A 70,730-nucleotide genomic window follows, 5' to 3' on the forward strand; every position below is an offset into this window, starting at 1 on the left:
AGATTGCAGAGAAGTAACTGAACTGAATTGATATATTCTGAGCTATTTTATGGAAAACATGTAAAACAAGTGCCTGATAAGATTAAGATACGTGTTAGTGTTCAAATAGTAAATGAAAGTGGCAGTCGCAGTCGCAGACAAGTCAAGTGCCAGCTGGCCTGGCACTCACTACTGTGGCTTTTCTCCTCGAGAAGAAACAGCGTCCCCCAACTCTGTCATCTGATGGTACAGTGGGGTGTCTGTGACGGGTCAAGACAAATGAAGAGCATGTCATAGTCCTGCACATGTAAAAAGGCTAAGAATCCGACTCCAAACCGCAAAGTGACCATTCCCCACTCCTTGCTAATCTCTGGTGCCTGTTTGCCAATCATTTGTAGCTGCACTGTATTCTTCCTGGTTTCTAGATAAGAACTACACAGATATGCAATCATAAAATTATGTTTGCCTTCTGAAGTGTCGAATCCAGGACAGAGGAACACTTCTTGGATATTCAAGTCTTCCAATAGAGGTATAAATGCTGTAATATGTCCTTTAGGCACTTTGTATGTGAAACTAAGTCCTAATGCCCTATATGTGATAATACTTCCTCTTATTTGACACATACACATCCTACACTTCATGGGGTGTATTATCCCCAATTCTCTAAGTCAGTGTACCCCCTTTCTTTGACTATGGGTGTGATCTTGTTGGGCTCTGACTAGAGAGCATTGAAAAAAATATTTTTTCACCCTCAATGTATTATAACTCACTTTAATGAAATAAGTTTAAGTATATAAGAATAAAAAATCCACCTGAAATAAAAAAGTCCCTACATGCATATGTACCTAGTGGTATTCACTAAGAATTCTCTTCCGTTGAGAAAATTGCAAGGTTGATAAGACAACCTGTAATTACAAGGGGATTTTTTTATATACCTTCTCAGCTAATGAAAATTAAAAGAGAGTAACATTTATTAATATACAACAGATTTGAAAACACAGTAGGACTTTTCTGGGAAATGTGTAGAATAATTGAGTTTGAAGAAGCAAATGCATATCATTTTTAATCACATAAATACGGTGATGGAGCTCACACAGGGCCTGCATTCAGCTCTGAGTAAGAGACATGCGCACTGTCTGCTATGAGGAAGTCGCTTATTTGGAACATCAGGTTTGGAACACTGCTTACTCAGTGCAGTAGGAGAACCGAGTGCCATGCAGATTTTAGCTGCACCATCATTATGGAGCCAAATTCCTAGAGAGTCTAAAATTATTAAGAGAATGAGTGTTCACTGTAGATATGAGATCTTATATACAAATTACTGTGATACCTAGAGAAGACGGGAATCAATGCATAAGTGAAAATCAACAACCATGGCAGCCTCAGTGGTCTGTGAACAACTTGCTGGAAAATGCAAACCTGTGGATTTCTGATGCCAGGCTGATCCATGATGATTAACAGGACTTTTCACCTAGCCGTTGAGTTATTAACCTAGCAGTTGAATCAATACACAAAAATGGTAGAGTCGTACAAGGGGAACACTAGGTTAATAAAAATGAGTGAATTGCAAAGGTATGTCAGACTCTAAACATTTTTGAGCAAAAGATATTTGACATAAAATATTCCATGCTGTTTGATTCTATTTACCTGCCATATAAAATAGAAACTATTGTGTACGCAGGGAATGAAACTATAAAGAAACAAGAGGAAATTCTCTTTTATATGTTTGGGATTTTGGTGTCTGCAGGGTGAGGCTCTGACAGTCCCAGTTCCTGGAATTAAGTGGCACAACCTGAGAGTGAAGGAAACAGAATCTTCATGAACTTGGAGCTGGTAATGATTTCTTAACTATGACACCAAAGTACAAGCAACAAAAAAATGGATACATTCAACTTCATCAAAATTAAAATGGTACACCAAAAGATCCTATCGAGAGAGTAAAAAGACACCGGAATGGGAGAACTTATTTGTAAATCATATATGAGATAAGGTTTGCATAAAGAAGATGATGCCAGGGTTCTCGTTAGCAGAGTCAAAGAATGAACTTCGTGAACAGAGAAGGCAGATTTACAGAGAGTTTTTATTTCAGGTACAGAGGGAGAGCTTTATTCAGGATAAGAAAGAGAAAGTGTGGAACTCCCCTCAGGTGCAGGGAGGGGAAGGTTGCCCCTGGGACTCTCCGTGTCTAGGTTTTATGCTTGCTGCAGTGGGAGTTTGCTATAGATTCAGCCAGAATGCTAATTATATTAACCTCTCCGTCTGTGAAGGTTTCCCGGATACCCTATTGTAAGCTAATGGGCCTACAGGACTATGGGCAATGAGCTGTTCTATACCAGTGGGTCCCGATGGGGAATAAATTGTTACATTGTTTCAAGTACTCGGTTTTGTAAGATTTTGTCCTTTCCAGGGCGCACACCTACTCTAACCGGGCAGGAGTTAGGCCCTGCTGCCTCTCTGTCTCAAACCCTCATATCTCAGTTAAGAAAAGTGCAAGCGCCCCGTTTAAAAATGGGCCAAGACATGAATCCAAAGATGACATACAAGTGGTCAATAAACCTATGAAAAGATGCTGACCTTCACTAATCATCAGAAAACTGCTAATCAAAACTGTGATGAGGTCCCACTTTTAGAGCTAGAATCAGAAAATGAGAAAACAAGTATTGGCAAGGATGTGAAGTTAGAGCGCTCCTGCACTGCTGGAGCGGGGGATGTAAATGGTGTACTTGCCGCGGGAGAGAGCTATGTGGCTCCCCAAAAAGTCAAACCTAGAATTACTACGTGACCCAGCCATTCTCCTACCTATGTTGAAACAGATACTCAAATATGTGTTCAAACAACAATGTTCATTGCAGGATTATTCAAACTAGCCACAGGTGGAAACATCCCCAATGCCCATCAGGGGATGAATGGGTAAGCGAAGCACAGCAAAGAAACGATGGAGTATCATTCGACCATAAAATGGACACGTGGTGCAACATGAATGAACCTTGCAAATCTTGTGCTAATGGAAGAAGCCAGAAGGCCATTTTTTATAAAATATACAGAATTGGCAAAAGCATAAACAAAATACTGGTGGCCGGGAGGTAGGGTTATGGCTACTATGGCCTTTTAAGTCTTTTTAAGTGGAGATATAATTCACATAATGCTCCCACTTTTCAGTGTTTTTTCGTTTTTGTTTTTTAACATCCACCAAGCTTAGCGACATCACTGCAATCTGAATGTGAAAATACAGACCTACTTTCCAAAATTCACAGGGACTTATTAAAAGCGTACCCACTGGGGAGAGCATTGTGTGTTTTCCTCGGTTCTTGGCCCCACCGCAACAAAGAATTGAAAGGCAGAGACACAGCAGCGAAGCACAGGAGAAGTTTTACTTGAAGCTACTTAGAGAAAAAGTGCAGCAGGCGCCTTGAAAGGTTGAAGAGAGAAAGTTTAGAGTTAAAAGTTTACGCACTTAGAAATTGCAGGTGACCTCAGAGAGAGGAGAGCCCTGAAAGGTTGGGGGTTCCCCCTTTTAAGGATTTTTTTTTTAGGAATGTGACCACAGGCTGGGGGTGCAGACTTGCTAAGTGGTCCCTGAATATTTAAAGTTAACCTAACGGGATTTACTGCCCTCATTTCACCAGCGTCTTGGTCTGGGAACATATAAAACAAGGCTGGGCTGAGCTATTGTCTGTTTGCTAAAGAATAAGTTAAGAATCTTCTTAATTTCCTGGGCATTAAAATGCAATCTTTGTTGAATGTACGCATGATAGTTTTCCATTCATATTTCCTCCTTGATTATACCCTGGATAAGTCTATATACATCAACAATCACACACACACACAAATGCAATCTTATCTTTAAGATGGAATCCTTCCTTTTACTCTGTTGCATGCAGCTGGGCCTGCATGCTAAATTCATTCCCCAGGTTGCAAATTACTTGACTGGGGCTGAAGGAGACAAAAACAGCATACAGGTAAAGTTAAAAAATAAGCTGGGCCTGCATAATTAATACAATAAAGACATGGGCGATGCTGAGTACCCTCCTTTACCTGGGGAATATTCAAACATTCCAGGCCAAGTTGCTCCTGGCTTTTTGAGCTTGAACTGATTAACTCCTTAACCCTGGGCCTTTTTTTTTTTAGTGGGCTTTCCTGGTCTCACCCCCCCCCCCCACCCCCCGGCTCATATCTATCGTCCTAACAGTACCTGACAAAAGTATTTTTCCAAAGTAAGTAGCACACAGGAAAATTACAGCATTTCACATCTGTGGCTGTGCTGAGCCCTACGGGGCTGGTGGTGAGTGAAAAAGGACCCACGCCAAGGTTTGCTGACCTCAAGCCCCCAACCCACCCAGAGGGTGGCGGGACGAAGCGCTGGGCCTCCCGGAGCAAGGTCACGAGTCTAAGCAGCCTTGCTGAGTCGCGCACGAGGTGACGTAACTGCCGCGGGCTGGGGTGGGGTGGGGTCTTGGTTTTTAAACAAAGGGCACAGATGTAAACTGATCTCCCCCATGACATCCTTAAACCTAGGGGTCGCCACATTCCGGTCCCTACCTCCCGTCCCGGCTAGACAAGGGGCGCCCGGCGGGGAAACTGAGTCAGGACCGCCCCGGTCCAGGAAAGAGAGCGCAGAGCGGACGCCGAGCTGCGGACAAGAGCCTGTCTATCCAGCGGGAGCGGGACGAGCCCCGGGACGCGGCGGGCGGGTCTGGGTCAGGGTACATGCGCGGCAGGTGAGGCCGCGGCCCACACCCATCTTGCTAGCCCGGTCTGGCCACGTGACCACTCCAACTGCCAATCACGCAGGCGAGGCAGCGCAGACGCTCAAATTGTGCAATCAGCGCTGCTAACGTCAGGGGCACTGTCCACTCAGGGCCACCGAGAGGACACTGTCCATTCAGGGCGCCGCGGCTCGGGGCACTGTCAAATCAGAGGCTCGGAGGAGGGGTCCAGACTCTCCGAATCCAGGAGGCCGGCCCCACCGCGTGGACATCGCTCCCGGCAGCCGCTTCCCGCGTGCGCACCTGCCGGCAGCGGCCCCAGGGGACCCGTCCGCGGGGCTCTCGCCTGCCAGGGCCTCGGGGCCGCGAGATGGTGAGTGCGCGGGCCCGGGGCGTGGGGGCCTTGGAAAAACCCCGGTCTCCCCGCGCCCTCCTCCCACCCGGGGTCCCGAGTCTCCGCCCTCTGCCGCGGGTGGGGTCCGGCGTCCTGTCCCCGAGCCCGTGGGTGCTGGCGCCCGCTGGAAGCGAGACCGTCCGGGCAAGTCAGGGGCCGGCGTGGGCGCGGGGACCCGCCCTGGAGCTGCCGGGTTTGGTCAATTCCCGACCCGGTTAAGGACACCTCCTCCCAAGGCTGCTGCAGCAGGAACAAGGGTGGGGTCCGAGGGCTCCCCCGGCGTGTCCGGCACACAGATCGGGCTTTGCTGTGTCAGGAGGGCGGGCAGGGGCGGCGTGACCGATGGGGCGTCCCTGAGGACGGCGCACTGCCGCTCAGGCCACCAGGCCCTTGTTCTGCATCTCAGGGTTGCTCAGACCTGGTGGCGGGCGACCCAGAGTAGAGTCTGTAGGGAGGACAGTATTCTGAATAAAGTTTGGTCAGGACGGGCAATTGTGGGTAGGTAGGGAAGCCAGAATCAAGTGAAAGTTCGATTTTAGTAGGTAGAGAATCTCATTCAAAATAACTTTTGCCGGGGTGAGGGAGAAGGGACTGTCGCACCGAGGGCAGAAGCTCTGCATTGGGGGTGGGGGTCCTGCACTTAGGAGGTCCTGCACTGGGGCGGGGGTGGGGGTTTGCACTGGGGGCCGGGGTCCTACGTCCGTAGGGAAGACGCTCCGGGTGTAAGGTCTGCAAGCTCCCGGCAGCGCTGGCTAAAGGGCCTGTGTTAGGCAGGGAGTAAGGGGGGCCCGGGAAGGGGCAGGTGTGCTGTGCGGTGTGCGGGGCAGACCCCGGGCCAGCCTGTCCCCAGCCGGGCTGTCTGCTGCTCAGGCTGAGGGTGGGCAGAGGTCTGGGCTCTGGGGGAAGGAGGGAGGACCGGAGCTTGGGAAGCAGGCCTCTGCTCCGCCCGCTCACTGCGGACAAGCGGCCCAGCTAATCACCGGGGAGGCGCAGAATGGGGCCTGGGGTCTGGGCCTGGCCTTGGCCCCGTAAACGCGGGCTCCGTGAGAGGCTTGAGTGGATGGGGAAGGGGCTCTCCCGCAGCAAGCCGTTTCCAGAGCACCCTGGGGTCGGGGTGCCCGTCACCCCCACCGGCGGTCTGCAGGGAGCGCCGGGCTCAGGCAGGACCGAGCGTGTCCCCTGGCGGGGAGGGCGCCTGGTCCCTGGCTAGCGCTGCGGGGACGTCCTCAGATGCCAGCCTGGGGTTCCACGGGTGTCAGGTGACCGGATTCTTTCTGCCTCCTTTGCCGCCGAGTGAGGGCAGGACGCGTCTCCGCCTTTGCCTTTCCTGCGGACTCTGCCATCCCGGGGCTGAACCAGCGGGGGCTGCTCGGCGCAGGAGGCGGCCTGTTCCGCACCTAAGCGCCTGCAGGGCTGCGCTTCCGGTGGGGTGGGAGGGTCGTGCTAAAGAATTCGTACCGGTAGTGACTCCTGGGCGCGGGCGCAGGGTCGTGACCGTGTGACCCCCCGTCCCCCCTCACCCCGGTTAACAGCTGGTCCTCGGGGATGAGTGCAGATTCTGTGGGCGGGATCCTGGCCAAATCTGATCGTTTTCAGTTTGTTACCAAGAGGCTCATAGGTGACAGACACCTGTGTTCTGAGAGGGAGGGGCAGTTTGCAGGTGTTTGAACAACCCCTTCCTCCTGGAACACGGGGCGGAAGCAGGGAGCCCGGCTTCTCATTCACGCACTGGGACGGCCGGGCCCCCGCCTCCTTGTGACCCTCGGTGCTGGAGCGGGTGCGTCACCTGGGGCGGGAGGCGGCTCCCCCTGCAGGTGCCTGCAGCCCAGGGTCCCCCCCGAGAAGCCGAGAGTGCAGGGAGGCCCCGGCAGGGTGCGGGGTGCTCTGTCCTCCCCGAGTGGTGCTGTGGGCGCCTCGGGACCGTTTCCACACGGGTTGACGGTGACCTTAGTTTGACAACAGCCATAAGCCCCTGTGGACTCACCCACCCAGGTGAGCACCTGGGCTGGGTCCCTTTCAGTGTCCCCATCTTCCACCCGCTCTCCCTCCTGCCCCCGGGTGACCGCTGACCTGGCTCTTCTGTCACTTGTAGCTTTACGCCTGTTTTCGTCACCCAGCAGTGGGTCGTGTGATATTTTTGCGTTTGCCATAAGCGAATATGACCCGTCGCACCCTGAGTGTCGCACGGCCTCCCGGGCTCAGCCCAGCTCACACATGCTGGTGTCCCAGCCCTGCCTGCTGCACAGTGTCCGACTATCTGGGGCATTTCCTGAGCGTCACCTGGCTCATGAGACCACCCTCCTGTGGCAGACGCTGGCGGGCCAGGTTTGCCTCCGTCCTGTGAGTGCCAGTCTGTCCCAGGAGGGGGGCCTCTGGCCGGTGGAGCCTCCTGGGGGTTATGAGGAGGCTGAGGCTGGGGAAGGGGGCCTGGTTTTCTGCATTTGGGGCAGATCGAGAACCTGTGTGGCCACCGAGAGTGGGCTGGTTGACAAGGCTCACCACGCGGCCTCCCCGCTGGACCCAGTAAGCGTGGGCCTGCCTTAGAGCGGTGGCTGCTCATAGGACAAGGCGTGGGCTGTCCCAGGGCCGGTTGCAATGATGACTGGGCCCTTCAGGAGCTACAGCAGCTCAGCCCCAGTGGAAAGTTCCGTGGCGGGTCCCTGGCCCAGTCTCCCCGCCTGGCCCTTCCGAGGGCTGGAACTAAATCCCTGAAATCCCAACTCCCTCTCACCGTCCCAGAGCCAGCCTCCCTCCCGCTGTCGGCTCTGCGCCAGGGGTGACGTCTGCTGGAGCTGCGGGGCTCTCCTGTTTATCGTCAGCCCACGGGGACACCCACTCTTTGCCACTTGCTGGCTGGCCCCCCACCCTAATGCCCCACTCTCCTCAGGAGCACGATTGTGTAAAATCCCTGCCTCACCTTGCCCTGCAGAATATTCTGGCTATCTGTTGACATTTGTTCTCATAAGTTTGGGAAGCTCTTGTTAAATCCTGAAGCCTCATTTGAAGATTCAAAGCCTTTTGGAAGAGCTGACATTTTGGTGACATCAAATCCCCCTCTGTGTGTGTCATTCATTGACTGCATCCTTTCTTGATATTACCCAGTAGGTTGGATTTCTCCACCACTAGCCTTCCTCAGTGCTTATTTAACTTTGAGTTTCACCTTCATAAATGCTGTGGTATTTTAAAATCATTTTTAGGGTGCAGAGTGTGGCTTTTTATCGAAGTATCGTTTATATAAAATAATTAGTTTCAGGTGTACAGCATCGTGACTTGACCGTGATCCACATCACAGAATACTCACCCTGGTGAGTGTGTTGCCATCTGCCACCATCCAGCCATCAGTCTTGACTGTGTTCCCTGGGCTGCGCCCTCAGCCCTGTGGCTTATTTACAACTGGAGGTTTGTCCCTCCATCCCCTTCACCTATTTCACCCAGCCCCCCAGATTTTTAAAAACTAACTTTCCAACTCACTGTTGTTGTAAGAAGAGACCAAAAGCAATTTCTCTTTCATTTTCTGTTGTGGAATCTTGCTAAAAACTTAGGCTAGGATGATTTTTGTTCTGCTGGGGTTTTAGACACAAGATGGCCTGTTTTAGAGCCCGTGACTGAACTTGGGAGGTAAAATGAATACTTTGATCTGAATCTGCACTATCTGGTGGGCACAGGGATGAGTGTATGCTTGGCCAGGGAAATCCCAGGATGGGGAGCAGGTTTCCGGGTGGGGGCGGGGGCTGCAGTGAAGGTCACCCACAACGCTGGCTGTATATGCCAGCAGGGGCGGCAGTGGCCACTGAAGCCAGTTTCCCTTTCAGAAGAAGGCCTGTCACCCCAGGGCCCCCATCCCCTGGTGGGAGCCTTCCAGAGTTTGGGGGCAGAGGGAGTGATTACCCCCAGTTGGGCCAGAGCCAAGGTCAGGGGTACCTGTGCCCCTCGGCAGTGCCACCCTGGAGCCTGATACAGCGGCTGTGGCCCCAGGCGGGACACTTATGTCGGGGGCTGTGTCTGCTACTCTGGGAGGAGTCTGTCGTGCTGCAACGTGCTGGCATGTGCGTACAGTCTTGAGTGACAAATCAGAGTGTGCAAGCTGGCTGTCCTTTTCCAAGTGGGGCCCCCCACATGGGCTTTCCCCAAACCCTGAGAGAGCCTTCTGCCACCAGCTGCTGCTCGGGAGGCAGCAAAAATATGCCCCAGGCACCCCTTTGTGATGCCTGTCGTACAGCCAGGTGCGCTGCGACCCTCTCCACCGTCGGGGCCAGGTCAGGAGAGCCCGCCATGGCCAGGGACCTGCCACCACGGACTGCCTTCCCGTGCCAGACGGCGGTGCCCCAGGCCTCCCTAAACTGCTAGAGGAGCCGGTGGTCACCAGGTGCCCCCAGCAAGTCCCTCAGAAGTCTGAGCCTGGGCATGAGAGGCTGGGCCTGCTGTGTGGCTCTAGGAGAAGGCGCAGAGATGCCTGAGTGGAACAGGCGGGTGTGCCACGTGTCACCTGGAACCATGAGGGCTGTGGGCAGCAAGCACAGTGTGTGGCCTCTGCAGAGGTGGGGGCTCTGGTCTACCTGGCCTGGCAGCTGCAACCTCAACCCCACCTCCGGGGTCCAGGTCTAAGGGCTGGCACCTGCCCGTTTGTCTCCAAGGTGTTCATCTCCATTTGCTGGTGGCGGTTTTGATGCTGGCAGAGGGCATTGTTACAGGGGGAGGTATCTGGCTTGTGACCTGGGGACGTGCCAGTCCCCGCCCCCTCTATCCCTCACTCCCGCCATTGTGGTGGGCACTTACTGTGTGCCCTGGAGGGTGGCGGTCAGGTTCCCATTGGGCATGCCTGTGGGTGACACAAGGGCCATCCAGGCCCGCCACTGTGACAGCAGCCTCTGCTCAGCCCAAAGCCACAGGGTGGTGGCCCAGAGCTCACCACTCAGTTCCAGGGGGGCCACAGTACTTCTCCCGGGCAGAGAGCAGGTGCCTCAGGACCCACCAGCCATCCCTGCCCTTGCTGGGAGGTGTGGCCCTCCCCACTGCCCATCTGTGGGGCTGCCCGGGGCCCTGCTCCCCCACCCACTCCTCCTCCACTACTGTGTTTTGCATTAAGTGCACATTTTCCAGTAAAGCCTTCCAATTTATTATTTTTTTTCAGCATTCTTTGGGTTTTTTAAAAATCGGTTGTCTTTTACCTTATACGTCTAAGGAGGTTGGCAACAGATGTGTGATCATTGCTTTCCAGTGAGATGCAGAAACGCTGCTCCTGTGTAGCTGTCCCCCTACGTGGCCTTGTGACATGTACACCTGTGACAAGTACAGCTGTTGATGTCAGGGAGCTGGCACATGTGACTCATCTGACACCTCCCCTTCCCCAGCCTCCCCACCTTCTCCACAGGCAGCTTTGGTCTGTGATTGGGACTCAGTCACAAATACCTTACATCCTATGTGTTACAGACCCAACAATAGACATTATAACCGATGTTTCACAGTTGCTTTTTTAAATCACTTAAGAAAAAGATGGAGGAAAACACACACTTCAGTACTTCACCAGTGTCCTTTGTTCATGTGGATTTGAATGACCTTCCAGGAATGATTGCCTCCACTGCCAAGAACTGTCTTAGTATTTTTTGTAAGGCGCCTCTCCTGTCGAAAAAGAAAAAAAGTTGTGATTTTTCCTTATCTGGTGATGTATGTGTTCCCCTTCCCTCTGGAAAGGCAGCTTTCTGGACGTCGATGCCAGGCCGACAGTCTTCACGGCTGGCGAGACATCAGGACTCTGCGCACTGCACCAGTTTTCTCGTGATGTCAGGATTTCCTCCTTGTCCTTGACCTTCAGCACTCCCATTGCGATGACCCGTGTGGGGACCTCTTTGCAGTCTTACTGTCCAGAGTCCAGTCAGCGTCTGGACGTGCAGTTCGTGGTTTCCAGCAAACTCGGGCTGTTTTCAGGCATCACCTTGCGGCGGGTTTGTTCTACTGTTCCTGCTCTGGGCCTTGCGTCCCCCGTGCGTGTTGTATGCCACGTGGGGCCCTCGCTGCCCCAGACCAAACCCCTCCGTCTGACTTCAGCTGGTTCATCACCAGCCAGCTTCAGTCTGGGGGGAAGCCCCTCTACTGAATGACTTTCTAGCCCAAGGAACTGAGGGCCCCCCGAGTCAGGGGTCTCCAAGGCGCCACCCTCGGGCATGAGGGTTTGCCACAAGGGTCACAGTACTGTTCCCATAGGAGGACTTGCTTCAGAAAAGCTGTAATGGGTGTCGGTGTTTATTACCAGGAAAGGACACATTCAAATTAATGAAGGTAGAAGGCACGGGACGGGTCCAGGCAGAACCGGGCCCAAACTCCGGGCTGCCCCAGCGGACAGCTTGGTGTGTGAGCGCATGTATGGGATGTTACCGGCCATGAGCGCAGCAAGCCTGGAGGCATGGATGCCCCTGTGACAGACCCTGGCAGCTCGGTGTCCAGCCCTCCCTCCAGAAGTCAGACGGGGGCCGTTTGCCCAGCACCCCAAAGGGGCTAAAACAGGAAGGCCTCCTAAATCCCTCTGTTAGTGCAAAGTCCGGCCTGGCCCAAGGCCCCAGCTACACACAGACACTCTTAGCGGGCAGGGAATCCCAAGGGCTGACAGACATCCTCCCTCGAGCCAGCCAGGGGCTAGTCCTAAAGAATGCGCAGGGTTTGGACCACTGAGTTACCCTTCACTGTGCATCATCGCTTCTGTGGCATCGTCTCTGGGCCCAGCTTACAGAGGAGGAAGACAAAACAGTTAAGTTTGGGGCCTTAGCAGGGCAGTTGCATCTATTTGGGAGACAATCACAGGGCATGTGGGCAGACCATGGAGTCCAGCGTGAGCTCCCCATTCCCCAGCTTTTGGACTGACCCTTTGTCCTGCCCATTCTGATGTCTCAGGCTCCGGTGGTCTTTGAGGACGTGGCCGTGGCCTTCTCCTGGGAGGAGTGGGTTTTGCTGGATGCTGCGCAGAGGGAGCTGTACAGGGACGTGATGCTGGAGACCTTCCAGAACCTGGCCTCAGTGGGTAAGGACGGCTTCCAGCCTTGGCCTGCTCACGAGTGAGTGCGGATTCTCACCTGCGCATGTCCAAGATTCAGTATGGCCATCGTGGGCCTAACTACTGCCATTTCCACAACAATCAAAATCTGTAAGCTGTGAGTTTTTGTCTTGGTTTATAAGGCTTGAATCTGCTTCAGTGCCACCAGTGTGGGTTGGCTCTGTGGGGCCTTGTGGTTCACAGACAGGTTTCTTGTTTGAGACCCGTGACCCCCGTCAGGGACTGCGTACGCCTCCCGAACCCTGTGCCAGCTACTGATGAATCCCACTGAGGTTCATCCCTCACGAGTGCCTTCATCATTAATATGTCCACTTTCTTTTTTGTTCCAGATTATGAGGCACCATGGGAAGCCACCGGGTCAATTTGTCAACAGGACATGCATGAGGAAAAAATGCCAAACCAGGAGAACATTGCAAAATTCACAATAAATAATGCTCACGCCAACATTTTAGAAAAAAATTGGGAAGACCAAAGCATTGAAGACCAGGGTGAAAAGCATGCGAGACATCTGAGGTGAGCAGCATCCGTGAGATCAAACAGTGGTAACCCAGGATAGAGTCTTATGTCATATAAAGTTTTTAAAAGACTTAATAACCCTAACTCTAAATTTGTTTATCCACAAGAATTTTAAGAAAAAACAATTTTTTAATTTGATTTGGGCATTGAAACAATTATAGGAAAGCCCCAAATGTAATACAGTGTACGAACAGGGACTATGCCTGAGCTGCCCTTCCACAGCGTTTGATAATTCAGAGAGTAGAAAAACTTCCTGCATCCTGGCATGAAGTGACATGCAATTCTGATACATATTAGCCAGTAATAACATCATTAATAAGTATACCATTAATAAAGTGCTTCTGATTTCCAACAGAAACCCTATGGCAGACAGATTCTGTCAGAGGGATAAAGGAATTCCACATGGAGACACCCTCAGCCACGGCTCCAGTGTCGGTCTGTACGTGAATGTTTCCACTGGAGTAAAACTATACAAATGCACCAAGTGTGGGAAAGTGTTCATGCATCTTTCTTCCCTTAAGAAACACGTCAGATCTCACTGTGTACAGAGACTACAGCTGTATCAGGAATGCAGGCAGGCCTGCCTGTGTCCCCCACACCCAGGAACAAGTCCCGATGGGTGTACGTTGTGTGGGAAAGCCTTCCCGTATTTCTACTCCCTTGCTCAACACATCAGGGTTCACACTGCAGAGAAAAACTACAAGTGCGAGCCGTGTGGGAAAGCTTTCCCCAAGTTCTCCAGCTTCAGTAGGCACAGGAGGGCCTGCGCTGGGGAGAGGCCCTACACATGCAACGACTGTGGGAAGGCCTTTGTTTACCCCTCGGTCCTTCAGAGACATGTGGTGATACACACGGGGGAGAAGCCCTACAAGTGTGTACTGTGTGGGAAAGCCTTTCACCATTTCTACGCCCTCAGGCAACACACAAAGATCCACACATCCGAGAAAAACTACAATTGCATGCAGTGCCAGCAGACCTTCCGTCAGTTCTGCAGCTCTAGCAGGCATGTGCAGATGCACACGGGGGAGAAGCCCCATAAATGCAAGGACTGTGGGAAGGTCGTCATCTACCCCTTCGTCTTCCAGAGGCACCTGATGGCACACACGGGGGAGAAGCCCTACATGTGTGAACAGAGTGGGAAATGTTTTTGGCACCCCTATTCCTTCAGCCAACATGGAAAGGCAGAGACGGCCAAGCTGAACTGTGAGTGCATGTGGTGCAGCACAGCCTTCCACAAGCTCTCCAGGCCCACAAGACACGGGAAAACTCCCCCCGAAGAGAAGCCCTACGTGTGTAAGGAGTGTGGGAAAGCCTTCGCTTACCCCTCCATCTTCCAGAGGCACCTGATCACACACACGGGGGTGAAGCCCTATGTTTGTGAACAGTGTGGGAATGCCTTCCGTTACCCCCAGTCCTTCCAGAGACACAAAAAGACTCACACAGCAGAGAAGCCGTACATATGTAAGGAGTGTGGGAAAGGATTCAGGCGACTGGAGACCTTCCGTGTGCATGTGAGGATGCACACCGGTGAGAACCTCTATAACTGTGAGCACTGTGGGAAAGCCTTCGGCTCCCCCAGGTCGTTTCAGGGCCACGTGAGGACGCACACTGGGGAGAAGCCCTATGCATGTGAACAGTGCGGGAAGGCCTTTACCTGGCCCTCGGCCTTTCGAAAACACGTAAGGATCCACACCATGGAGAAACCGTATAAATGTGACAAGTGTGGGAAGGGTTTCAAATCTTCTAGATACTTCCGAGCCCACGTGAGAACCCACACAGGAGAGAAACCCCACAAGTGCACACAGTGTGGGAAAGCCTTCAGCTGGTCCTCATCCCTGCAGAAACACATGAGACTGCACACTGGATAGAAGATTCACCCAGGGTGGAGATACTGTGGAAGTTATAAATGGGATTCTGCCTTTATGAATACCTCATGCTTAAAACAGACTCCTAAATGGTGAGTTTCCAGATCTTTCACAAATAAAAGTCTATGTGAGAAGTAATTCTCTTTGAGCTAGAGTACTAAGTTTGACTAGTTTTTTTTTTTTAATTTTTCAGTTACTACTATTTTCTCTCTTTTTTGTAGTTTTTTATCAGATCCATAGTTGTCTGAAGTGTGCTTTTAATACAACAGTGAAGGCAGCTTTTATGCAGTATTGTGGTGTGAGTATCTCACACGAGGCTTTTGATGGCTGAAGTGTCTACCTCAAAGACGTCATCTCAAACACACTGCCAGCCATTAAAACTGCTACTTGTAAAACAACTAGATAAGGAGCCAGGCTGCCACCCTGGGTGCTGACAGTGAACCCACAAAAACCTAGGTGTGCCGCCACGCCCCCAGTAAAGGCAGAGCGCACAGTGTGTGCTTTCCCACTGCTGGCCTTGCTGTGTGGCTCCTAGTGTGCCGTGTGCCCTCCAGGATCTGTGAGTCGTAGACATTGTTCTTCTGAGTTCCCTGAAGGTCATTGCTAAGCTGCATCTCACCATCAGAAGGGCCAGTCCAGTCACGACACCGGCTCTTTTCAGGAATATGTCTGTGGGCTCCCGAATAATGTGGGTCCAGGCGACCACTGGGCCCTTCCAGCCGATGGCATCACTGTCAACAGAAAAGTCGTTTCTCTGTATCATTAGGATAACAGGACTTTGCAATTTTTGTATTTTGGAGTTTTCTTAATGGTCTAGTATGGCACATAACAGATTCACTTCTCTAGTTTATGTATTTGTTGGGGAAGGTCCCTGAGAAGATGTGACCACTGGTGGTCCATGGGCTGGACCCCAGCAGTAGGGGCTCCTCCTGTCCTTGGAAGGTGGCTTCTGCCTGCATTCCCCACTCCCAGAGGCTGCCTCCAGGGCAGGGCTTTGAGACAGTTGCGGGGTTGAGACCACCTGCACAGGTTATGTGACTTGAGCCCAGTTAAGGCCTCCACAAAACTTGAGATCCGGTGGGCGGGCACCAAGATGTACTTCTCCTGCAGCCCACGCAGGACCAGCCTCATATGGACGTATCCTTGCTTCTTAAACCCGCCCCCTACCACCACTCAAAAGGACGGAGTGGGGGTCCCCACTTCTGGGGACCAGTCCATGGCTCACTGGCAGCCACATGTTCTCAAGGACCTTCCCCAACAAATACATAGACTAGATAAGCGGTATCTGCTATCTCCCATACTAGGCCAGTAAGAAAATCACAAAATTACAAAAATTGTAAAGTCTTGTTATTCTAAAGACAGAGAAAAACAACTGTTTTGTTCGTCTCAGCCTATCAACAGTGATGCCATCTGCCTGCCACTTCCTTGTCTCTCCCTGCCCTCCGCATGTGGGGGCCAGTGTCACGTCATGCCTGGGAGCTCCCAAGAAGCTTACCAGCAGCTGGTGAGCCGGCCAGAACACCACAGGACAGGGACTTGAGAGAGGCATCCGTGGGCACCCTGCATCAGCTGCCAACCCAAGTGGAGGGGACGGCTGCACCAGCCTCTCAGCAAGCGGGCCAGCCTCCACCATGGGTGCTTGGCTGGACACCAGTGCCCACCTGGAGGCTGAAGCTTGTGTTGGGAAGTCAGAGGAGGAGCTGTGGTGGGAGGAGGATCTGCAGTGTCCACCTGTTCGCCTGGGCTTGCAGACATGCGGGAGGACAGGGTGGGGACCAGAGCGACGCTTGGCAGAGCTTGGGGGTGTGGGGACATAAGCTGCCTCGGAGTAAGACCCAAGTGCTCATGACTGGGCCTGACTGGAATCCCCGGAAAGTGAGCAGAGTGAACAGGAGGGGGTTGGGGTGACAGACAATGAGATGGACACAACAGCCCTGCCCTCTGGTCCCCACTACATGGAACACAGCAGCCCAGCCAGTGGGACAGCCCCTGAAAGACTGGGTTCTTCTAGTCTGTGGGAGCTGCAGCCCAATGAGGGGGACCTCCCTGGGTATGTGAGATCCTGGAAATGTGTAGAGAACGTGCAAGCAGCCCTTAGGGAGCTGGGAGTGAAATGAAATCTAGGCCCCTGTCCGTGGAAGCCCTGATGGGGCCTCCTTCATTGCGGGAATCTGAGCTAAGTTTCTACAGCCCACCCCACACCCGGGATGGGATGTCAATTCAATATCTATGTTGAGCTGAGTTATGGGGCAAGACATTTATGCCCCTGGGAATCCATTGCTGATCTGGGGAAAACCAACAAGTCCTGGGCATGGGTACAAGTTGTGGGTAAGACCCGAGACAGGGAGCTCAGGAAGCCTTAAAACCTGGAATAGTTCACACCCGCCCCACCCACCACTGTTGTCCCTGATACCCCGCCTGCTCCAGTGGAGGCCTCAGGGTTACATCCTGTTAGGGTGGTAAACCAAGGTCTACCCTACTCTCCTTCACCAAGTCAGTAAAAAGGGCCCATCACGCCGATGACATAATGCTGATGCACGAAGACTTGCCTCTGATGCAGGGCACCCTGCGGGCGTCGCCGGAGCATCTGCGAAGGGAAGGAACCCGCAGAAAACGGCCTAGGCACTGTCATGAGGTTCTGGGGGTCATTTGGTCATGTCAGAAGTTAGAGATGTAAGTGATGGGAACACATCACATGTCCGTGGGTTAAAAACTTCATTAATCTCTAAATGTCCATACTACCTAAAGCGGTCTGCAGGTTCAATGCGATTTCTATTATAATCCCAAAGACTGTTTTTGAAAAAATAGAAAAACCCATCCTGATGTTCACACAGAGTCTCAAGGGACCCCAAAGAGCCAAAACAGCCTTGAGAAAGAAGAACAAACTGGAACACTTTGCACTGCCTGATTTAAAACTTCTTACAAAGCTAATATAATCAAAACAACGTGGCACTGGCATAGATGCACCTATAAAGATGGCCCAATGGAATAGAATAGAGAGCCCAGAAACAAACCCTTGCATTTATGGCCAACTGATTTTTGGTAAGGGTGCCCAAACCATTCAGTGGGGGAAAGGAGAGTTATTTCAATAAGTGGTGCTGAGAAAACTGGATGTCCACACACCAAAGAATGCTGTTGAACCCTCATCTAAACATCATATACAAAAAGCAACTCAAGATGGATCAAAGACCAAAATATATGACCTAAAACCATAAAACTCCTAGAAGAAAACATAGGACAAAAGCTTGACAACTGAATGTGGCAATGATTTCTTGGATATAACATCAAAGGCAAGGTAACAGGTGGGAAAAAATAAAACAAATTGGATTTTTTTTAAATTTTAAAACTTTGTGCATCCAAAGACAGCTACAATGTAAAATGGCAACCTTTGTGATGGGAGAAAATACTTGCAAATCATGTATATGAGAAGGAACTAATATCTAGATTATGTTAAAGAATTCCTAAAACAATAGAAAAAAAAACACTCAAAAATAGGCAAAAGACTTCAACAGACATTCTGCAAAGAAGATATACAAGATGTCCAATTAACACATTAAAAGATGTTCAATGTCACTAGCAATTAGGGAAATGCAAATCAAAACTACAATGAGATATTGCCTCAAACCCACTGGGATGGCTACTATAAAAAACAAACAATGACTGTGAAGGGGTATGTGGGGGGGACTTGGTGAAGGGGGGAGCCTAGTAAACATAATGTCCTTCATGTAATTGTAGATTAATGATACCTAAATAAATAAATAAACAAACAGGAAAAAAAAGAACAGAAAACAAGTGGTGGCAAGGATGTAGAGAAATTGGAACCCTTGTGCACTTTGGGGGGAATGTAAAATGGTGTGGCCACTGTGGAAAATACTAAGGTAGTTCCTCAAAAAATTAAAAACAATTACCATATGATCCAGCAACTCCACTTCTAGGTATTTATCCAGCAGAATTTGAAAGCAGAGTTTTGAAGAGATCTGCACATCCACGTCCATAGCAGCATTATTCACAATACCTAAAATGTGTAAGCAACCCTATCTGTCTAACCAAGGACAAATGGATAAGCGAAATATGGTAGACATACAATGGAATATTATTCACCCTTAAAAAAGGAAGCTAATAATTTAATATGCTATGACATAGATGAACCTTGAGGACATGGTGCTCAGGAAGTAAGCCAGAGACAAACAGATCCTATCTGGAGCCACTCCTTGGAGGTCGGTTCCTAGAGGAATCACATCCATAGAGACAGAAAGTGATGGTGGGGCCAGGGGCTGGGGGAGGGGATGCTTTATGGGGACAGAGCTTAAGTTTGGGAAGATGGAAAGTTCTCGAGATGGATGGGGGGATGTTTGTACAACATTGTGAGTGTGCTTAATGCCACTGAACAGTACCCTTTAAAATAGCTGACAGGATAATTGTTATGTGTATTTTACTAAAATACAAAAAGGAAGACAGTAGATTGAAGGACATAATAAAATTGTATATCCATCACCTGCCTGTAACACTTTTTAATCAGGTTTGTCTCTGCCTCATTCTTTTTTTTTAATTTAATTTTTTATTAAGGTATGATTGATATACACTCATGAAGGTTTCACATGAAAAAACAATGTGGTTACTACATTTACCCATATTAAGTCCCCACCCACATCCCAGTGCAGTCACTGCCCATCAGTTCTGCCTCATTCATTTTTATCTGGATAAATTTGAAGAAAATCTCAGGTAATAGCATTTAGTTGATATTTTGGAATGTATATTTTTAGTGCAGCGCATTACCACACCTAAAAATAGTTCTCCCTTTCTATATTCAAACAAATGTGCAACGATTTCAGTAATTGTCTCCATAAGGATATAAGATCTATACATATCAACTTAACTGAAATGTCATTTATCTGATAGGTGTCTAGTATTCAGAATATATAAAAACCTCTCAAGCCGACCCAGTTGAAAAAATGCTCAACACATTTAGGTCATTTAAGAAATCAAAACCACAATGAGCTATCACTTCATACCAACTATGAAAGCTACAATTTCTTTTAATGCCATAATAGATATTGGCAAAGATGTGGAGAGATGGGAAACCCTCATATATTGCGTTGGAAATGTAAATGGTGTAACCTCTGTGCTAGAAATTTAGTGGTAGTTCCTCAAAAAGTTGAACATAGACTTTCCACTTGACCTAGCCATTCCACTCGTGTGTATGTACCTAACAGAAACGAACATGTATGTCCACATAGAAACTCTTAGATGGATGTTCCCTCACAACATTATTCACAATAACCAAAAGGTGGGAACAACCCTGATGTCCACCCACAGGTGAATGGATAAACAAAACTGTGATGCGCATACACAGCCACAGAATATCATTCAGCCACCAAAAGGAATGGCTCACTGATGCACACCACAACACGGATGGGCCACGAGAACATGCCAACTAAAACCTACACAAAAAAGATCACGAACTGCATGGCCGCTTTTATACGCGACGTCCAGACCAGGCAAACCCATAGAAGCGAGGCAGATGGGTGGCTGCCGGGAAGGGTGGGGGGCATGCGGGGAACAGCGGCCAACTGCGTCAGGTTATGGGGTGTTCTTTTGAGGTGAAGAAAGAAATAAGACATGGTGAATGGACTAAATTATTAATTTTTAAATGGTTAACTATGCTGTGTGAATTTCACCTCAGTTTTCTTAAAACGCAATGTAGATCTCCTAAAGACCTCAGATTTGGGGGGGGTGTTTTCATTGAGTGTTCTTGGTAACCTAAAACCCCATGTTCTGGGAATAGCCATTTTTATTTCAAGTCAGTGTCTGTCACAGCCGCCTGATCTATTCTGTTCTGTTCAGAGTCTTAAATGCCACCACACAGCCATGGCCACATCGCAGGATTCATTAGCTCATCTTGCCTCAGAAAAGCCCTAGTCCAAGGACAGACCGTTCTGGAAGGTGTCCTGACCACAAAACTGGTAATAAGCGTTTGGCTACCATAGGTTAGGGTCTTGCAGCCCGATCGTATCTGCCTATGGCCATAGAAGGGACTGACGAAGGAAACAGAGCCGCATACGGCCAAAGAGCGGGCCCAGTGCCCAGCTCGGCCTCGATGGTTCTGGAGGTGGCCCAGCACTCAGAACACACAAAGTTCCTGTAGCATGAGCAATCCCACGGATGCGAAGCCAGATGAAGCCCCTCTGGGGTGGTGAAGGAGCACGCCCACAAGGCCATGCAGGCATGCCTAAGGCACACGGAACTACTGTCCCAGTGAGAATCAAACCAGCTCCCAAAGCCAGTGAACGGGGGAACTTCTGCTTTCCCAGTTGCGAGTTAAGATCTCCATTTCCCCTGCTTTGTGGGTAAGAATTACCAGGGGTCCTGCCCAGCCACCGCCCCACCAGAACATCAAACCACAGCAGGCCCTGCTTCCCCCACCCCGGCCCACACTGGCTGAGCAGGTGTTTCTCACTGTTTCCCAGGAACCCCTCACGGCTCCTGCAGTGGGGCGGCCGCAGCCGACAAACCTCATGCCATTCAATCACACTTGGGGCTGTGGGGGGCACGGGGCATGAGCAGTTCCGTGTCTCCTAATGGGAGGGGCCTGGGTAAAGGCTTCCCCGCATAGCCCTCCCTCTTCAGACTTCATCCCTTTACGAGCGGCCACACGTCCTCTAGGGATGGAAGCCATCAAGAACCTTCCGCCACCTGTCCTTTCCCCCAGGTTTTCTGCTGTGACCCCCTGCTCGTCTCTGAGAAGATTAGTGACCCTGTTCGTCTCTGAGAAGGTGAGTGATGAGAGAAAGTTTCTCCACATTCTTCACAGTCAGAATTTCCCAAAGCACCCTTTCACGCTTCCGAGGAGACGAGAGCTCAGCGAAGGCGGTGGCACGGGCCCACTCATGGCCTCACTAGCGGTGGCTGTTCACACGTGTGACACTGTGTCCGAGGGCCACACGCTTAGGGCACTCGGGCTGCTGCTGCTCTGGCCGGCTCGCTCTCATTCACACTTAAGATTCGCCATCTGGCTTAAGATTTCTCCACGCACATCATCCCCTTCACTACTGTCCCGGAGGCACGGCGCCACATGATTTCGGTTCAAAACAGACGGCACCTTACAGACCCGCAGCCACCACTGATTAGTAAGGACTGGCGGTTTTTGGTGATCATGAGGAAATATTTACCAGTATCAGTGACTGGATATGTGTGTTTCCGCTGTCTGAGTCACTTCCAAGTGGAATGAGCTGATTTTCCTGGCCGAGGGCTTCAACATGAGCCATTGGCTTTGCAATGCTTCATAACTACGGAGTTTTCTCATCCACTGTGTCTCAGACACTCACTGTCTGAGTCGCATTACTGCAGGTGCTCTCTTGGGGGAAATACTTCCTGAAAGCACCACCTTTCACACAGACCCACAGGTCTGTCGGTTTTCGTTGCATGACATCGTGCCCCTCTGCTGAGGCACCGCCTTCCCGCACTTAATGGCCACTTACCTCAAAGCACTTCTGGATTCTTCCACTGCCTTCAGCGGTAGGAGCTCCTCAGTTTTCTAGAAGAAGGAAACACACTCGGAATCATCCCTTGTCAATGTCTGCATTTTCTTCTATGGCATTTCATCGCCCAAAATATACTGGCACAGATTCAACCCACTGGTTTTATCTTAAGTGCTAAAAACTGACGCAAATGATAAAAATAATGTTGAGGGTAAGCAGTGGTGGGATGGAGGACAGAAAGAGGCAGACCGTATGAGGATAATATCTGTTTCGAAAAATGTAAACAGGCTTCAGGTAGAGTAGGCTTTGAGCAGAGGAAGACATTGAGGAATTTATTGGCTTTGAGCAAATACAGGTAAACGATAAAGCAGATCAAGATGGCAGCCGATTTACCAAGGAATACATCCATCAAGATAAAGACTGACGGTGACAGACACCGGGTATGATCAGAAAGGCAAAGAGGAGAGAACTGGATAAAAAGCACCTGCCCAAATGCTAGCCTTAAAAAGGAAGTAACAAAGGGCTTGCTTGGAGAACAAGAAAAATGAGAGACTGGAGGAACAGTCACAGGAGAAAGCTAACATAAGCACAAAGCTTGGCCTTCCCCAACAAGATGAATTTGCTTTTCTGATTGGTATTTCGAAAGGGAATTCCCCTGTGCCAGGCCAGTTACTCCCCAGGATTCCTGCCTGGCTGGTACCTGGATACACAGTACACAGCCACATGGATAGAGAGAGAAGATGTTTACCTTGTCATTCCAACTCTTGAAGAAATACTTGATGATTTAGACAAAACCCCAATATCTTAGAGGGCTCGTCCATACCTGTAACTAAAATACACGACAGCAATTGCAGGAAGATCAACATGACAGAAACGAAAGATTTTTCCATAGTCTAGCTTTTGTCACTTCCTGTCCCCCTACTGTGTCTCCCTGAAAATTTAGAATCTAAACGTCGTTTTTCCTTGTTTTCTCTGCTACAAAGCTGACCTCCGCTTGGGCCCTGATGTTTCACTTGCCGGAGGCCACAGGGGCAGGAGAGTTGGGAAGCGGCCTTGGCATGGTCCTCTGCCCACCGTGGAGAATGTTAACGTGGGCTGGGGTCAGTCCTCTGACACCCAAGCCCCGGTGCAGAAGTCAGAGACACAGCGTCAGGAGCCCTGCATCTCTACCATGAGAAGAGCAAAGAAGGGTCAGATCCTATTGGGTGTCCACTCCCAAGGTGGGACCGTCACAGAGCGAATTCCTTGGGGGATTTTACACATCCATAATCTACAACTCAGCAATGTCTCACCATGTGAAGATAATTTACTATGTATTTGCAGTTCAGGATAAAACAAAGCAAAACAAAAAACCCAAAAGACCTAAAACAACCGAGGCCCCAAAGACAAACGGATGAATTACTTAGGTGAAACACAGCCTCAGAACCAGGTCGGGTCAAACAGTGTGGTCCGGCATATCTTAACGCTGTATTATTGGCTAACATACATTGACTAAAAGTTTAAAAGCAGGAAAATGGAACTAAACGCTGCTTGGTAGTAAATTACATCAGAGGGTAAAGCTGTAAAGGGTAACAACAAAAATCAGGACATAGTTCCCTCTGGGGGGCAGCAGGGGGAGGCCAGATATGCCTGTTTACTTTTCTGGGTGGGGAATCCATGGTATTTATATTTATTAACTTAAACAGTATAATGCAAATCTTATCTCTGGCATCTTCTTGACTTCCTTACCTGATCACTCACTCCTATCAGGTTAACAACCAAGAAAATAAAACTCTTACACCTTCAAATACTGGATCAATTTTCTTAAATGTGTGGACCAATGACAGCAAAAGCCCACCAAGGAAACAGAAGGGAAGAGAGGCCACATGGGAGCAGGTCAGCCCGCAGCTGCTTCGCCCAGGTGCACAGGAAACCTGGAGACGGAGGGTCAGCCCCTCCCGAGCCGGGGGCCGGGCTCTCCCTGCTGACACTGGCCCAGGGAGACTGTGAGAGGAGCTGAAGCCCCGGGGGACCCAGTCCTGGCCCTGCACACAGCCTGCTCTCCCTCCTCAGTGGGGAACCACCACCCACTCCAGGGCCCATTCTCACCAAGGAGGAAACGTTCTGCTGGTATCACTTAAAGTTCTGATGCATATGAACGCCCTACTACGTCGATTTTCCTTTGCTACAGTCAAATAAATACAAAGGAGCCCGCCCGAATCTGACTCTCACACCCTCAGCTTGCACAAATCACACTCTTAACTCCACCAACTCTAAGAATGACGCCCAAACCATCAAGAACGTCCGTCCCCAGGGCCGCCACAGCGCGCCCCGCACCTTACAGAGGGTCCCCCTGCACGCGCGGCTTCTCCGGGCCCTCACCGCTCCCGCTGCGGGGACCCTGGGCTGCAGGCACCTGCAGGCGGAGCCGCCTCCCTCCGCCTCCCGCCCCAGGGGATGCACCGAGGGTCACAAGGAGGCGGGGCCCCGGCCGTCCCTGTGTGTGAATGAGAAGCCGGGCTCCCTGCTTCCGCCTCGTGTTCCAGGAGGAAGGGTAGGGGGTGCGGGACGGGGGTGGGGGGTCAAATACCTGCAAACCACTCCTCCCGCTCAGAACACAGGTGTCTGTCACCTATGTAACAAACTGAAAACGATCAGATTTGGCCAGGATCCCGCTCACCGAATCTGCACCCATCTCTGAGGACCAGCTGTCAACGGGGTGGTGGGCGGGGGGTGGGCAGGTGTGTGTGTAAAGGACGCGGTCACGCTGTCACGACCCTGCGCCTGCGCGGAGTCACTACCCGGTACGAACACCGAGTCCGTGTCTCACCCCCTCACGGTAACGTGGGGACCCGCGTGCGTTATCCGCACACCTGTAAGCAAGGGCGCTGGGGGCCCCTCTCAGGCCGCGGGCCCAGACAGCACCCAGAACATGCGCCGGCGTCAGGAGCCGCGTCAGGTGGGCGTCAGGAACACCACCGCCACCGTCGCGAAGGAGAAAAAGGGAGAAGGTTCAGGGTCCTGTATTTTACCCTCACAGAAACCTGAAGCCGAATGACCAGGGGGCGCCGACAGACCTGTGCGGGCGGGAGGGCAGCCCGAAGCCCGCCCCTAGCGGCGCCCGTCCCTCCTGCCCGGTTCCCGCCAGGCAGCCACGGGACCCGGGGCCCCCACGCCGGGAGAGGACGGGACGCTGGCACTCGGGTCGGAACCTCGCGGGGCGCGGGGAGACCGGCCAAGGCCGCTTCCTACCGATTCCGCCGGTTCGTCCGGGCCCTGGCCCCGCACACTCAGCATCTCGCAGCCCCGCTCCGCCGCCCAGGCAGGTGAGAGCCACGCGACTGCACACCTGGGGCCAAGACCGGTAGGTGAGCTCGCGGGACGTGGGCAGCCAGCAGCGTCCAAGAAGGTGGGGGTGGCCGCCCTCGCCCTGATTGGACGGTGCGCTGGCCACTCCCCTGACTGGGCCCCTGATTGGGCGGATTCTAGGATACGCCTCAGCAACCTGATCGCGCAGAGCTCCGGACACCCCGCGTTCAGAGGCCGCACTGTGGACCACGCTCCCGCACGGTGATTGGACGACGGCCCGAGCACTCTAAGACGACTTCCCTGACTGGACGATCACACAGGTCCCACCCCTCGCGTCCTGCGGCTTTGACTAGGCAGTATCTCCCACAGTTCTGAGCGTCAGGCTGTTGGCAACCAAACTCTGCTCCTGACGCAGCCAGCCAGCTCCTGGCCGGGTGCTCCGCCTAGGTCCTCCCCTTGGATCGGGAAGTCCTGACTCAGTTTCCCCTCCCAGAGCCTCGTGTGCGGGCCTGGAACTGGGAGAGGGCCTGGTGACTTCGCGGGTAGGGGTAGAATTGGGGGCACAAGTGAGTCTGTGTCCTTTGTCTATGAAGACAAATCCTCAACAGTGAGGTCATTGCAAAGGAAGGTTGTGGCTGATTTAACGTGTGACCTTTGCCACCAGAAGGCCCCATCCCCTGGGGCTTGTAACTCTTTGAGACCTTTACACCCACTGGAAAGTGGGACCCGGTGGCCCAAGCCTGGCACAGGAGTCTTCTCAGCACAGCCGCAGGTGTGAGACTTTAGAATTCTCCTGTGTGCATTTTACTCTGCAAGGACAATTGTGTCCTTCCAGTTTACACTCAGTCTCTGAATTTTGAAATACAAAAGGCAATATACCTTATTCAGCTCGTACAGAAATGTTACACAGCTTTTCGAATGTACAACACTTGAGTTTTACTTGAAAGTGCGAACTCAGAGTATGTGACTTGTGTCTCCTTTTAAAAAAGTTTAAAGGCCATCATATCCATGGTAACCTTACCTCCTGGCTCCCCCCAAACACTTTGTCTCTATGCATATGCCTATTGTGGATATTTTGTAGAAATATATTCATACACTATGGGGCCTTCTGTGTCTCGTTTATTAGCATAAGGTTTTCAAGGTTCATTCCTTTTCACAGCTGAATGATATTCCATCCTATGTATACGCTATACTTTATCCATTCTCCATTGATGGGACTTTGGAACATTTCCACCTTTTGCCTATTTATGTATATGGCTATATATTGTGCTACGAGGAATGGACATTCATGTACACATATCTGAGTATTTCATTATAGGCAGAAGTGGAATGGTTGGGTCATATGGTAATGCTGTGTTTAACTTCTTTAAGAACCACCCAGTGCTTCTCCACACCAGCTGCACCACTTTACATTCCCACCAGCAGTGCATGATTTTACAGTTTCTCCACATCCTCAACACTTTTTTTCTGATTTAAAATTCTACCCATCCTAGCAGGTGTGATGTGGGATCTCACTGGTTTTGATCTGAACTTGCCAAGTGATTAGTGATATAGCGATTCTTTTCATGTGCTTATTGGCCATTTGTTTATTCTTTCAGAGAATTGTCTATTCAAGTCCTTTACTTGGTTGTTTACCTTTTTGTTATTGAGATGTAAGAAAAATAAAATCTTATCACATATATGATTTACAAATATTCTATGGGGTGTCTTTACTCTTGAGTGTTCTTTGATGGTGCAGGTAAAAATTACGAGACTTGTTTCTCTATTCCATTGTGGAGTGGCTGCACTGTTCCATTTTTCCATGAAAGAAAGCAGCAGCTTTGGCATACATGTATCAGGCAGATTGTGGTGGGGTTACTGTTGCTCAGAACTGAATACAAGTCGCCAATATTATTCAATTGTGATATTTATGTTCATCACATAATGATTTGCATTTGATTATGCAAACAGAAGATTCTATACATGTTTCCCAGAATCCCATTAACTGTTTTCAAATCAGTTGTACATTAACAAATATTATTCTCTTTACTTCTCATTGACTAGAGATTACATAAAAATACCCCTTTGCACTTACTGGTTGTTAAATTGAAACTACTTCACAGGGTTCATTTGAACTGAAGCCTTAAGATGAGAACACCAAAAAATAACAATAGTAGCAAAATGTGTAAAGTTTGCTTTTTCAGGGCAAAGGAAATTCAGGGAAATGTGAGAAGTTGCAACTCTGCCTGCAACCAGCTTAAGCCAGACTGGAGACATGCACAGAAATGGAGACCTGCACAGAAACGGTTGCATATGACCTTGAGTTACTTTTCTTATTACCATCACCCCTTGGTGGGGTTTAGCTGCCATTTTTAGAATATACAGTCTATGTAGGTGCAGGAGAAAAGTCCTGCCCCAAATCTGTTAATTTCACCAACCATTGCTAACTATGCATAAACCCCTTGCAAATACACATAAACCTTCCTTATATATTCTGTACTCCCTCTGAGTGGGAGGAAACAGATTTGACCTTTGCCTTGTGTCAACTCCCGGTCGGCCTGCCTTGCAATAAAGCTTTTTCCTTTTACAAGAGCCAGTGTCCGATGTTTGTCTTGAGATGAACATTGGGCAGCACAACCTTGTCTAATAACAAAATCAACCATGCAGTTTTCTTAAATGAAGAGAATTCTTATTCAATATTCTTAGGCATTCTTAGCCAACAGTACCAAGTGCATACAAGAGTAGGGTTTTTTTTTATTTCAGGTAAGTTATTCTAATATACATAAAACTTTTGTCATTAAAGTGACTTATAATACATTAATGAGAGCAAAATGATGATTTTTGTCAATGGGCTCTAGCCACAGAGCACTAGGATGACAGCAGCAGTCAACACGGAGTACACTGACTTAGAGCATGCAGACTGGCACGTCTCGTGAAGGACGAAGGGTGTGTCAGGAGGGACAGATGACATATGACACAAGCACATAGCTGGACAAAGTATAGCATTTAGACTTCTGTTTGGCAGCTTGGGTCTCAGAGGACGTAGTCCTTACTCTGACTTAGATGTGGTCAGAAGGTAAGTATAATTTGATCACTGGATATCTTCACAGTTCTTGTCCAGATAGGAGAAAGAATGCAGTGAAGCTAAAATTAATTGGTAAAGAGGGAACAGTCACATTAACAAGATGAAATATTGGTCATTTTTGTGGCCTGGACTCCTGATCTCTGGCCTCGTCACAGGCATGGCTGTAACATTCTCTTCCTTCGTCTTGACCCACCAGACACAGAACTGCTTCCTCTGATGACAGATTTGGTGGCATTTTTTTTTCTTCATGAGGAGAAAAGGCCACACACAGTAAGTGCCAGGCCAGCTTGCGCATCTCTGAGGCTCCGTTTGACATTCTCGTACTATGTAAGTGCTCCCACATAACTGGCTGCCATCTAGCACTGTTCTGAATGTCTTCCACAGAGAAACTCGGCATGTCTGAATCCACTTTCTCCTCGGCAGACTCTGGAAGGAATCTCATTGTATGGGTTAGCTGAAGCCCATGAACCCAGGTGGCATCGAGTCAGTGTAGGTGACTTTATTTAAATAACTATTATCTGACCCCCCAAATAGGGTACGTTGCTTTGGATTACACAAAAAGTGAAAATTAGACACAGGGTAATCACATTTAAAAAAGGAAAGTGAACATACTGGATTCATCATTTAGAAACCAGTCAGCTATAAGAGAAAACTCCTACAAACTGCCACAGATTTGCTTATTTCAATCATAGAAGTATCTAGAAAGGAAAACAAAAATGCAGCTAGTACAGTCTCGAATGTACAATGAGAGAAGGAACTTCCTTAAATTTGTGGCCAGAGCATTAAATCTGTCAGGGTGGAAGGAAGAAACAGACCTCTTGGAGAAAAGAAGTTACTTAATACAGAAATCACGGAATTAAAGTTTCTCTCCAGTGTGTTTACTCACATTTACAACAAGGTTTTAAGGGAAAAATGAGGGAATTCTCAGTCTCTTCTGTTCAGTTTCTTGCCAGGGTGGGTCCTTCCTTCCCTGTGCTTGCAGGTTTAACGGACACCTGAAGACTTTTCTACACTCTTTACAGTCATAGAGTTTCACTTCAACTGAAGGGGTCCCTATACCACTACATCCACAGGGTGTCCTCCCAGTGTGGGCTCTCACATGCTCTGGAAGGGGTGACGAACAACTGCAAGCTTTCCCACACTCAGTGACCTCATGGCATTTCACTCCAGTGCGTTCTCCCATTTTCACATAAAACGGGAGTAACAAATGAAGCATTTCCCACATACTTAACACCCATGGATTTTTCCTCCCTGGTGAACATGGTCCAGAAAACACAAGAGGCAAATGAAAGTATTTCCACATTTCGGACACTCAAAAGATATTTTACCATTAAGACTCTTAACATCTTTTTTTACTTGCTCTCCAAGCCCCCTGCCATTTAGAGTTTCTCAGCTGCCGCGTGAGTACTTAGGCATCAAGTACAGCTTCAGTCTTTCCCAAACTCGTATCGATAAGGTTTCTGCCCAATATGAGACCTTTGCATGTTCTTAGTAAAAGAAATCGGAGAAAGCATTTCCATGCATAGAGCATTCACAGGGTTTATCCCCAGGAGGGCAGAACCCACGCCCAGAACAGCTTCTCATCTGACTCGGGGCTTCTCCACACTGCTTACCGTCATCTCATGTTCAGAGACTCCAAGAAATGACTTCTTTCAAAATAGGAATCCGTTATTAAGGATCATTCCTTATAACTGATTTCCACATGGATGATTTATTAGTGGTTATTAGTGATTATTTTCACTGCATATTGGCCATTTTTAATGAATGGGTATGTGTTTGGCATTGTCTATTTTTTACAAAGTGGAATGAGTTTAACACCCTGCCTGAGGGTTCAAATATATATATATATATACAACTTTCAGTGTTTCTTACCCGTGGGTTCTCCTGATCTTTGTTTCCAAATAAATTATGTTTCAGATGCTTCATATCTACATCACATTTATGAAAATACTGTGTTGTAGAGATTCTCTCAGTATACAATTATTGAGCTAGGTTTGGACTTTTATTTCAAATGGGTCTAACCATCTGACAAGATCTCCCTTCCTCCAGCGGGAGTGCAGCTCGCCTCAAATGCCTCTCTCAAATGGGGGGAAAGGAGGGGGAATAGGCCACACGTGGGTTTCTCTCCATGTACCGATCCAAGAATCTACACAAGGTCCACGAGGAAGAAATGACACACAAGCAGTGAAAACCTCTAACAAACAACCCTGGCTATTTGAGTCTTCGGCAGCTGTTTGGCCAGTGTGTCAAAATGGAAGCCTGTTCACCGAGATGTACTTCAAAAGAGATAGAGGCTGAAGTGGAGATAAATATTGTCATATTGTCAGAAAAACAACATAGAAACAAACTGGGCAAAATGCACCTGTACAAATACTGCCTTTGTAAGAGGAATACAGAGAGACTGCCCAAGCGGGAAGGGAGGGGTGAGAAGTCCGTCAGGGAAGCTAGGTACGTGAGCAAGGGCTCCCTTCTCGAAGACTAAGTCATGTTTCGGAAGGATGTGCCCAAATACCAAACAATATGCAGAACCTGCTCTGCCTGGGGGTTGCTGCTCTCCTGGGGATGCAGGCAAAAATATCCGAGATGAAGCCTCCCCGCACTGCCCTGGCTGCCGTGGGAATGCCACCCTGTGCGTGTGGCTGCTGCGGTGCTTGTGGGAAAAAACTCGATCTGGGGCAGGATTTGAGGGCAACAGGGAGTCCATGTGATGGGTTGCTTCGGTCATCGAGGCCATCGGTGACGGGTTAAGTGTGTCCGTCACTGCAGAAACACTGTTGTGTTGATTCTACACTGACCACAGTGTAACTTTCACAGGCGTGAAAACCATCAAGCAGCTCTCACTTCCCCAAAATGACACTGGAGACCACGCTCGCACCTACAAAATGACAGAGACTAACACCTGGATCAAGAGAAGAGTCGTCGATTCACTGTATCAGATGCTCTCTGTTCATGGAAAATCCATCTGACTACAGGTACCTTCTGGAAGGCTAGTATCAAATCTGTCTTTTCTAGAATCAATTCCCACTCCTTGGCCCCAAAAGGAAGGACAGTCCTAGGAGATCTGGGTCCTCTAAAAGACTAACTTAAGGGAGGAAGCGTCCTTACCCACAGAGGCCAGGTGCCGGCAGGTCTCCAGCATCACGTCTCTGTAGAGCCCCCTCTGAGTGTGATCCAGCAGCGCCCACTCTTCCAGGGTGAAGGCCACAGCTACGTCCTCCAAGACCACCAAGGCCTAAAACACCCCACACGTCCTATCTTGCCAAAGCACACCAGTGCGGAAGGATGGGGGAGGCAGGCAAGTGGGCAATGACAATATGGGAACAAATGAACTGCATTAAACCACTGATAGTAAGTGCTTAGAAAACTGAAGCAAAGTGAGAAAATAACTGACTTAGACATACACAATTATGATATTATTATAAAAAATGGAATCATCCTTCAAATGATGCAGAAATTCATACATGGCTTGCTCAGAAGTGATACAATCCTTACCAGCTCCAAGAACTGTAATCAGAACACCAGGACAGTAAACTCAGATTACAGAAAAAGACATACCCTTCATTTCCCACCAGAAGAAGCCTGTTACTGCCTCAACTGCCGGAATGAAGACTATCTCCTTGCCTGGCACAGCACAGCCCATGAGAGACCATCACCACTCAACCAAGGAGAAGCTACTACACTTTGAACTCCTTGTTTACCCCATTGGACTCTTTGTGGACAACAGCCTTGCCCAACGCCCTGCTTTCCTCTATAAAAGAGCAGAGGTCTCCTTTGTTCTCCAGATATACTTATGTTTTGCCATAACCTACAAAACCCAATTACAATTCCCTGCTATTCCCGAATAAACCCACATTTGCTGCTACATAGCATAACTGACGGCTGTATTTTCAAGAAACAATATAACGAACCGTGTTTGACATGAAACGCACATTGTCACATATAAAAAATGAAAAAACACTGGGTAATCACTTATGAAAACGGAAAATAATAACTTACTGGGCTTGTCATTTCACAGCAGTCAGCTCCCACAAACTGCCAAATATATTCACAAACGGTATGTCAATCTTGGAACTATCCAGAAACAAGAAATGCAGGGCCAGTGCAGCCACTCGACAGTACATCCTGGAAAGCAAGTGCCCTGCAGCTGTGGCTACAGTGTCAAATCTGTCAGGGTACAGGCAGGAGACACATCTACTCTTAGAGGAATGAGATGCTTACTGCAGAGACATCATGTCCCTAGAAGCACTGGTGGTCAGCGGGCTCACAGGATGACAGACATCATGAGGTGTGATAGCCTGCAGAAGCCTGAGGGACCCCAAAGAACTACAGGGAAATGCAAGGATCACTCTGGGCCTGAAAAATCACCAGGGTCCTTCACGGGGGAGCTCCTGGAACAACCTCTAGAATCTGCTGCCCACGGAACTAACATGGAACCTGTTGGCTTGGAAGCTCTTCCACACGGGCAGAGCCACGTCCTGGGGCCATGCGCTGTACTCTGTCTCCTGGTGGCGCAGAAGAACTGAGAATCATGCCTTCTTCACTTCTGCTTTTCAAAACTCATGCATCTTCCTCTTCTCATGAATATGTCTCAGAGCCATCAACACAAGCTGGGATATCGTTTCCCATCATACTCAACTGACTGCACAATTCAACAGAATCATCTGCCCAGTATCTTCATGCCATGAGGTCTTCTGAACTCAATGCATGGTGTCCAGTTTCTCAGCAAGATGCAGGACAATGAGCAGAGGACAGATTATAAACATAACAGGTGAGATTGTCCACTTTCATATCTTTCCACAACTAGTAATTGATGTGAAGAACACACATGTGGTATCCAGCTGTAACAACCAAATGTGGAAGGTACACGTTTCAATAATAAAAATTGAAGGGGAAGGTCAATATTGAGTGAGGCAATTCCGGTATCTGCAACAGTGAGCCAGAAAACAAATCTTAACAGAAATCTCTTATCATGTTCACATACTAGGAAACGGAAAGGAAGATTCAAAACACTCTTACTCTAAAATTTTATCAAGATGTACAAAAAAAGTTAGGATGGCCACTATCTAAAAGGCAAGAAAGAAGAAATGCAGGCGAGGTAGCTGAGAAAGGGGAACCCTCCTACACTGTTGGTGGGAAGGTAAACAGGTTCAACTGCTGTGGAAAGCAATACAGATATCCCTCAAAAAACTAAAAATAGAAATACCAGTTGACCAAGTAATCCAATCCTAGGAATTTGCCTAAAGATATCAAAATCAGAGATTCAAAAAGACATATGCACCCCTATGTTTATAGCTGCACTATTTATAATAGCCAAGATGTGGAAGCAACCTAAGTGTCCATCAATAGATGAATGGATGAAGAAGATGTGGTGCATATACACAACAGAGTATTATTCAGCCATAGAAAGAAATAAAACCTGCCATTTGCGACAATATGGATGGATCTATAGGGTATTATGCCCAGTGAAATAAGCCAGGCGGAGATAGACAAATACCAAATGATTTGACTCATATGTGGAGTATAACGACAAAGCAAAACTCAAGGAGCAGAACAGCACTGGGCTCATAGACACTAATAAGGGACTAGTGGTTACCAAAGGCGAAGGGTTTGGAAGAGTGGGTGCGGAGAGAGAAGGGGATTAAGGGGCACTATAATTAGCAATCACAGTATAGATAGGTAGTGGGGATGGCAGTACAGCACAGAGAATGCGATCGATGACTGTGTAACATCTTACCACACTGACAGACGGTGACGGCAATGAAGTGGGTGAGGACTTGATAAGATGGGTGGAAGTTGAGCCACTGCATTGTGTATTTGAAACCGCCATTAAATTATATATCAATGACAGTTTAATAATTTTACAAATGTACAAAAAAAAAAAAGAAAAAATACTTTGGCTCCAAAACACTGTGATGGAATAAGTTTCACATAACTGTGCAATTATTTAAAACAAAGCCAAAGAAAAAAGAATATATTTAGTACAGTTAAAGGGTATATTTACCACCTTAAAAGATCACATTGTAACATCTAGAATTTAAAACACTAAGAAACACTATTAAGGATGAGGCACTTATAAGAGCAAAGCCATATTTATAACAGTAAAAAGATTTCAGCTCAGCCCTGAGTTTTCTTGTAAAAAAAAACTAGTATACCTGAAGATTTTTAAACATTCTTTCCATTCATAAGGTTTCTCACCAATCTCTTCACTCAAATACAAAACATCTTTAGGAGAGAATAAAACCTTACCAACACTCCAAAATTTCAGTTTCTGTATGAGGCATGACCTCACATGTGTTCGCAGGCTTGCAGGATACCTGAAGGGCCTCCTACAGTGCCTACAGTGCTGATATATGCAGGGCCTCTCCCCGCTGTGTAGCCTCATATGTACTTGCAGTTTGTCAGAATACCTGTGTTTTCCCACATTGCTGACATTTGCAGGGGCTCTCCCCAAGGTTGTGTCCTCACGTGGGCTTGCAGGTTCTCAGCATGCCTGTAGGCCCTCCCACGTTGCTGACATTCATAGGGCCTCTCGACAGCGTGCGTCCTAACATGCCTCGAGGGTCTCAGAATGCCGGTAGGTCATCACACATTGCTGACATTTGTAAGGCTGCCCAGAAATGTGTGGCCTCAAATGGGCTCACGGGCTTAAGGGATACATGAAGGCTTTTTCACAACCCCTTACATTCATAGGGACACTCACCAGAGTGTGTCCTCACACATGAGATTGAAGGAGGCTTTCCCACACTCCTCACGTTCTTAGGGTTTGACTTCTCTGTGCACTCTCATGTGTACTTTAAGGGAGTAAGGCTGACCAAAGGCTTTGCCACACCGTGGACATTCATAGGGTCTCTCCTCAGTGTGTGTCCTCAGATGGGCTTGAAGATATGAAGGATACCAGAAGCCTTTCCCACACTCCTTACATTCATAGCGTCTCTCCTTAGTGTGTATGCGCAAGTGTGCCTTCAGACTTGAAGGATACATTAAAATTTTGCCACACTGCTGACACTCGTGGTGTCTCTCTTCACTATGCGTTCTCATGTGCTTCTGCAAAGACGAGTACCAGGGAAAGTTTTTCCCACACTGGGCACATCCATAGGGCCTCTCCCCAGTGTGAGTTTTCATATGTGCTCGAAGGGAGGATTGACGACTATAGGTTTTGTCACAATGCAGACATTCCAAGGGTCTCTCTCCGGTGTGGGTTCGCACATGTTCCTGAAGAGATACGAAGCAAGTGTAGGCCTTCCCACATTCCTTACATTCATAGAGTTTCAATCCACTGTGCATTCTCATGTGTCTTTCCAAATACAGACGTTGCCTGAACACCTTCCCACACTCCTTACAGTCATACTGTTCATTTTCACTGTGCATTCTCACATGTTCTTGGAGGGATAAGAAGCAACTGTGGGATTTCCCAGATATGGAACTTTCGTAGGGTTTGATTCCACTGTGCGTTTTCAAGTGTCTTTTAAGGTATTTGGGACAACTAAAGGTTTTGCCACACTCCTTACATTCATAGGGTTTATCTCCACTGTGTGTTATCTTGTGTTCTTGAAGGGAGGAGTAACTTCTGAAGGCTTTCCCACACTGCTTACACCCAAAGGGTCTCTCCCCGGTGTGCGTTCTCATGTGTACTTGAAGGGATGAGGAACTGTTGTAGGCTTTCCCACACTCCTTACATTTTCGCCGCTTCACAGCAGTGTGAGTTTTCTCATGTTGTGTAAGATAGGAGTAATACTTAAAGGCTTTCGCACATACCATACAAGCATGGATTTTTTTCCCATGGTGACCTTTTACACATCCCTGAGAGGATGAGGGGCTCGGAAGAGCTTTCCCACACTTCTTACATTCAAAAGATTTCCTAGTACTGAGACGCTTCATGTATGTCTTAGATCCTTTCTCATTACTCTGACCTGAAAAAGGCTTCTCTAGAGGGTCAGTTCCCATATGAGTGCTTAGGCACAAGACACAACTGCAGACTTGCCCACACTCATCACATTCATAAGGTTTCTGTCCAGTGTGAGATTTTTGCAGATCCTTTGGGAAACAATTTAAAAAAGGCTTTCCAAAATTAGTGCATTCATAAGGTTTACATCCAGTAGCATAAGCGGCATACACAGGAGGACTTGTAACCTGATTCAGGGCTGCTCCACATTGATTACCTTCACTACTTTTACAGAGACTCTCCAAGAAATGGCTTCTGCTCAAAACAGGAAAAATACCATTAGGCATTATTTGTGATAAATTATTTCCTTATGAGTGATTCATTGTTGGATAATGATTACTTTGACTACAAATTGGCTATTTGTAATGAATGGGTCTATTTGTGGCGCCATCTGCATTTATACAGAGTTGAAACTGCCCTTAATGCTCTGGCTGAAGACTCAGATATAGCCATAATTTTCACTGTTTTTTACACTGTGGTTTTTCCTGATTATTGTTCTCAACTGGATTATGTTTCAGATGTTTGATAGCTACCTTACATTATGAAAATGCTGTCGCATAAAAATCCTCTGAGACATACTGAGCTAGGTTTGTACTTTTCCTTTAATTTAAAGTCATTCTGACACTCTGCAAAGGTTCCCCTTGTCCTCTTGTGGGAGTGCCACTCACCTGAAACGTCTCTCCTGCGTATGGGACTCATCTCTGGTGTTATGAATTTCCTGGTTTTCTTGAAAGACAGATATGGAATCATTACTTGTGAATCTTACTCTTTTCCTTTCACTACATAATTCATTCTCCAAAATACCCCACAGAGGACTAGACACACTGCATTGAAGTTGAGTGCAACACTATGCGACATTCAGTAGCATATTAATTTCTGGAGAACAAAATGGTGGCAGAAATGAAAGAAGAGAGACTACATGTGGATTTAATTCCATATAATAATCCCAATATGAAAGCAAACTATATAAGGAAGAATGGATGCACGGGCCATGAAATGCTCTGAAGACTTCAGCTATTTAGAATGCTGGCAATGATAGGGAAAGTGTATCAAAATGGAAGCCTGTTCATGAGATGTATTTCAAAAGAGATAGAGGCTGATGTGGAGATAGATACTGTGAGAAAAACAATATAGGATAAATTGGGCAAAATGCACCTGTCCAAATCGCTGTCTTTGTAAGAGAAATACACAGTCTTCCCAAGTGGGTGCAGAAGGGCGGAAGCCCATCAGGGAAGCCAGGCACACGACCGACGGCACCCTTGTGAGACTGAGCCATGCTTCTAAAGCCTGTGACCGAGTGTCACTCAGATATTACGCGGAACCTGCTCTCCCGAGCACTGCTGCTCCCCTGGGGATCGTAGGCGCAGAGGCCCGAGAGAAGGCCTTCCTCTGTTGTCCAGCTGTCAAGGGGATTCCGCCCTCCCTGTGTGGGGATGAAAGCTCAGCCATGAGGAAGGACTTGAGGGACAACAGAAGTCCAGGGACTGGGCCCTTGTTTGGTCTTCAAGGCCACTAGTGAATGGGTGAGTGTGCACTTCACTGGAGAGAGATCCCTGTGTCAGACCTGTCGTGACGTCAGTGCAATTTTCACAGGCGTGGACACCATCAGGCAGCCCTCGCTTCCCCAAAGTGACAGTGCAGGCCATGCTCCCACACAAAAATGTGCAGCCCCAGATATTTAACAAGGGAAATAAAGAGCCCAGCGAATATGTGAAACGTTGTGTTCATTGAAAATCTAGTGCCTCTAGGTACATTCCATGAAGTCACGGGCCATGTCTGTCTTTTCTACAGTGCATTCCGACTCCTTGGCCCCAGAAGGAAGGACAGTCTTAGGAGATCCCGGTTCTCTACAAGAGTAACTTGAAGGGAAGAATCCGTCCTTACCCACAGAGGCCAGGTTCCAGCACGTCTCCAGCATCACGTCTCTGTAGAGCCCCCTCTGAGTGTGATCCAGCAGCACCCACTCTTCCGGGGTGAAGGCCACAGCCACGTCCTCCAAGATCACCGAGGCCTGCAACACGCCACATACCCATTTTCACCGAGACACCACCACACCAGTGTGGGAGACTGGTGGAGGCACACAATTGGGAGGCAGGCCTCAACTCAGCCTCCTGAGCTCACAGGCTTGTGGAAAATGACAATAGGAGAGCAAAAACCAGTGAGACTAAGTGCTTGGAAAACTGAAGCAAAATGAGAGAGCAGCTTAGACATACACCAACGATTTTAACCTATTTCCTGACAGAGTCCAGATTCTGATGTAAACACTGAAAACTGACGTCCTCATTCAAATACCACAGAAAGTGATACATGGCTTGCTCAGATGTGATTGAATCCTTATCAGCTCCAAGAACTGTAACCAGAACGCCAGGACATTGAACACTCAGATTATAGAAAAAGACATACCCTTCATTCTCCAACAGAAGACGCCAACGTTGCTGCCCCAATCACAAGAAGGAAAGATTATCTCCTTGCCTGGCACAGCCCAGCCCATGCCTGGCACAGCACAGCCCATGAGAGACCACCACAACTCGACCAACGAGAAGCCACTTCACTCTGAACTCCCTGTTTACTCGGCTGGAGCTTTTCGTCGACGGTAGCCTCGCCCAATGCCCCGCCTTCCTCTATAAATGAGCAGAGGTCTCCTTTGCTCTCCAGACGTGCTTACGCTTTGCCATAACTTACAAAACCCAATTACAATTCCCAGCTATTCCCGAATAAACCCGCATTTGCTGGTAACATAGCTGATGGCTTTATTTTTAGGGTAACCAGACTTGGTGTCGGAGAGGTGAGCCCCAGAGAAGTCGCCCAACATTCTAACGCTGGTGAGTAGCCGGAGGTCCCCACACAGCCAAGCAACTGTAAGCATAAGGGTTAAGTCTCTTCGGCATTTCAAGTTCCACCCTCTTTGTGTTTCGAGTTCTCCAGGCTTTATTCCGGATCTGTTTTAAGGTTTTCTCCTTTCTGAGAGCACACACTTGGCCTTCTACTGAGAATTTTCTGGAACTGCACTGTTACCATTCAAACTGAGCCTCATGTGACTGTACCAGCCCTTTTCCAACTCCTTTCTGGAAACGGACTTTCCTACTATAGGAACTGTGCTGGCCTTTGGTCTAATTCCTTTCTGAACAGGGCTGTGGCTACTGACACTATACCAATTAAGTATTTCCCTTTTCACTCCAGAGAATATCCCCTAGGAAATGGGATCGGTTATCAAAATGTGTTGAGGCTACCCGCCCTTATGGGAACCCTTACAGTTCTGCGTTTAGGGACCGTGCTCCCCCTCAGGCTCACGTACAACTGGGGGGACCACGCTAACCAAACGACACTTACAACTCGAGTGGCCATCCAGGGGAATATGTGACCTCGCAACTTGTCTTTCTCAAATTTAAACAAGAAACCCACTCCTATACACACAAAAAATTGTTTTTAAACCTCAGTGGGAAACCTCTTTTAATTGGAACCTAGAAGCTTGCAAACATTTTCAGAATTCTACAGTAGGCACTTTGCAAAATTCTATTTCTAAATTCACTGAGGCCAACGAACAGTTCAAAGGTATCAATGTGGCTTCTAAGGCCTCTTTACTTTGCCTTGCCCTTCTTCGTCTCCAGACACATGGCAGTGACCTTGTCCTCAGTCCAGTCCCCACCCATCTGCTCTATTCCCTCTGAACCCTGCATACCTGCAGTCACCCTCCTGCTTAATTCTAATCCGACGGCCAAACTTCTTTTCTACAAACATCTCCGGGCTCCCTCTGCCCCTAGGCCTATTAAAACTTGCCATTTTAAACCTGTCTCCTGAGAAGCCAAATAAACCCCAAATTTCCTATGTTACCTGGACGAAGACCGGATTGTGAGCCATAGTTAAGAAGGAGTTTTCTAAGGTGACAATGGATCCCAGAGGTCTGCTAATGTATTTAATACCTATTTGCACTTACCAACCTGCTATCTTAAGATTTATCTCAGTTAAGTCTTGTTAGTGAGGCCACGCACAGCACTGGATGAAACTTGCCAGATGAGACCGTTCTGCCCAGGATTTGGAAAAACAAACCCCTACCTTTTGGCCAAATGCTAGAACACTGGCTGAAAACTCCCACCAAGCAACCGCAGGAGCTTTTTCTGAGCCTACTGATTCCAACAAAATTCACACTTCTGCACAAAAATCTTACGAACCTGATCATGACTATTCCAATGGCCTTCAGATTGCTGTGGAAGAAAATTCTGGTCTACCTTCAGCCATTCCATCCGCTCGTGCAGCCTTGAGCTCCATGTTTATTGTGCACCCCAGCGGAAGGAGGACCTTCCTCTGTTCGCTGAGTACAGCCCGAGGGGTCCTGCCTCTGAACCTCCTCCCTTTTGTTGAGGCCCTTTGAGAGACACAGACCCTTTTCTCCTTAGTTCCTCCATCGCCATTCATTTATTGGGCTGGGTATTTCTTAGAGAATTAGCATGCCAGAATTTCTTTCTCTCAAATGGACAAACAATTCTAGAATCATCTTGTGGCAAACACAGAAGCCACTCAGGGGAATACAGTGACCCTGGACATCTTTTGTTTGCTCCCTTTCTGCCACCGCTGTCACTGCCTCTGGGGACACAGATCACATGTCCCTTTCGCATCAGCTCCCATCCTCTCTGGGGGCAACATCTTCAGCTGATAGTGGCAGAAAGCACAGTGCACCTCCCATCAGGATTCAAACAGCTCTCTGCCCAGAACAAATCAATACCCTTAAGCTTCAAACACATAGTACAAAACTTCAGGGCTCAAGGCCTTGTCCCCTTTGCAGGTCCCTGTAAGAGCCCTATTTTATCTGTGGGAAAACCCAGTGGCCGGGGATGGAGGTTTCTGCAGAATGCAGGACCTCCAGGCAATAACAGCACTGCTGTCCCCGCACAGCCTGTTGTCCCTCCCCCTCACGCTAATGACATCCATTCCCACTGAAAGACAGTATTTCATGAAGGGATCTATGCAGTATTCCAGTTGATAGGGACAACAAACATTGTTAAATTTCTAGGTTATACACCTGGACACTCTATGCCCCAGGGTTTCACAAGAGTACCTACTTTTCAGAAATCTTAAAAGCAGAAATGGATGATATTAAATTTTCTACAGGCTCCACTTGTTACACTACCTAGAGTATTTGATTCTCAAACACCTCATAGGAAGACCACATCACATGTTAAACTTTTGGACTTAAAAGGACAAAAAAAAAAATCCAAACACAGCGCAGTCTCCTCAAACTCAGGTTGGATATTTAGGGCATCTGATCTCAGAGCAGGCAGTTCTGTCAAAGACAATCCCTTTCACCCAACTCTCCAGGGGCCTGCAGAGCTTATTCTTAGCGCGTCCTACCAACTGATGTAGGCCCCCCATCCCCAGTGCAGGACCCCCAGCCCCACTGCAGAGACTCAGTCCCTTCTCCCCCACCCTTGAAAATTATTTTGAATGAAACTACCTACTAAATTCGGCTTTTCATTTGACTTTCGCTTCCTCACCTCTCCACAACTGCCCACGACTTGCCCAAACTTTTCTCTGGCTACTGTCCTCCCCAGAGACCCAACTGCATCGCCCGCCACCGGGTCTGAACAGCCCGGAGAGGCGGAACGAGGTCCTGGTGGCCTGAGCGACAGTGCGCTGTCCTCGGGGACGCCCCTTCGCTAACACCGCCCCCTGACCGCCCTCCTGACACAGCAAAGCCCGATCTGTGTGCCGGGCACGCTGGGGGAGCCCTCGGACCCCACCCTTGTCCCTGTGGCAGCAGCTTTGGTCCGAAACTGGTCCGGACTTGCCTGAATCCGGCAGGTCCAGGGCGGGTCCCCGCGCCCACGCCGACCCCTGACCGCCCGCGGCGCCCGCCTCCAACGGACTCCACCGCCCACGGGCTCGCGTAGGGTCGCGGGACACACACAGGCAGGGGACAGAACGCCGGACACCCCTCCGGCCAAGGGCGCAACTCGGGTTATTGTTCCCGTTGCGGGGAGGGGGTGACGGGGGACGCGCGGGGACCCCGGCCGCGATCGCTGGCAGCCGGATCCCACCGGTGCCTCCAGCCCTTCTCTGTTCTCAACCTCAGCCCCGCGCACTCACCATCCTCCGGCCCCGCTCCGCGCGCTCCGGGGGTCCGGGCGGGGCCCCGACCAGCGCCCCCGGGGTGAGAACCACCAGCAGGACACCCGCCGGACCGCGTGGGCAGCCCCGCACCAGGAAAGCGGCGTTCGGCCCCGACAACCGAACGGCCGCCCGCTCCCGCCCCCGGCTCTGGTTGGACTGCCGGCCGGCCTCCTGCGCCGTGATTGGAGGCGATCGGACCACCGCGGATTGACAGGACCGTTTCCGGGCCAGCTTGCACCCAATGGATGTCTCTCCTGCCACTCAAGTATAGCGGCCCTGATTGGACAGGTCCTGGAGACCAGCTGTCCACCGGGATTGCTCATACTCCAGGTCCACCCCCCCGCTCATTGGGCGATCTTATTCGCACCTCCCCCGTCTACCTTTACCGACAGGTATTTCAGACCCTGCCTCCTAGGTTTTTAATGTCTGCGCCCTCAGGAAACACCCGCCTGTGGCGCAGGCGCATTCTTTTGCGCGGAGCACGAATTGTGGGTGCCGGGCGGAATAGCCCGCGTGTTCGCGCTTGGATGCCCCGCCTGGGCCCCTTGCTGCACCGAAAAGTCCTTGTCCGCTTCCGCGCTGAGTGTCTCCTGTCTCAACCGGGGATAGGAAGGGACAGTCCAGCAGAACCTGGTGGCCCCGGAGATAAGGGTCATCTTTCGGGGAGGCTGTCCCGTGGATTTTTGACTTAAAGAACAAAGACACTCAACAGTGAGGTCACTGCGAGTAATGCATGTTGCAGCCTTTCACCGGAGACTCCCGCTCCACCCCCCTATCCCTGCCCACCCCCACCTCTGGGCTTAATGCCAGCAAAGCTGGGCCCTTGTCCTTTGTCATCTTGGAAAGTGTGACCTCCCAACGCCGAGACCCACACAGGACTGGTCTCAGCGCAGGTTCAGGTGTGAGATGTTAGAACCCAGACGTGTACGTTATTCTGCAAGGAAGTTTATGTCAGATCATTTTTCATCACTCCCTGCGAATTGGAAATGTAAGGTTCTATATGTCCTTATGGAAGCTGTAGTGATGTGCTTTGTGAATGTACAAAAACAATACCGAATAGTTTACTTCAAAGTGATCTTTATGTAATGTGAATTACATCTCATCCTTTAGAAACAAATGTGAGGGCTATTGGATGGAGCTAGAGGGTATTATGCTCAGTGAAATAAGCCAGGCGGAGAAAGACAAGTATCAAATGATTTCACTCATCTGTGAAGTATAAGAACAAAGCAAAAACTGAAAGAACAAAACAGCAACAGACTCACAGAACCCAAGAATGAACAAACAGTTACCAAAGGGAAAGGGACTGGGGAGGATGGGTGGGAAGGGAGGGATAAGGGGGAAAAAGGGGCATTATGATTAACACATATAATGTACGGGGGGGGGGCATGGGGAAGGCACTATAGCACAGAGGAGACAAGTTAGTGACTCTATAGCATCTTACTATGCTGATGGACAGTGACTGTAATGGGGTATGTGGTAGGGACTTGATAATAGGGGGAGTCTAGTAACCATATGTTGCTCATGTAATTGTGTATTAATAATACCAAAATTAAAAAAATTAAAAAAGCAAATGTGAGGGTATCATACCCATGGTAGCCCTATCTCCTGTCTGCTACTAAAATACACATTGTCTCTAGGAATTTGCATATTGTGGATATTTTATTCAAAAGGACTCATGCACTAACAAGGCCTCTTATGTCCGGCTTCTTTCATTAGCTTATGGTTTTCAAGGTTCATTCATCTTGCACCATGTGTCCATTTTACAGATCCATCCCGTGTATGTGCTCCACTTTGTTTACCCATTATTCATCCACTGATGGTCATTTGAGATGTTTCCACCTTTGGCTAGTTTAAATTTTGAACAGTGCTGAAACAAACATTCGTGTGTGCACTTTGGGTATCTACTTCAGTATACATAGCGGAATGGTTGGGTCACACGGGAATTCTAGGTTGAACCCTTTGAGGAACCACCGATCTTTCCCACAAGCAGGCACACTGTTTTACATTCCCACCGGCTGTGCACGAGGGTCGCTGCTTCCCCCCATCGTGGCCAACACTTCTGCTTTCTGGATTCTCGCCATCCTAGTGGGTGTGAAGTAGGCTCTCGTGGAGGTTCTGGTTTGCACTTCCCTGACAAGTAGTATATTTGAGCCACTTTTCATGTGCTTATTGGCCATTTGGGTGTTGTCATGGAAAAATGTGTATTCAAGGTCTTTCGCCATGTTTTAACTAGTTTTGTTTGCAATTTTTAAATTGAGACGTATGTTTTCTGGATAATCAAGCCTTATCACATATATGATTTTCAAATGTTCTCTCCTATTCTGTGGGGGAGTCTCTGTACACTCTTGATATTGTCTTCTGCTTTACAGAAGATTTTCATTGTGAAGTTGACATCTTATTTTTCTTGTGTTGCTCGTGCTTTTGATGTGACAGTAGAGAAATCATTACCAAATCCAAGTTCATGGAGATCATCTCTGTGATTCCTTCACACTCGGTTTGCTAGACAGCCCAGTGTTGGTGAAAGGTTCCTCATCAGAGCCATTTTAAAGTCCTCAAACGGGGAAGAACCACCTGGTAAAGCACATGACCCTAGATAATTTTTTAATGTGAAAGGGCAAGAAGTTTAAAGTAAGGGGGTTTCTATTCAGAGTGATGCTGTGCCATTCCTATGTGAACACGCCTCTATCCTACTTCATAATTACGCTGCCAAAGGAACAGGTTTTCACCCTCAGTCATTTCAGGTGTTAACTGTCGGCTTCTTCCCCGTCTCCGACCCGCAGATAAAGGAGGCGATGTGATGAGATATCGAAGACCTGAGTAGGCCAGCCAGGGGACTCAAGGCGTACCAGCTCAAGAGTGGTGCTGAGAGGGCACCCCTCGTATTTACTAGTCATACAAATACATCCAAGTACAGTAGATGATCTCATGTATACAACCATTGGCTCGTTGTGTTCCCAGTGCACAACTCCCTCCTGCAGTTCTTCCCAGCACATAGCACAATAGGGAAGATAACAATGTTGCGGGAACTGGCCTTGGTTAAGGTACAACATTCCTTTAAGGAACACATCACATTTCTCAAGGCACACATCACTGATTAGTAGAGAAAAACAGTTGAGTTATGATATTTTGAGCCCACAGTTAACCTTAAAAATAAAGCGGTTGGTTTTTTTTACCTGAAAAATGGGTTTATTTGGAAAGAGCTGTGCAGAGGAGAGGAATATGGTGCTGGAGGTGGGCCCTGAGCAGGACGTGGCTGCCACATGTCTGTAGACAAATAAGATGGGGGGACAGGAAGGAGAGGCCTCAGAAGCCATTCTGGCTTCTTTCAATTGCTGGCTTGCGTCACTTTGCAAGAAGGAAGGCCAACTCAGAATCTTCGTAACATTTGGAAGCCTCGAATGATTCATTAAAACAGGCATCCTCTTCAGATGTTTTTTTGAGCCACACCTTTCTCGTTTAATTTTAGAAATCAAGTTTGGGGAGAATGAAAGTTCACCATCATGGCCATTGGTGTTCTAAATTACTTTTCTTTAAATTGATCTATTTAGCCAGAAACGTGCATAAGGTGGGACTGTCATATTTGAACAAAAAAAAAACCCAGCTAGTGTCCCAGAAAGGGAGGGTGGGGAGAAGGGGAGGTGTCATCCACAAAGCGTTTTGATAACCAGGATCTCATTTCTTTAGAGGTTTTTTTTTTTTTCTCTCTACAGTAAAGAGAAAAATTCCTAAAGAGCAATTTCAACAGGAACAGTCTGCTTCTCAACAGGAGTCAGATCAGAGGCTTAGCACAATTCCAGGGAACACTACAATCATCAAAGGATATGGACCAAAGGCCAGCACAGACACTAGCAGAGGGCTGCAGGAACAGTCCGGTTCTGAGAAGAAACCGGACCTAAGTCTAAACAAGTACGGTCAGAAAGAAGAAGGCCTTCAAAGCAGATGCCCAGTAAAGCACGCTCAGAGCTCAGACACACAGTGCAGCTTGAAGTCCGGGAGAAAACTTATCCTCCAAGTCCAGGGTCGACAAGGAATCAGTGGACTCAGGGGGCTCTGTGGGTACAGGGACCTGTTTGCTCACCAGCCTCAGAGCTGTTGGGGGGCCGGGGTGGAGGGGGGGTGTTTTCTCTGGATCTTGTCAGTTATTTTACCAAGAAAATGAGTTTATTCAGGAAGAGCAAAGAATTGCAATTTGGGACAAGCAAGCTATGGCGATCCGTAAGTATGGCCCAAGAGCAAAAGAGTGGGGGCTCTTTTATAGAAGAAATGGGGATAGTTGGGGGGCTGTTCTCAGTAAAAAGTCCATTGGAGGGAACTGGGTGTCCCATGTGTCATGGCTGCTCATTGGCTGAGTTGTAAGTCTCTCAATGTCTGGACTATTGGCAAAAACTCCCCCCTTCTCCTACGGGGCGGGGAATTAGCCGGAAGAGTTGCAAGGTGCCCCTTTCATTCCTGCAGGGTCTGCTTCCGACCAGGAGTGATGGGTATGGGCGCTCCCACTGCAGGCCTCCCAATTTCCACACAGGGTATGCCCCTCCACCTCATTTTTTAGAAAAGCACAGCTATTATGGAACATTTGTTCCTATTTATACAATTTAGAAGCAAGGCTTCTTAAGTCCCAGGAAAGGGTTTTACTATGAACAAAATTCATTCCATGATACAGATATTTTTGGTTTGTTTTGGTATCATGGTAGCATTGTTCTCCTTAGAATATGCTCCATCCATCCATTTTATTCTGCATTCATGTCACTATAACCTTATAATGTTCCCACTGGGATTTCTTTATATCGCCCATTAGGCTTATTTTGAGACTTGAATAACTTCATTTTTACCTTTGTACGTTCTCTCTTACATAAACATTGAACTTTTTAAAACAGTGACTAGGAATGTAATGACTTTTTTTAAAAGTTGACATCATGAAAGCTGATTAATCATCTTTTACTATGGTTACACATACCCTTTTAGGTTGTATATACATAACTTTCTTCAGCTTTGGAACACGACAAGTTTATTTAACATTCTTGCATGCCTATTTGTCTTGCTGGGATATCCAGTATACTGTTGAAGGGAGTGGAGTGATAGTATTTGTAATGTGAATGTAATTTTCCTGAACAAAGGAACTCTGATCGCTTACTTTATACATTCCTTCGCAAACTCTGTTTCTTAAGATACCCTTCAAAAGGTTGTGAAAGTTCTCGTCTGTTCCTATATTACTAAGAGTATTTCTGATGAACTTAGAATAATATGCTTTTTCTGTATTTATTGAGATAATTTGCAATTTAAAAAAATGAGGTAGTGTGGTGACATAGTAACACTTTACTGTAAAATACACACACATAAAAATGGATAAAATGTACATTTGAAATGAATAGTATAAAGTAAACATCCACGATCACAACCCAGGAAAGAAAGAAAGGTTATCCCACCCCACATTCCATTTGGGTGATGGAGAAGCCGTACCCTGCCCTCCTGCAGGACAAATACCCCTGCATTATTAAAAGATACTTTGATTTAGTTTCTTTATAATTTCATCACTTGTGTTGCAATTATTTTTCTTTTTGGTGCTTGTAAATAGAATCAGGTGGTATATACTAAGTTACACCAACTCTCTTTAATTCAAACATGTTTAAAGACTGACATGCCTTATCACTTCATTTTTATTAATCTTATGTTCCCCTTGTATGACTACAACTTTCATGTATTGATTACACTGCTAACAGCTTTAATTAAAGTATCATTGATACACACAGTCTTCTGATGGTTTCAAACACAGAACACAGTGTTTCAACATTCACCCGTACTATCAAGTCCTCACCCGCTAACAACTTTTATGGTAGTTCCACATCTTTGCTCAAGGGACCAATGTTTTATAACATTTATAATATAACACTTAATAACATCTTTACAAATTTTTTGGAAATGCTCTAAACTCTAAAAACATTCTAACATGTTTATCTTTTGCTTTCACTTGTTCCTAATCTCCTCTCCATCTCTACAGGCTCCGCTTGAACTCCAGCTCCCCCAAAATCCTTCCCCATGTGTGACAACCTGCATCTCACTGAAGGCAACTCTATCATATCATATTTCCTGTACAAAATGATGGAGTCACCCTTGACTCTTTTAATGTAACTTCTCAGTGAATGAAGCATAAAACATAAGAACACTTGTAAACAGACAACAGATGTGAAAACCTAGGTAATGACGTTTTCAAGAAACAATGTAGAGAATTGTATTTGACACAAAAATGGCCCCTGGATGGAATTACATCTAAAAAAATGAAATAAAAAAACACTGAGTCATCACTATAGAAATGTAAAAGAATCAAACTTAGTGGGTTTATCGTTTAGAAAGCAGTCAGCCAGGAAAGCCACAAACTGCCAGTGTGCTCACGAGCATTCATTTCGATCCTCGACGTACCCAGAAACAAGAAATGCAGGGCTGGTGCAGCCACTCAACGATGCAACAATAGAAGTTAAGTGCCCTGCATTTGTGGATGCAGCGTCAAATCTGTCACAGCGGAGGCAGGAGACAGATCTTTTGGAGGAACAAGATGTTTACTACAGAAATCATGTAACTAGGAAAAGCACTGGAGGTCAGGTGGGTCACAGGATGACATACATCACTCAATGAGACATCCTATGGAGAGGCTTGATAGACACCGAAGAGCCCCAGGAAAATACAAGGACTTGCGTGGAACTGAAAACCAAAGAGGGTCTAGAGCAAGCTCGAGAATCTGATAAGAGGAAATTACATGAAACATGTGTTTGCTTGGAAGCTGTTCCACCCGGGCAGAGTCGGGCATTGGGACCACACAGTGAACTCAGGCCCACCTAGTCCCCATGCATCTCTGCATCTGTGTCTCCTGATGGTACAGAAGAACTGAGAATCATGGATTCTCCATTTCTACTTTCCAAACCTCATGTGTCTTCTTCTCGTGGACGTACCTCAGAGCCATAAACAGAAGCACAGTGGGATACAGTTTCCCATCATACCCAAGCTACCTACGCAACTCAGTAGAACCATCTGGACACTAGCTTTACTATTCATGCTATGAGGTCCTTCTTCTCAACTCAATGCATGCTGTCCAATTTCTCATCAAGATCAAGGACAATGAGCAGAGGACAAGTTATGAACATAATCAGATGAGACTGTCCACATTCTAGATCTTTCCACAATTAGTAACTGCTGGGAGGAACACACATGTGGTTCCCAGCAACAGCAAGCAAACGTGGAAAGATACACCTTTCAATAATAAACACTGAAGAAGGTAGATATCAAGGTAGGAAATTCCAGTATCTGCAACAGTGGTCCAGAAAAGGAATTTCAAAACAAATATTCTATCATGATCACATAGTAGGAACATAATGGAAAGGAAGATTCAAAACACTCTTCCTCTAAAATTATATCAAGTTTTACAAAAGTAGAAGAGACAAAAACCACCTATCTGCTTGGGTCCAAAACATTGTAATGGAAATGCAACACGTTTTATAAAACAATTGTTTAAATAAAGTCCAAGAAAACAAAATATATTTAGTACAGTTAAAGAGGATATTTATCATCTTAAATGTTCATATCAGCAACATGTTAGCTAGAATCTATATTAACTAGTATTTAATACATTAAGGATGAGGCACTTACAAGGGCAATGTCATATTTATGACAATATTTCTGTTCAGCCCTGAGTTTTATTGTAAAGAATACATATACATGACGTATTAAACCTGAAGATTTTTCAACATTCTTTCCATTTATAACATTTCTTTCCAGTCTGTTTCTTCAAATACAATAAAGTTTAGGGGAGAATGAAGGGTTTCCTACATTCTACAATTTCAACATTTCTCTGCAGTGTGTGTTCTCACATGAGTTTGCAAGTTTGCAGGATACCTGAAGGCTTCCCCACAGTGCGGACGTTCGTAGGGCCTCTCCCCAGTGTGTGTCCTCACATGTGCTTGCAGGTTTACGGGATACATGAAGGCTTTCCCACATTCCTTACACTCATAGGGCTTCACGTCACTGTGCGTTCCCATGTGTCCCTGAAGGGAGGAATGACGACTGAAGGCTTCCCCACAGTGCTGACATTTGTAGGGCCTCTCCCCAGAGTGTGTCCTCACATGTACTCGCAGGTTGTCTGGATGCCTGAAGGTTCTGCCACACTGCTGACATTCATAGGGTCTCTCCCCAGTGTGTGTCCTAACGTGGGCTTGAAGGTGTGCGGGATACCAGAAAGCTTTCCCACACTCTAGACATTTACAGGGTCTCTCCTCAGTGTGGGTTCTCGCATGTAGTTGAAGGGATGAGGGACAAGTGTAGGTTTTCCCACACTCCTTGCATTCATAGGGCCTCTCCCCACTGTGTGTCCTCACGTGGATTCGCAGTTTTGCAGGATGCCTGTAGGCTTTCCCACAGTGCTGACATTGATAGGGCCTCTCCCCAGTATGTGCCCTCACATGGACTTGAAGGTGTGCGGGATACCAGAAAGCTTTCCCACACTCTAGACATTCATAGGGTCTCTCCTCAGTGTGGGTTCTCGCATGTAGTTGAAGGGATGAGGAACAAGTGTAGGTTTTCCCACACTCCTTGCATTCATAGGGCCTCTCCCCAGTGTGTGTCCTTACATGTGACTGCAGGTTTGCAGGGTACATGAAGGTTTTGCCACAGTGCTGACATTCATAGGGCTTCTCTTCATTGTGCTTTCTCACGTGCTTTTGCAAGGATGAGGGCCAGCGGAAAGCTTTCCCACACTGTGTACATTCATAAGGTCTCTGCCCACTGTGAGTTCTCACGTGGACTCGAAGGGAGGAATGACGACTGAAGGCTTTCCCACACTGCAGACATTCAAAGGGTCTCTCCCCGGTGTGGGTTCTCATGTGTTCCTGAAGAGATGTGGAACAAGTGTAGGCCTTCCCACAATCCCTACACTGATAAGGTTTCACTCCACTGTGCATTCTCACGTGTCTTTGCAAACATCGAGGTTGCCTGAATGCCTTCCCGCACTCCTTACATTCGTAGGGTTTCTCTTCACTGTGCGTTCTCACGTGTTCTTGCAGGGATAAGGAGCAACTGTAGGATTTCCCACATATTGAACATTCATAGGGTTTCACTCCACTGTGTGTCTTCCTGTGTCTTCTAACATATTTGGGACAACTGAAGGTTTTGCCACACTCCTTACATGCATAGGGTTTATCTCCACTGTGTGTTATCTCATGTTCTCGAAGGTAGGAGTAACAACTGAAGGCTTTCCCACACTGCTTACACTCATAGGGTCTCTCCCCAGTGTGTGTTCTCACATGTACTTGAAGGGATGAGGAACTGCTGTAGGCTTTCCCACACTGCTTACATTCTTGGGGCTTCATTCCAGTGTGACTTTGCTCATGCCGTGTAAGGTAGGAGTAATACATAAAGGCTTTCCCACACACTACACAAGCATGGATTTTTTGTCCATGGTGACCCTTCACACGTCCCTGCAAGGATGAGAGGCTTGTGAAAGTTTCTTCATACTTCTTACATTCAAAAGATTTTCTACTAGTGAGACACTTTACATATCTCTTAGATTCTATCTCGTTACTCTGACCTTTATAGGACTTCTCTGCAATGTCAGTTCCTACATGAGTGTTTAGGCATAAGACACAGCTACAGGCTTGTCCACATTCATCACACTGATAAGGTTTCTGTCCAGTGTGAGATCTGTGCTGCTCTTTATGCAAAGAATAATTCATAAGAGGTTTTCCAAAAATGGTACATTCATAGGGTTTACCTCCAGTAGGATAAGACTCGTGCACAGGAAGACTTGGAACCTGATTCAGGGCTGTTCCACATTGATTACTTTCATCATTTTCACCGACTCTCTCCAAGAAATGGCTTCTGTTCAAAATAGGAAGCACACTATTAGGGATTATTTACTGTAAGTTATTTCTTTATGATTTATTCATGGTTCTTAATGATTAGCTTGAGTACATATTGGCTATTCTCAATGGATGGGTATGTTTGTGGAACCATCTGCATTGTTATAATAGAGTGGAACAAGCTTAATGCTCTGGGTGAGGGCTCAAATATAGCCATAACTTTCTTCTATGTGGTTTTCCTTATCATTGTTTCCAATTGAATTATGCTTCAGATGTTTGATATCTACTTCACATTATGTAAATACTATCTTATAAAAATTATCTGAGTACACAATTACTGAGTTAGGTTTAGACGTTTCTTTTAATGTCAAGTCATTCTTACACTCTAGTGAGATTCCCCTTCCTCCTGTAGGGGTGCCACTCACCTCAAATGTCTCTCCTCGGTTTGGGGCTCATCTCCAATGTTATGAATTTTCTGATTCTCTTGAAAAACAGACATGGAATCATTACTTGTGAATCTTAATATTTTCTTTTCACTATACACTCCATTCTCCAAATTATCCCACTGAGGACTTGATCCGTTGATTTGAACTTGAATGTGGTAATCTGCAACAATGGAAACATTAATTTCTAGAGAAAGAAATGGGACAAAGGAAAGAAAACAGACCCCATGTAGATTTCTTTCCATATACTGATTCCAAAATGTAAACAAACTGTGTAAGAATAACAGACATGTGGGCAACAAAAAACTCTTTAGATGTCAGCTTTTTAGAATGGTAGCAATTATAGGGAAAGCCTGTCAAAATGGGACACTGTTCACTAAGAAATACTTTAAAAGAGATGGAGGCTGAAGTGGAGATAAATATTATTAGAAAAACAAGGTAAGAATAAACTGGGCAATATACACCTATCCAAATGCTGCCTTTATAAAAGAAATACACAGTAATTGTAGATTAATGATAAAAAAAAAAAGAAAGAAAAGGGGGATTACTCCCTGATAGGATAAAACTAACTGCAAATCACCGATTAATGCATGCTTTAAATATCCCTAATTTTGATCATTTAAAGGGTGTCAGATGATCAGTTATGGAAGTACATTTTTCTGATAATATTCCTTTCTCTTAAAAAAAAAAAAAGAGAAAAAGGCAGTTCCTGTGTGGTGATCTCCAACAGATTCTTCACAATGGTATAAAGGGCATATCAAAGTGGGGGCAAGGGGCTTGTTTGTGTTTATACAGAGGATCGAAGCCTAATTTGGCTACCCAGAAAACGAATGAAGATACGATATGAAGAAGAACCTCCAACATCAACATTCTCTGGAAGAGTCATTCCAGAAGATGATCATCAAAAAACTTCAACAAAGATCCTGGTGCTGCTGCAGTTGTAGCTGCATTCATCCCACCAGTTCCTGGACTTGCCATGGGAATGAAGAAGGAGATATCTAAGCTGCCCTGTGCACACAGTAAAACAACAAATTTGACTGGATCTATACTGTCGGAACTCAACCAAGAATTAGGAGAAGTGCAAGTTGCAGCGCTCCAAAATCTTGCGACTATAGACTATCTACTGTTAAAAGAACATATGGGATGTGAACAGTTCCCAGGAATGTGTTGTTTTGTCTGATTTTTCTCAAAATATTCAAATTCAGTTAGACAATATCCATCATATCATTGATAAGTTTTCACAAATGCCTAGGGTGCCTAACTGGTTTTCTTGGTTTCACTGGATATGGCTGGTAATTGTAGGTCTGCTTTGGTTATGTAGCTGTATTCCTATTATGTTAATGTGTGCACACAATTTAATTAGTAATTTAAAACCTTTACACGCTTATGTTACACTACAAGAAGATATGTCAAAGAAATAATCAATCTTCCCATGTTTTCTTCCGTCTGCTACTTCTATAGCTTCTCTTCTTCCTTCATAATTACAACCCTTAAGTAGAATTCGTGCCTCATATCGAAATTACCGAGCATCATAATTCTTCCAAGTGGTAAAGATACCTCAAGACAAATGCTGGGCATAGAAGCCACAGGGCATAAATCTGCAAAAAAGTAAAAAGCTAACCTTTTCAAACAATATTGCTTCTCTCTCACTTGCCAACTTTACATTTCCCTGTATGGCCCTGGAAGATGGCTGGTTAGCCAGAGAAGGGTAAGATTCCTCAAGGGAGGAACAACCTAAGACAGGCACAGTCGCAGGGGTGCCATCAGGTGAGAAATTGGGGATCAACAGAGGTGAGGCTTAGAAGCTCACCCCCCCTGTTTTGAGAGAAATCTTCTGCATCCGTGGATGTTTTGTTGCCCTTGTCTAGCCTGGATTAATACTTAGTCCATAGGCACAGACCTGATCATCTACATTTGCCCTCTTACAGCACTAAACTATGTTTTCTACCTTTATCTTGCATCTACCTACCACTTCAGCATTTTATTAAAAAAAATAATAATAAGGGAGAAATGTGGGATTCACATATAAATCAAGTATAAAAATCAAACGAATAATCATAATTGACCTGATTGTTTATAGTTCATGATGCTTGATCAAAACCGAAAGTTTCTGTGATGACTGCCCTTGCACTGTTCACCATGTAAGAACTTATTCACTATGTAAGAACTCGTTCACCATGTAAAAACTTGTTCGTTATGCTTCAGAAGATTGGAGACTGTTGAGAATTAGGCATGGGGTTGAATAATGATTGTGCATTGAGTCCCCTATACAGAATTTTATTGTTGTTAACAACCATATGATCAATAAATATGAGAGATGCCCTCTCAAAAAAAAAAAAAAAAAAGAAATACACAAAGTCTTTCCAAGTGGGTGAAGAGGGGTGGGAAGTCCATCAGGGAAGCCAGGTACATGACAAATGGCACCCATGTGAAAGACTAAGTCATGTTTCTAAAGGATGGGCCCAAATATCACTCAATTTTATGCAAAACCTGCTCCTCCCAAGGCTTGCCACTCTCATGGTGCTCGCAGGCACAGAAGCCCCAGATGAAGCCTCCCCGCACTGCCTCGGCTGCCTTGGGGACGTCACCCTGTGTGTGTGGCTGCTGCCCTGCCACTGGAGAAAAGTTCAGCAAGAGGTAGGATTTGATGGGCAACAGGGAGTCCATGAGATGCGCCGCTACTTTAGTCTTCAAGGCCACTGGCGATGGGTAAGTGTGTATTTCACTGCAGAAAGTTCACTGTGTCAAATGTGGATGGACCTCAGTATAACACTTATGGGGGTGAAAAACATAAAACAGCTCTCACTTCCCCAAAGTGACATGGGAGACCATGCTTACACTGACAAAATCATGGAGATCAAGACTTTGATCAAGAGAAATAGTGTCAATTCAGTATTTCAAATGGTTCTGTTCATGGAAAGGCTATCTGATTCAGGTATGTTCCAGAAGTCTTAGGCCCTGTCTGTCTTTCCTATAATGAATTCCCACTCCTTGGCCCAAAAGGAAGGGCAATCTTAGGAGATCCTGGTTCTCTAAAGGACTAGCTGAAGGGAGGGAGCCGTCCTTACCCACAGAGGCCAGGTGCCGGCAGGTCTCCAGCATCACGTCTCTGTAGAGCCCCCTCTGAGTGTGATCCAGCAGTGCCCACTCTTCTGGGGTGAAGTCCACAGCCACGTCCTCCAAGACCACCGAGGCCTGAAACACCCCGCATATCCTGTTTCAGCAAGGCACCACCTCACCAGTGCGGGAGGGTGGGGGAGGTTGACCATCGGGAAATTGGCGTCACCTCCTAGGCCTCCTGAGCTCACATGCTCATGGGAAATGAAAATAAGCAAGAAAATCAAGTGGAATATATTCAGAGGTGTTAAGTGCTTGGGAAGTTGAAGCAAAAGGGGGAAAATAACGACTGATAAAAACTTAGACACACACAATTTTAAAATTAAGATTATTATTACTGAGCAGATTCTGAGGTATAGTAAAGACTGAAAAATGAAATCATCAATCAGATAACATGCAAATCAATACTTGGCTCAATAAAAAATCATTATTTCCTCGTCAGCTCCAAGAACTAGAATCAGCCGGTCAGGATGTCACCGATACTTAAATTCAAGTGCTGCCAGATCTGAACAGCTCTTGCCGTGGAAATGTTCAAATGTCAAGCTACCTCGCCTAGTCCCTTCATTCCAACATAGGCGGGGTCCCTCTCAGGATTAGGTAGACACTGTAGCAATACATGTAGGGACAGGGACGCAGGGGCTTAGTTCATCAAGAACCTGGCAAGACAGAAGGACCCCCTCAAGTATATAACCAATGTCTCGGAAATCTGAGGAAAATGGCGTCAAAGAGATGACTTGCTGAAGGAGCTGATGAGCTAATGGTGACTTCAACCAACTTAATATCTTTCATGTAATGTGGGACGACACCATACCCCTGAATGAAAAACAAACAATTATGCCAGGGAATCAGATATTTTAAACAAAAACACATCCTCAAAATCTAAAGAAAAATAAATCCCAACTACATTCAACTATGAAGAAGGTAATGTAATTTAATTGGGGCTGCATCTGGGGTTTAGTGATCACAGACCTGATAAGACACAACACTGATAGACTTACATTCTAACTACGTATTTTTTAAGCTCATAAAACGATAAAAACTAAAAAACAAACACAATAGACAAATAATATGCTTAAATAACGAGCAAGGAATATGAGTAGACATTTCTCCAAAGAAGATATACAAATGGCCCACAATCGTATAGAAGACACTGTACATTAATAATCAGGGAACTGCAAATCAAAACTAGGAACAGACACCTCTTCACACCCACTAGGACGGCTCTAAGAATGGACAAGTAAGTGCTGGTGAGGACCGAAGGAAATCGTCACTTATACATGGCTGACGGGGAAGTAAAAGGGTGCGGCCAGATTGGAGGGGAGTCCGGTGGTTCCTCAAAATGATGAATACAGGTACTACACAAAGTAGAACTGTATTCCTAGGAGTCTGTCCAAGGGAAGTGAAAACAAACACCAACACAGTAATACCCAGATATCCACAACTGCAGGATTCGTAATAGCCAAAAAGTGGAAACAATCTAAAAGCCATCAGATTTGTGAAACTGAACAAAGGAAACCTCACTGATGTGGTGTCAGGAGGCCAGCAAGCAGGGGAACTATCAAGGCCACCATCCCGGCTCCATGGCCGACCCCACAGTAAAGAGACCCTGCCAGACACTAGCTTACTCTCCGGCGGCAGCCCAGCCAATGAGAGGCTGCCACTATTCAGCCAACGAGGAGCCACAACACTTAGAGCTCCCAGCTCCCTCCAATGGCCTTTCTGCTCATAAGAAACCCCACCCCCACCCCATTGCCCTTTTCCTATAAAAGATCATTTCTTTCCTTTGTTTTCTGGACTTGCCTATGGTTTTGCCGCAGCTTGCTTAGTTTCTAGTAGCAATTCTCTGCTATTCTTGAATAAAGCCATTTTTGCTAATAAGTGAGCTAGCTTTATTTTTAAGGTTATTACTTTGTGTCAGGAAGGTGGGCTCCAGAGAAGACCCCCATCAATTCGGAGTCAGGTAAGCACCGTGGCACCGGTCCCCACGGGGCCCGCCGCTTTCTCGCCGATACAGGACTTTGTGCGTAACTTCCTTCTGGACTCTGATGACCTCTCCGGGCTTTATTTAGGGTTCGTTTTAAAGTTCTTTCCCTTCTGAGAGGACTCATTTGGCCTTTAGTGTGACTCCGTTTTGAGCCAAACTGTACCTGTTGGAACCGCTGGTTTTTGGTCTGATTACTTTTGGAACAAGGCTGTTCCTGTTGCAACTACGCAGTTAAGGAATTTTTCTTCTCCTCTTATAGAAAAAAGCACCTGGGAAATGAGATCCCAGTCAAAACCTTTTAGGGCACCGCTCCCTCTGAGACCCCAGTGGGTCTTACGTTTAAAATATTTGGTTCCTCCAAATGCGCATGTCTACTTAAGTGAACCAACTTAAATAACCAATTTAGAACACCAATGGCCATTATGGGGAACTTTCTATCTCCCCAGATTTGTTTTTCTCAAAATTAAATTATAAAGCCACAATTCCCCCCAAAAAGTAAATGAATGGGATGCCTACCTTAATAGGTATCTTGACCTTTCCAAAGTTTTCAGGATTCTAAAATTGCCTCTTGACAAATACTATTTCTAAATTAACTGAGGCAAATGTTTGAAAGGAGTCAAATGCCTTGAGGCCTCTTTTCCCCTCCCCTTCCCCATCTTGTACTCAGGGCTGGCTCCCTAGCCATGTTCCTCTAATGAGATTTTAGTAAGTTTCCAAAATGCAAACTCAAAAATAAATCTGTGTGTTTTGCATCACTGGAAGCAAGCAGTTGAAGTTTTAAAAATAAACTTAGCAACATAGGCTTTTAAAGCTATTAAAACTAAATTCTCCTTGTCTGTTGAGAATTAGGCTTGGGGTTGATTAATGATTGTGCATTGAGTCCCCTATACAGAATTTTGTTGTTGTTAACAGCCATTTGATTAATAAATATGAGATGCCATCTCAAAAAAACCCCAAAAAAACTAAATTCTCCTTAAGTCCTAAAATATACTTCTGAAAGATAAAAAAGTGAATTAATGGAAAAAGTCCAAAACGTTTTCAAATGACCCCACAACCAATGAAATAAATGGAGAGATGGTGCATGTCCTCAGAACACAGCCCAGAACGCCAGCTCTCCTAAACAGGTCGAGAGCTTTAAGAAAATGCCACCAAATACAACCAGGATTGTTCTGATTTTGGGGGGGATTTTGTTTCTGTTTCGTTTCAACTTGAGAAAAATACTTGTAAACACTGAAACTTTAAGAACTGAGATTTTCCACAGACCAGGTTGGTGAGATTTTGCCAAACATCCATTATGGCTTTCTCAACTGTAGTAGTAAGGACTGGGTGGGAGTAACTGAGGCATGGACAAGCACACCATGGGGGTAGGGGGTGCCCTGAGGCAGGCCCACCTGCGTGTGGCTAGTGGCCCTACTCCAGTGCAGGTGCTGCTGGGCCAAGATGACCCTTGGGCCCTGTATGGGATGGGGAGCCTTCTCTTGACCAAGTTCATGTGCAATAACCATGCCACTGTACAGTTAACTGGGATAGACAAAAGTAGAACCCAACTTATAGACAAATGCATTAATGACCTGAGAGATGGAGAGTTTTCTTATAGAAGAAAAGAGGGCAAGTTGCAAAGGAACTGACAGAGAACCTCAAGTCTAGGAAAATTAAGAAGAGCCCCTCAAAGTGTAGAACAGAGAGAAATGACAACCCCCCCTCCAAGGAGAAAATACTACAATACCTAGAAATGGAAAAGGGTGGATTACCAGAGAAGGTGAAAGAAACATAAGAAATCAATAAACATATGGACAACTTCAGGTGAAAATCACTGGAAAACCCTGCACAGAGGACAAAACACCACATAGGAGAATGTTCAGGCCCAATGGTTATCAGCAAAAAGCAATCTGTAATCACGAGAAGGTCCCAATTCACACACTCAGGATGGCCAGTTTAGCTGGGAAACTCCCAAGGGCTGGAAACGTGGCACAGCGTTGCTGGAAAAGCTGGCCCACCCTGGCCACTTCCCAGTGCATTGGAGCCTGCCCATAATGCACAACCCACAGTGCTTCACCAGCGTGGGAGGAGGGCTGGAGCAGCGTGGCCAACAAAAAGCCAAAGATAAACTTGAGGCAGCCCACGTCCCACAGGGACCACAATACATGAGATAACCAGGGAACAGGCCCAGGAGGCCCGAGGAGCCCTCGGTGCGACACGGCGCGATGGGTCATAATTCACTTATGGCAAATGCAGCAAAATCACACCACCCACTGCTGGGTGATGAAAACAGATGTAAATCTGCAAGTGACAGAAGAGCCAGGACAGCGGTCACCCAGGGGCAGGAGGGAGAGCGGGTGGAAGATGGGGACACTGAAAGGGACCCAGCCCAGGTGCTCACCTGGGTGGGTGAGTCCACAGGGGCTTATGGCTGTTGTCAAACTAAGGTCACCGTCAACCCGTGTGGAAACGGTCCCGAGGTGCCCACAGCACCACTCGGGGAGGACCGAGCACCCCACACCCTGCCGGGGCCTCCCTGCACTCTCGGCTTCTGGGGGGACCCTGGGGGGCAGGCACCTGCAGGGGGCAGGCACCTGCAGGGGGAGCCGCCTCCCTCCCCCTCCAGCCCCAGGTGATGCACCTGCTCCAGCACCGAGGGTCGCAAGGAGGCGGGGCCCCGGCCGTCCCAGTGCGTGAATGACAAGCCGGGCTCCCTGCTTCCGCCCCGTGTTCCAGGAGGAAGGGGTTGTTCAAACACCTGCAAACTGCCCCTCCCTCTCAGAACACAGGTGTCTGTCACCTATGAGCTGAAAACGATCAGATTTGGCCAGGATCCCGCCCACAGAATCTGCACTCATCCCCGAGGACCAGCTGTTAACCGGGGTGAGGGGGGACGGGGTCACACGGTCACGACCCTGCGCCCGCGCCCAGGAGTCACTACCGGTACGAATTCTTTAGCACGACCCTCCCACCCCACCGGAAGCGCAGCCCTGCAGGCGCTTAGGTGCGGAACAGGCCGCCTCCTGCGCCGAGCAGCCCCCGCTGGTTCAGCCCCGGGATGGCAGAGTCCGCAGGAAAGGCAAAGGCGGAGACGCGTCCTGCCCTCACTCGGCGGCAAAGGAGGCAGAAAGAATCCGGTCACCTGACACCCGTGGAACCCCAGGCTGGCATCTGAGGACGTCCCCGCAGCGCTAGCCAGGGACCAGGCGCCCTCTCCGCCAGGGGACACGCTCGGTCCTGCCTGAGCCCGGCGCTCCCTGCAGACCGCCGGTGGGGGTGACGGGCACCCCGACCCCAGGGTGCTCTGGAAACGGCTTGCTGCGGGAGAGCCCCTTCCCCATCCACTCAAGCCTCTCACGGAGCCCGCGTTTACGGGGCCAAGGCCAGGCCCAGACCCCAGGCCCCATTCTGCGCCTCCCCGGTGATTAGCTGGGCCGCTTGTCCGCAGTGAGCGGGCGGAGCAGAGGCCTGCCAAGCTCCGGTCCTCCCTCCTTCCCCCAGAGCCCAGACCTCTGCCCACCCTCAGCCTGAGCAGCAGACAGCCCGGCTGGGGACAGGCTGGCCCGGGGTCTGCCCCGCACACCGCACAGCACACCTGCCCCTTCCCGGGCCCCCCTTACTCCCTGCCTAACACAGGCCCTTTAGCCAGCGCTGCAGGGAGCTTGCAGACCTTACACCCGGAGCGTCTTCCCTACGGACGCAGGACCCCCGTCCCCAGTGCAGGAATTGCCACGCCAGCACAGATGCCCCTGCCCCAATGCAAACCCCCACCCCCACTGCAGAACCTCTGCCCCAGGGTAGTGCCTTCCCACCCCCTCGCCCCAGGGCAGAAACCCCCACTCCAGCAGAAAGCCCCTGCCCCTCAGTCCAGAGCCCCCAACCCCAAATCAGAGCCCCTGCCCTCAGTAGAACAGTCCCTTTTGTCGACCCCTCAAAAAAAAAAAAAAAAACTTTGAAAGTCTCTCCTTATTAAATTCTGATTTTTCATTTCCCAGACTTGACCAACTCATCACAGCTGCCCGCTTCTAAGGGAAACTTTACTCAGGCTTCTGTTCTCACAGGCCTGGACTCAGCTCCCCAACCCCTCCTGGTCTGGACAACCACCAAGATGCCGAGCAAGCCCCTGGACACCTCAGGGGAGAATGCGCTGACGGCTGGGGCCCCGGTCCCCACAATCTGCCTTCCTGTCCCCTCTCCTTACCGAGAAAAGAAAAGCCTTTTTCTGTGGGATTGGAGACGGACGCTGGCCTGTCTGAGATCTGAGCCTTGTCCCTATTTCAACAGTCTTTGGAATGTTGTAAATCAAGACAACAGACCCAAAATGGAGTCACTTACGCTAAGCCCCACATCACCAAACCTAGACTTAAACGTAGTCACAGTTTTCGGCCTCTCCCAGAAATGGAATAAAAAACCAGTCCGTCAGGAATTACCTGGTCAGCACTGGTGAGGAAACCTCCGGAGAGGCCCCAGCCAGCCATCCCCTAAAGGGAGGTCGGCTTGCCGCAACCAATCCACTTTTTGCTAGAAACTTCCGTGTTCCTGCCCCCCTTCTGCCTATTCAGTCTGGTTTTGTACAGCTCCAGGGAGCGGGTGCTGTCCGATTCATGGATCTTTGAATAAAGCCGGTGAAATCTTTAAAATTTACTCAGGTATTTTTAAACAGGAATAGTCTCCTAAACCAAGTAAGCTTCTGTTTTTACCTGTCATGTCCAGGATGGGTCCCCCTATTCGGCTGCCAACAACCTCCCCAGGCTCCTGATCGTCTTCCCTGAGGCCCTCCTCCCCGAACCCCCACCCAGCAGACGGTAGTCGGGACCCCTACGCGGGGAGAGGACAGGACGCCGGGACCCCACTGCGGCCAGGCGGAGACTCAGGTCCGGACGGGGCGGAGGGCGCCGAAAGGGGGCGCAGACCCGGGCCGCCGCCGCTTCCAGCCGGGTCCCGCAAGTTCTTTCAGACCCTCCCGGTCTTGACCCCGACAGCGCACACGCACCATCTCGCAGCGCCACTCCGGGTCCTTCCGGCGTCCTCCCCACGGCCCCGGCAGGTGAGAGCGACGCGGACAGCACACCCGAGGCCGTGCGGAACAGGTGCGTTTCGGGGGCGCGGGGGCTGAGAGCTACTTCCACGCGGCTGAGCAGCCCGCCCCTGGCCCTGATTGGACAGTGCCGGGCCCTCGCGTTATGATTGGCCAGAGCTCCGGGACCACCGCGTCCTAACTGGTTAGTGCCCTGGGCACCACCCTCGGAGTCCCCGATTGGACAGTTCTTCCAGCCCGGATCCTGAGTCCTGCATGACAGGCCATTGGGATGCACGTGTCTGACCCGCAGGACTGGTTCCGGCGCCGGTCGCAGAACCCGCTCCAGGCCGGGCGGGCTGGCTTCTGCCGGCCGCTCGGTGGTCTGCCCGTGTCCTTCTCCTGGACCGGAAGTTCCTGACTCACGTGCTCCTCGGAGCGCCTAGTGTCTGGAGCCGGCACATGTTGAGAGGGCCTGGTGACCCCGGGATCAGGGGTCGGCTGGGGGCGTGGCGTGCTCCCTGATAAAGAACACCGTGCAGTGCGACATCACCGCCTGCAAGGCAGAGGCCGGCTGTGTTTTGACATGTGACCTTTGTTACCCCAGGAGGTGCCACCCTTCATCCTTCCCCCTCACCCCCCTCCCAGCCCCACTTGTGGGGCTTGAACTCAGCAAACCGCAGGTACTTTATCTCCGTGGGGCTTCTCTCAGCGCAGCCACAGGTGAGAGACGTTCGAACCCTCCTCTGAACTCCAAGGGGTCTTACAAGAGTTGTTTTGGAAGAATTCGTTTTGCTGAAGCTGCTGTAACCTACATCTAGCTATACACAAATGGTTGCTAAGGCCATTCACTAGGCAAAAAGTGCACTTTGTTCCAGGCAGCTGTTTGTCCGGGATGTTTACGGTTTGGCAAAATGCAAAAAGTTCAACTTTCTGAGAACAGTAGTTTCAGAGAAGAGGATGTGCGTAAACCCTATTTCCCAGTGGTTCCTGGACTCATCTGTCAGTCTCACTATTAACTCCATTTTGTCAACATTTAAACCATTTTACTGTGCAGGGAAATTTATGTTGGTTCAGTTTTTGGTGTATCTCCAGAGAATGTTTAAATATAAAAGTCGGGTCATTTCCCTGAGGCAGTTCAATTCCTATTTTAAATGATTTAAGGAAAAGCATTGAATGCTTAAATAAATTTGGGTTGGACCTGGAAATTCTTCATACACTGATTATTAACTGGGTCCCAAGCACTGAGCATTTAATACGACTCCTTTTAAAACTACCCATTTTTGTACTGAGTAAAAGTATAAACTCCAGTATCATGGACCAATTTACTTACAGAATTATAAAATTCATTGTCTATGGCTTACAAAAAGATTTTATTCACTTTCATAAAAATTAGTATTTTGGATGTTAAAATTAATCTGAGTAAATTTGAAGATCTAAATGGGTTTTAATGATTCATCAATCAGACAGCATCCCATCTTAGCAAATAGAAAGGAGCTCCATGCAGCTGTACAAAGTGGAAGACATTCATAGGCAGAAAGAAGCAGAAAAAGAAACTTTCTAGCAAAGAGCAGATTATTTCAGGCAAGGTCACCTTCCTTTGGAGGAAGGCAGGGGGTCTCTCTGGCAGATTGCCTCACTAGTGCTGACCAGGAAATTCCTGACGGACTGACTAAAGGTCACATTCCCGAGAGGCTGAGAACTGCAATTAGGTTAAGTTTTAAAACTCAGTTTGGTGACAATGGTTTAGTACAAGTGACTCCATTTGGGGCTGTTGTCTATTTTTCAAAAATGTTGAAATAGGTTCAAACAGATATTTGTGCACACATGTTCACAGCAGGATTATTCACAATAGCCAAAAGGTGGAAGCAACCCAAATGTCCATCAACAGATGAATATATAAAGAAAATATAGTGTACATCCCTACAAGGGAATGTTATTCAGCTATAAAAAGGAACGGAGCACTGACACAGACTATAATGTGGATGAAACTTGAAAACGTTAAGTTTTCACTAAGGACCACATGTTGCATGATCCCATTCATATGAAATATCTCAAAGAGGGGTATGTATAGAGACAGAAAGTTGCTTAAGGCTGGGAATGGGAGTTAGAAGCTGATAGCTCTTCAGCTATCTAGATTGTTTTGGAGGCAATGAAAAAAATTCTAAAATTGATTGCTGCGATGGCTGCACAACTCCATGAATACAAAAAGCCACTGAAATGTACACTTCATATTTCAGTAAAGCTGTTTTAAAAAAACACACACACATACACACTAAACTCTTTAGTGTAAAACTTGACAGCAGGTGCACTTTGAAGAACTGCCCAGAATTAGGGGGGAAACACCTCTTCGCATGTCCTTGGGTCACTCCCGAGGACAATCTGGCAGTTTCTATTACAATTTAAAATGTACACTAACTTGTCTCCTTGGGCTCAGAGGACATACACCTGCACATGCAGATATCTGAAAATCCACACCAGCAATGGGAGATTTCAGTAGCTTGCAAGGGGCTCAACCAGGTACAGGGGACTGGTGTGGGAGACTGGTTTTTTACTACCTTTACCATTTGATAGCATACTTTGCCCAATTTTTCTCAAGAATTTGTTCACATAGCTACAGAAATATGTGTTCCCTGTAAGTCATGATTTTTTAAGTACGGAGTTTCCTGAACATAAAGTTGCCAAACTATTGATTCTATGTTTATGCCATTCCTCTTGCGGCCCACGCCCACAAAGTGGGAGCAAAGATGCACAGCGTGTGTAAAACACTGAGAAAACAGACAAAAACACCAACAAAAAACAAGTACATGTAAGGCAGATGTAAGGAAAGAATTGTATCTTCATGCTTAACTGGTACTTGACTAAGGGTGATTCTGCCCCCCAGCGGACATTGGCGGCATATGGAGACAATTTTGGATTTTTGACTGACAATTTTGAGTGGCAAGGGGGTGCTAAATGGCATGTGATGAGTGGAGGCCTGGGATGCTGTTTAACACCCTGCAGCGAGCAGGACGACCTCTCAAAAAAGATTTCTCTGGGGCCTAATATCAACTGTGCCGAGTTTGAGAAACCCTGATATATAGTCAATACTAAATCTCAAAACGAGTATTGAAGGTAAAGAAAGAAAATGTAGCTCCGCTGATGAATATGCACAGGATTTCACTATGGCAAGTTTAAAAAAACAAAACAAAACATTGCCATGTGTTAAGGACATACATTCAAAAAAAATTACATATACATGGACTAGAAAAGGCTATGTAGTCAACTTATAAATGGCTACCTCTGGAGAGGGAGAGGAAAAAATTGCGGGACTCGTTTACAAACCTGCAGTGGTCAGAACTACCTGCTAAAGTTACATTCTGTATTCTTGTTCGAATTACTTCATTAAAAAGCGAATAGGGAAATAGTCTAACTGCCTCACTGATAAGATTAAGGAATCACTTGGAGCTGGAAAATCGTTTCCCCATGGAAACTCATCAATAAAAGAATATTAATAACAATAATATGGTATCCAGTAAACGTATACTGTATGCCACGCACTCCTTAACTCTCAACAGAGCTTCGCAGTCGACTCTATTAAATGCGGTGTGTGTGGGGGGTGGCATCCTGTGTAACGCGGGGTGTTGACCGGCATCCCTGGCCTCCCCCGACGAGATGCCAGGAGCACCCCCACCCGCCCTAGCCCCAGCTGTAAACCAGAATCTCCTCGAACGTTGTCAGGTGTCTCCTGGCGCTAAAATCGCCCCCAGGTTGAGAATCACCGCCCTAGGCCCTTTATTTGATCCTAGAGTCTTTTCTCCCAAGTCCACGGGCATTCCGCGGCCTGCACTTGAGTGGTTTCAGACTTTAATATGAAGACGGTGACCACCGTGATGGGCTGACATTAATAATGTAATAAACAACACTTCACATAGCGCTTACTTGCCAAGTGTATGTACTGTTACGTAACTTCACTTTACAGATGGGGAAACTGACGCTCGGAGAGGCTTAAGAACTTGCCTGCTATCACCCCGGAACTCATTAAAGGTTGGGACTAGGGCTGCAAACGCCAGGCTGGCGCCCAACAAAACAGAACTCCATGCACGGGACACGACGGAGATAGTAAAAATCAGCTGAGAAAATAACTATCTGCCTTGACCTTCCTCAGGCTGGGAGGGCAGAGGCAGGCTACGCAGGCTGCAAAACGAACAGGAAACAGTATCTCCTCCAAGGCCACGCTGCAGCTGCAGAGCGCCCGCACCATCCCCCTTTGCCCCATTCCTGCTTTCCAAGTCGTGGAAACCTCTGTCCGTTAAAAGCGCAGCGTGTGACTCAAGTCCCATCAGTGAGATGGAAACATCCTCCTCCGCCTGGAAGATTCGATTTCCGTGGACACCGAAAGTCCGTCTCCATTGCCAACCCAGGTGTGGAGCTCTGATAAGGCGTTTCCGGAAATAACCCGCATCTATCTTATCTGTGTGGTTCCCAAGGAAACAGGACTCGGGTCCACCTCATCCCAGACCCCCTGCTGACCCCTTTGCACGCCCCACTGCTTTGCTCCGAGCCCGTGGGAGCCAGGCTATATTTATTCACCTACATCAGCCTTCCCCTCAAACCCCAGGGTGGGTCTGGCCCGGATCCTAAGGTCTAGGGCGTCAGGAGACCCCGCGACCCCCTACCACGATGCCAGAGGCCCACAGCCGTTCCACAGGCCTCCAGCCCGGCTGGACCCGGGAACACACCCTTTATATGACCCCGCCCTCTGCCTTTTGAACTGAGCCCCGCCTTTAACCCGCTCCCAGCGCCACCCAACCATTGCTCAGCTCGGGCCGCAGAGCAGAAACAGGACGGATCTCTCAGTGGACATGGAAACAGCTCCCAGATCAGCGCTTCCGCTTTCGGTCCCGGGGCTGCCGGGAGCGGAAGAGGGGCTGGTCCGGGGCACAGGATTGGTGGCGCCTCAGGGGTGAGAGGGATGACCCTGGTCCTCCAATCGCTGAGCAGAGAAATTCTAGGCCGCTGGGACGCGATTGGGCCCAGTCTCCGTCCCTCTTTAGCCAAGGCGTGGGCGTGGCTGAGGTTGGGTCCGCCCTAGGGCGTGGCCAGGGCAGATTGATACCCGGTGGAAGGGTGGGAGCGTGGTCGCTCGTGGAATCCCTCAGCAGCCAGGTTGCGCTGATAAGCGGTATCCGACCACAAAACATTAAATGCTTATTTCCCCAACGCTTCCTCATGCGAACACACTCCTGCAAAAATATATTCCCGTTGTTGGAATGTTTCTTCCTCGATGTCCCTCATTTCTTCCAGAAATGAGGTCCTATATGGCGCATTTCTCCCTGAGCCTTTTCTTACTAATAAATAAATGTATTGTGGAATCCTGTCCTGGCCACTGGATGGCGACCTAGCTCACATTTTTCACATTCGTGATTATTTTGTTCTTTGCTTTTGGCAGATCCAGGAAAAATACATCCTCATTAAGCTTCATCTGTATCCCACACTCTGCTTTGGAGCATACGGCACGAAAGGAACACAAAAATCCTCGCCCTCATCCTTCTTAGATTCCAGTCGGGACGGACAAAAAAATTAACCATATTAATAAATAGCATACATAATAAACATTATATATCCCAGTGTGGGCAGGGGAATGGCTTAGAGAGCCTGTCCCTTCTGCTGCCTGCCCCAGGTCCTGCACAGCTGTTTGATTTCCATGATACACCTTGGAGTCCCATCACAGGGAAGCCTCGACCCTGCCCTACCTGTACCCCAGCCATTCCCTTCCTGGGAACGCAGCCCCTAGTGTTTTTCAGGTTCTGGTGCTGGAGGGCTGCCAGAGTATCTGCGGAGGGGCTGGGGCAGGCCTGGGGACCCTGGGCAGCTCCTGAAGAAACTCAGGTGTGCAGTGGGTGGAGGCTGGGGTGTGTGCTGGGACAGCTGCTTCAAAGTGCATCAAATTAACAGGCTCAAGTTAAGCAGAAGTGAAAATTCTTACTGGTATTCCTTTAAGGACATGTCTGTCTTTTCAGAATTGATAACTTCACCTTAACATGATGTACACAAATCCATTCCCAGCGATTCATCAACGTGAATGTAAAATTCGAACACATATTGGAAAAACAGGAGAAACATCTTTGTGACCTTGGGTTAGGCTAAGATTTCTTAGGACACCACATGTAACACTTACACACAAAGAGAAAAATCCACTGGGTCATTAACGTTTTAAATAGTTGCTCTTTGAGAACCACTCCGATGAAAACAAGGAGGCGAATGACAACAAGGTGAAAATATTTGCAAAAAATATCCTGAGACAAAGAAATTGTTTCCAGAATATATAGAGAATGCTTTCCATGGAGAAAACGTGTGGCCTTTCACTCTCAAAGCCTACTACTACTTGGCCATTCTTCGGAAATACCCAGTGAAGTATTTCAAGGATAAGAGGCACAGAATGCAATTTACTCTCAGCTTTGAGGGAAATACGCCTAATTTATATATAGGTATATATACCTACACAGAGATAAAGCAAAATAGACAAAATATTCACACTGGGAAAACCGGTAGAAGGGTATATTCAGGAATTGTTGGTATTATTCTTGCAAATTTTCTGTAAGTTCAAAATGACATCAAAATGACAACTTAACCCAAAATAGTTTCCTAATTTGTACTATAAAGTCTGTAAAGCCAACCAATGATCAAAGAATAATGCATGAGCAGTTTTTAATTGTTTGCAATCATTTACTTTCTTTCTTTTTCCTGAATCTCGGGTTTTATTGCTGTGTTTTCCAAGAATATAACTGGTAAGAGTATTTCTTTAAGGAATTTTAGAATGACTGCTTTGCAGATGAAAACAGTGGGTCCCAAACAAATCCGCAATCATTTTCTTTTTGTTTTTTATGCCAAATTTTATGCTCAAATTTATTTCCATAAAGCTGATAGGATAGTGATGGGAAATTCCTCCATTTAGTTCTACATGCTCATTGCTTGGAAGCTTCAGCCTGTGTATTCTTTTACTTCCATGGTCTGTCATGTGATTGGCATTCTCATCATGACCCTATTTTCTCTTATTTCTATTATTTCTCCCATCTCTTTTCTAATTGAAATTTTTATTGAGAGGATGGTGGATGCAGTCGTGAGAAAGAATACAGAGCAATCCCTTCTACACCTGCCCAGTTTACTCCTAGGGTTTTTGCAAAAGTGTAATACAATGTCACAACCAGCCAGCCTGATATTGACATTTATACAATCCATCCATGTTATTCAGATGTTTGGTTTCACTTGTAGTCCTGAGTGTATGTGTGTGTGTTAAGGTCTATGCAATTTTTTTTATTAAGGTATCATTGATATACACTCAAGAAAGTTTCACAAGAAAAACAATGTGGTAATTACATTCACCCTTATTATCGAGTACCCCCCTATACCCCATTGCAGTCACTGCCCATCAGTGTAGTAAGATGCCACAGAGTTGCTATTTGTCTTCTCTGAGCTACACTGTCTTCCCCATGACCTCACACACACCATGTGCACCAATCATGATACCCCACAATCCCCTTCTCCCTCCCTCCCCACCTGCCCTCCCCCACCCCTCCCCTTTGGTAACCACTAGTCCCTTCTTGGGGTCTGTGAGTCTGCTGCTGTTTTGTTTCTTCAGTTTTGCTTCGTTGTTATACTCCACAAATGAGGGAAATGATTTGGTATTTGTCTTTCTCTGCCTGATTTATTTCACTGAGCATGATCCCCTCCAGCTCCATCCATGTTATTGCAAATGGTAGGATTTGTTTTCTTCTTATGGCTGAATAATATCCCATTGTGTATATGTACCACATCTTCTTTATCCATTCATCTCCTGATGGAGACTTAGGTTGCTTCCATATCTTGGCTATTGTAAATAGTGCTGCGATAAACATAGGGGTGCATATGTCTTTTTGAATCTGAGAAGTTGTATTCTTAGGGTCAATTCCTAGGAGTGGAATTCCTGGGTCAAATGGTATTTCTATTT

At 47.6% G+C, this 70,730-nt stretch overlaps 3 protein-coding genes across 9 annotated transcripts; 1 reads left to right on the forward strand and 2 right to left on the reverse strand.

Moving 5' to 3' along the window:
- The first annotated feature begins 4,816 nt into the window (after positions 1-4,816).
- On the forward strand, positions 4,817-14,643 carry LOC108402763 (uncharacterized). Of its 3 annotated transcripts, none has more exons than XM_017669467.3 (4): positions 4,817-5,058; positions 11,965-12,091; positions 12,454-12,637; positions 12,996-14,643. In XM_017669467.3, exons 1-4 carry the CDS (start codon positions 5,056-5,058, stop codon positions 14,506-14,508), a joined length of 1,827 nt encoding a protein of 608 aa, XP_017524956.1. In that variant the 5' UTR covers positions 4,817-5,055; the 3' UTR covers positions 14,509-14,643. The 3 variants fall into 3 exon arrangements, with proteins under 3 accessions (XP_017524956.1, XP_073076697.1, XP_073076696.1); XM_073220596.1 differs by lacking the exon at positions 4,817-5,058 and adding an exon at positions 11,218-11,820; XM_073220595.1 differs by lacking the exon at positions 4,817-5,058 and having other exon boundaries at positions 11,218-12,091.
- A 21,748-nt stretch (positions 14,644-36,391) lies between these two features.
- LOC108402757 (uncharacterized) lies at positions 36,392-43,038 on the reverse strand. The gene is made up of 4 exons (XM_037018501.2): positions 42,828-43,038; positions 42,359-42,636; positions 38,162-38,288; positions 36,392-37,003 (listed from the first exon to the last, which is right to left on the reverse strand). The coding sequence occupies exons 1-4, from the start codon at positions 43,036-43,038 to the stop codon at positions 36,942-36,944; spliced, it is 678 nt and encodes a 225-aa protein (XP_036874396.2). The 3' UTR covers positions 36,392-36,941.
- A 4,642-nt stretch (positions 43,039-47,680) lies between these two features.
- LOC108404150 (uncharacterized) lies at positions 47,681-62,863 on the reverse strand. Of its 5 annotated transcripts, none has more exons than XM_037018309.2 (4): positions 62,738-62,863; positions 55,733-55,859; positions 52,647-52,704; positions 47,681-52,240 (listed from the first exon to the last, which is right to left on the reverse strand). In XM_037018309.2, exons 1-4 carry the CDS (start codon positions 62,738-62,740, stop codon positions 50,209-50,211), a joined length of 2,220 nt encoding a protein of 739 aa, XP_036874204.2. In that variant the 5' UTR covers positions 62,741-62,863; the 3' UTR covers positions 47,681-50,208. The 5 variants fall into 5 exon arrangements, with proteins under 5 accessions (XP_036874204.2, XP_036874202.2, XP_036874203.2 ...); XM_037018307.2 differs by having other exon boundaries at positions 52,647-52,827; XM_037018308.2 differs by having other exon boundaries at positions 52,647-52,827; positions 55,733-55,975; positions 62,738-62,753.
- Between the last annotated feature and the right edge of the window lie 7,867 nt (positions 62,864-70,730).

Source organism: Manis javanica, chromosome 13 (genome assembly GCF_040802235.1).
Source record: "Manis javanica isolate MJ-LG chromosome 13, MJ_LKY, whole genome shotgun sequence".
Classification (NCBI taxonomy): domain Eukaryota; kingdom Metazoa; phylum Chordata; class Mammalia; order Pholidota; family Manidae; genus Manis; species Manis javanica.

What these genes read in the sequence shown, in the direction of transcription:
- LOC108402757 (XM_037018501.2), bottom strand. Translation starts at nt 43,038, where the DNA reads ATGACCCTTATCTCCGGGGCCACCAGGTTCTGCTGGACTGTCCCTTCC. An exon ending in TGCGCCTGCGCCACAGGCGG is followed by an intron (nt 42,637 to 42,827) that starts GTGTTTCCTGAG and finishes CTTGAGTGGCAG; the next exon opens with GAGAGACATCCATTGGGTGC. An exon ending in CGGAGCGGGGCCGGAGGATG is followed by an intron (nt 38,289 to 42,358) that starts GTGAGTGCGCGG and finishes GGCGTGTTGCAG; the next exon opens with GCCTCGGTGATCTTGGAGGA.
- LOC108404150 (XM_037018307.2), bottom strand. An exon ending in CCGGCACCTGGCCTCTGTGG is followed by an intron (nt 52,828 to 55,732) that starts GTAAGGACGGCT and finishes CCATTGTTGCAG; the next exon opens with ATTACCACATTCAAGTTCAA. An exon ending in ACCGAGGAGAGACATTTGAG is followed by an intron (nt 52,241 to 52,646) that starts GTGAGTGGCACC and finishes TATTTTGAACAG; the next exon opens with AAGCCATTTCTTGGAGAGAG.
- LOC108402763 (XM_073220595.1), top strand. Translation starts at nt 11,956, where the DNA reads ATGTCTCAGGCTCCGGTGGTCTTTGAGGACGTGGCCGTGGCCTTCTCC. An exon ending in CCAGAACCTGGCCTCAGTGG is followed by an intron (nt 12,092 to 12,453) that starts GTAAGGACGGCT and finishes TTTTTGTTCCAG; the next exon opens with ATTATGAGGCACCATGGGAA. An exon ending in AAGCATGCGAGACATCTGAG is followed by an intron (nt 12,638 to 12,995) that starts GTGAGCAGCATC and finishes GATTTCCAACAG; the next exon opens with AAACCCTATGGCAGACAGAT.